We start from the raw sequence: 69,340 nt of genomic DNA, 5'->3' as shown, positions 1-69,340 counted from the left end.
CGGAGGCCCCTCGCCCTCCCCGAAAGCCACTCGGAGGCCCCTCGCCCTCCCCGAAAGCCACTCGGAGGCCCCTCGCCCACCCCGAAAGACACTCGGAGGACCCTCGCCCTCCCCGAAAGACACGTGGAGGACCGTCGCACTGCCCGAAAGCCACTCGGAGGCCCCTCGCCCACCCCGAAAGCCACTTGGAGGCACCTCGCCCACCCCGAAAGCCACTCGGAGGCCCCTCGCCCTCCCCGAAAGACACTCGGAGGCCCCTCGCCCTCCCCAAAAAACACTCGGAGGCCCCACGCCCTCCCCGAAAGACACTCGGAGGCCCCTCGCCCTGCCCGAAGACACTCGGAGGCCCCTCGCCCTCCCCGAAACACACTCGGAGGCCCCTCGCCATCCCCGAAAGACACTCGGAGGCCCCTCGCCCTCCCCAAAACACACTCGGAGGCCCCTCGCCCTCCCCGAAAGCCACTCGGAGGCCCCTCGCCCTCCCCGAAAGCCACTCGGAGGCCCCTCGCCCACCCCGAAAGCCACTCGGAGGCCCCTCGCCCTCCCCGAAAGACACTCGGAGGCCCCTCGCCCTCCCCGAAAGACACTCGGAGGCCCCTCGCCCTCCCCGAAAGCCACTCGGAGGCCCCTCGCCCTCCCCGAAAGACACTCCGAGGCCCCTCGCCCTCCCCGAAAGCCACTCGGAGGCCCCTCGCCCTCCCCGAAAGACACTCGGAGGACCCTCGCCCTCCCCGAAACACACTCGGAGGCCATTCGCCCTCCCCGAAAGACACTCGGAGGCCGCTCGCCCACACCGAAAGCCACTCGCAGGCCCCTCGCCCTCCCCGAAAGACACTCGGAGGCACCTCGCCCACCCCGAAAACCACTCGGAGGCCACTCGCCCTCCCCGAAAGACACTCGGAGGCCCCTCGCCCTCCCCGAAAGCCACTCGGAGGGCCCTCGCCCACCCCGAAAGCCACTCGGAGGCCCCTCGCCCACACCGAAAGCCACTCGGAGGCCCCTCGCCCTCCCCGAAAGACACTCGGAGGCCCCTCGCCCTCCCCGAAACACACTCGGAGGCCCCTCGCCCTCCCCGAAAGACACTCGGAGGGCCCTCGCCCACCCCGAAAGCCACTCGGAGGCCCCTCGCCCACCCCGAAAGCCACTCGGAGGCCCCTCGCCCACACCGAAAGCCACTCGGAGGCCCCTCGCCCTCCCCGAAAGACACTCGGAGGCCCCTCGCCCTCCCCGAAACACACTCGGAGGCCCCTCGCCCTCCCCGAAACACACTCGGAGGCCCCTCGCCCTCCCCGAAAGACACTCGGAGGCCCCTCGCCCACCCCGAAAGCCACTCGGAGGCCCCTCGCCCACACCGAAAGCCACTCGGAGGCCCCTCGCCCTCCCCGAAAGACACTCGGAGGCCCCTCGCCCTCCCCGAAACACACTCGGAGGCCCCTCGCCCTCCCCGAAAGACACTCGGAGGGCCCTCGCCCTCCCCGAAAGCCACTCGGAGGCCCCTCACCCTCCCCGAAAGACACTCGGAGGCCCCTCGCCCACCCCGAAAGCCACTCGGAGGCCCCTCGCCCACACCGAAAGACACTCGGAGGCCCCTCGCCCTGCCCGGAACACACTCGGAGGCCCCTCGCCCACCCCGAAAGGCACTCGGAGGCCCCTCGCCCTCCCCGAAAGCCACTCGGAGGACCCTCACCCACCCCGAAAGCCACTCGGAGGCCCCTCGCCCACCCCGAAAGCCACTCGGAGGCCCCTCGCCCACCCCGAAACACACTCGGAGGCCCCTCGCCCACACCGAAAGACACTCGGAGGCCCCTCGCCCTCCCCGAAAGACACTCGGAGGCCCCACGCCCTCCCCGAAAGACACTCGGAGGCCCCTCGCCCTCCCCGAAAGCCACTCGGAGGCCCCTCGCCCTCCCCGAAAGACACTCGCAGGCCCCTCGCCCTCCCCGAAAGACACTCGGAGGCCCCTCGCCCTCCCCGAAAGCCACTCGGAGGCCCCTCGCCCTCCCCGAAAGCCACTCGGAGGCCCCTCGCCCTCCCCGAAAGCCACTCGGAGGCCCCTCGCCCACCCCGAAAGCCACTCGGAGGCCCCTCGCCCTCCCCGAAAGACACTCGGAGGCCCCTCACTCTCCCCGAAAGCCACTCGGAGGCCCCTCGCCCACACCGCAAGCCATTCGGAGGCCCCTCGCCCTCCCCGAAAGACACTCGGGGGCCCCTCGCCCACACCGAAAGCCACTCGGAGGCCCCTCGCCCTCCCCGAAAGACACTCGGAGGCCCCTCGCCCTCCCCGAAAGACACTCGGAGGCCCCTCGCCCTCCCCGAAAGCCACTCGGAGGCCCCTCGCCCACCCCGAAAGCCACTCGGAGGCCCCTCGCCCTCCCCGAAAGACACTCGGAGGCCCCTCGCCCTCCCCGAAAGCCACTCGGAGGCCCCTCGCCCTCCCCGAAAGCCACTCCGAGGCCCCTCGCCCACACCGAAACACACTCGGAGGCCCCTCGCCCTCCCCGAAAGCCACTCGGAGGCCCCTCGCCCACCCCAAAAGCCACTCGGAGGCCCCTTGCCCTCCCCGAAAGCCACTCGGAGGCCCCTCGCCCACCCCGAAAGACACTCGGAGGCCCCTCGCCCACCGCGAAAGACACTCGGAGGCCCCTCGCCCACCCCGAAAGCCACTCGGAGGCCCCTCGCCCTCCCCGAAAGACACTCCGAGGCCCCTCGCCCACTCCGAAAGACACTCGGAGGCCCCTCGCCCACCCCGAAACACACTCGGAGGCCACTCGCCCTCCCCGAAAGACACTCGGAGGCCCCTCGCTCTCCCCGAAAGCCACTCGGAGGCCCCTCGCCCTCCCCGAAAGCAACTCGGAGGCCCCTCGCCCTCCCCGAAAGCCACTCGGAGGCCCCTCGCCCTCCCCGAAAGCCACTCGGAGGCCCCTCGCCCTCCCCGAAAGACACTCGGAGTCCCCTCGCCCACCCCGAAAGCCACTCGGAGGCCCCTTGCCCTCCCCGAAAGACACTCGGAGGCCCCTCGCCCTCCCCGAAAGACACTCGGAGGCCCCTCGCCCACCCCGAAAGCCACTCGGAGGCCCCTCGCCCACCCCGAAAGCCACTCCGAGGCCCCTCGCCCACACCGAAAGCCACTCGGAGGCCCCTCGCCCACCCCGAAAGACACTCGGAGGCGCCTCGCCCGCCCCGAAAGACACTCGGAGGCCCCTCGCCCACCCCGAAAGACACTCGGAGGCCCCTCGCCCACACCGCAAGCCACTCAGAGGCCCCTCGCCCTCCCCGAAAGCCACTCGGGGGCCCCTCGCCCACAACGAAAGCCACTCGGAGGACCCTCGCCCTCCCCGAAAGACACTCGGAGGACCCTCACCCACCCCGAAAGCCACTTGGAGGCACCTCGCCCACCCCGAAAGCCACTTGGAGGCCCCTCGCCCTCCCCGAAAGCCACTCGGAGGCCCCTCGCCCTCCCCGAAAGCCACTTGGAGGCCCCTCGCCCTCCCCGAAAGACACTCGGAGGCCCCTCGCCCTCCCCGAAAGACACTCGGAGGCCCCTCGCCCACCCCGAAAGACACTCGGAGGCCCCTCGCCCACACCGCAAGCCACTCGGAGGCCCCTCGCCCTCCCTGAAAGCCACTCGGAGGCCCCTCGCCCTCCCCGAAAGCCACTCGGAGGCCCCTCGCCCACCCCGAAACACAGTCAGAGGCCCCTCGCCCTCCCCGAAAGACACGTGGAGGACCGTCGCACTGCCCGAAAGTCACTCGGAGGCCCCTCGCCCACCCCGAAAGCCACTTGGAGGCACCTCGCCCTCCCCGAAAGCCACTCGGAGGCCCCTCGCCCTCCCCGAAACACACTCGGAGGCCCCTCGCCCTCCCCAAAAAACACTCGGAGGCCCCACGCCCTCCCCGAAAGACACTCGGAGGCCCCTCGCCCTGCCCGAAGACACTCGGAGGCCCCTCGCCCTCCCCGAAACACACTCGGAGGCCCCTCGCCCTCCCCGAAAGACACTCGGAGGCCCCTCGCCCTCCCCAAAACACACTCGGAGGCCCCTCGCCCTCCCCGAAAGCCACTCGGAGGCCCCTCGCCCTCCCCGAAAGCCACTCGGAGGCCCCTCGCCCACCCCGAAAGCCACTCGGAGGCCCCTCGCCCTCCCCGAAAGACACTCGGAGGCCCCTCGCCCTCCCCGAAAGCCACTCGGAGGCCCCTCGCCCTCCCCGAAAGACACTCGGAGGCCCCTCGCCCTCCCCGAAAGACACTCGGAGGCCCCTCGCCCTCCCCGAAACACACTCGGAGGCCCCTCGCCCTCCCCGAAAGACACTCGGAGGGCCCTCGCCCACCCCGAAAGCCACTCGGAGGCCCCTCGCCCACCCCGAAACACACTCGGAGGCCCCTCGCCCACACCGAAAGACACTCGGAGGCCCCTCGCCCTCCCCGAAAGACACTCGGAGGCCCCTCGCCCTCCCCGAAACACACTCGGAGGCCCCTCGCCCTCCCCGAAAGACACTCGGAGGCCCCTCGCCCTCCCCGAAAGCCACTCGGAGGCCCCTCGCCCTCCCCGAAAGCCACTCGGAGGCCCCTCGCCCACACCGAAAGCCACTCGGAGGCCCCTCGCCCTCCCCGAAAGACACTCGGAGGCCCCTCGCCCTCCCCGAAACACACTCGGAGGCCCCTCGCCCTCCCCGAAAGACACTCGGAGGGCCCTCGCCCACCCCGAAAGCCACTCGGAGGCCCCTCACCCTCCCCGAAAGACACTCGGAGGCCCCTCGCCTTCCCCGAAAGACACTCGGAGGCCCCTCGCCCACACCGAAAGACACTCGGAGGCCCCTCGCCCACCCCGGAACACACTCGGAGGCCCCTCGCCCACCCCGAAAGGCACTCGGAGGCCCCTCGCCCTCCCCGAAAGCCACTCGGAGGACCCTCACCCACCCCGAAAGCCACTCGGAGGCCCCTCGCCCACCCCGAAAGCCACTCGGAGGCCCCTCGCCCACCCCGAAACACACTCGGAGGCCCCTCGCCCTCCCCGAAAGACACTCGGAGGCCCCACGCCCTCCCCGAAAGACACTCGGAGGCCCCTCGCCCTCCCCGAAAGACACTCGGAGGCCCCTCGCCCTCCCCGAAAGACACTCGCAGGCCCCTCGCCCTCCCCGAAAGACACTCGGAGGCCCCTCGCCCTCCCCGAAAGCCACTCGGAGGCCCCTCGCCCTCCCCGAAAGACACTCGGAGGCCCCTCGCCCTCCCCGAAAGCCACTCGGAGGCCCCTCGCCCACCCCGAAAGCCACTCGGAGGCCCCTCGCCCACCCCGAAAGACACTCCGAGGCCCCTCACTCTCCCCGAAAGCCACTCGGAGGCCCCTCGCCCACACCGCAAGCCATTCGGAGGCCCCTCGCCCTCCCCGAAAGACACTCGGAGGCCCCTCGCCCACACCGAAAGCCACTCGGAGGCCCCTCGCCCTCCCCGAAAGACACTCGCAGGCCCCTCGCCCTCCCCGAAAGACACTCGGAGGCCCCTCGCCCTCCCCGAAAGCCACTCGGAGGCCCCTCGCCCACCCCGAAAGCCACTCGGAGGCCCCTCGCCCTCCCCGAAAGACACTCGGAGGCCCCTCGCCCTCCCCGAAAGCCACTCGGAGGCCCCTCGCCCACCCCGAAAGTCACTCGGAGGCCCCTCGCCCACCCCGAAAGCCACTCGGAGGCCCCTCGCCCTCCCTGAAAGCCACTCGGAGGCCCCTCGCCCACCCCGAAAGACACTCGGAGGCCCCTCGCCCACCCCGAAACACACTCGGAGGCCCCTCGCCCTCCCCGAAAGACACTCGGAGGACCCTCGCCCACCCCGAAAGCCACTCGGAGGCCCCTCGCCCTCCCCGAAAGCCACTCGGAGGCCCCTCGCCCTCCCCCAAAGACACTCGGAGGCACCTCGCCCACCCCGAAACACACTCGGAGGCCCCACGCCCTCCCCGAAAGACACTCGGAGGCCCCTCGCCCACCCCGAAAGACACTCGGAACCCCCTGGCCCTCCCCGAAAGACACTCGGAGGCCCCTCACCCACCCCGAAAGCCACTCGGAGGACCCTCCCCAAAACACACTCGGAGGCCCCTCGCCCTCCCCGAAAGACACTCGGAGGCCACTCGCCCTCACCGAAAGACACTCGGATGCCCCTCGCCCTCCCCGAAAGACACTCGGAGGCCCCTCGCCCTCCCCGAAAGACACTCCGAGGCCCCTCGCCCTCCCCGAAAGACACTCGGAGGTCCCTCGCCCTCCCCGAAAGACACTCGGAGGCCCCTCGCCCACACCGAAAGACACTCGGAGGCCCCTCGCCCTCCCCGAAAGACACTCGCAGGCCCCTCACCCTGCCCCGGAAGACACTCGGAGGCCCCTCGCCCTCCCCGAAAGACACTCGGAGGACCCTCGCCCACACTGAAAGCCACTCGGAGGCCCCTCGCCCACCCCGAAAGACACTCGGAGGCCCCTCGCCCTCCCCGAAAGACACTCGGAGGCCCCTCGCCCTCCCCGAAAGACACTCCGAGGCCCCTCGCCCTCCCCGAAAGACACTCGGAGGGCCCTCGCCCTCCCCGAAAGACACTCGGAGGACCCTCGCCCACCCCGAAAGCCACTTGGAGGCACCTCGCCCACCCCGAATGCCACTCGGAGGCCCCTCGCCCTCCCCGAAAGCCACTCGGAGGCCCCTCGCCCACCCCGAAAGCAACTTGGAGGCCCCTCGCCCTCCCCGAAAGCCACTCGGAGGCCCCTCGCCCTCCCCGAAAGACACTCGGAGGCCCCTCGCCCACCCCGAAAGACACTCGGAGGCCCCTCGCCCACCCCGAAAGACACTCGGAGGCCCCTCTCCCTCCCCGAAAGACACTCGGAGGACCCTCGCCCTCCCCGAAAGACACTCGGAGGCCCCTCGCCCTCCCCAAAACACACTCGGAGGCACCTCGCCCTCCCCGAAAGCCACTCGGAGGCCCCTCGCCCTCCCCGAAAGCCACTCGGAGGCCCCTCGCCCACCCCGAAAGACACTCGGAGGCCCCTCGCCCTCCCCGAAAGACCCTCGGAGGCCCCTCGCCCTCCCCGAAAGACACTCGGAGGCCCCTCGCCCACCCCGAAAGACACTCGGAGGCCCCTCGCCCTCCCCGAAAGCCACTCGGAGGACCCTCGCCCTCCCCGAAAGCCACTCGGAGGCCCCTCGCCCTCCCCGAAAGACACTCGGAGGCCCCTCGCCCACCCCGAAAGACACTCGGAGGACCCTCGCCCACCCCGAAAGCCACTCGGAGGCCATTCGCCCTCCCCGAAAGACACTCGGAGGCCCCTCGCCCACACCGAAAGCCACTCGGAGGCCCCTCGCCCTCCCCGAAAGACACTCCGAGGCCCCTCGCCCTCCCCGAAAGACACTCGGAGGCCCCTCGCCCACCCCGAAAGCCACTCGGAGGCCCCTCGCCCTCCCCGAAAGCCACTCCGAGGCCCCTCGCCCACCCCGAAAGCCACTCGGAGGCCCCTCGCCCTCCCCGAAACACACTCGGAGGCCCCTCGCCCTCCCCGAAAGACACTCGGAGGCCCCTCGCCCTCCCCGAAAGCCACTCGGAGGCCCCTCGCCCTCCCCGAAAGCAACTCGGAGGCCCCTCGCCCTCCCCGAAAGACACTCGGAGGCCCCTCGCCCTCCCCGAAAGACACTCGGAGGCCACTCGCCCTCCCCGAAAGACACTCGGAGGCCCCTCGCTCTCCCCGAAAGCCACTCGGAGGCCCCTCGCCCTCCCCGAAAGACACTCGGAGGCCCCTCGCCCTCCCCGAAAGACACTCGGAGGCCCCTCGCCCTCCCCGAAAGACACTCGGAGGCCCCTCGCCCTCCCCGAAAGGCACTCAGAGGCCCCTCGCCCTCCCCGAAAGCCACTCGGAGGCCCCTCGCCCACCCCGAAAGCCACTCGGAGGCGCCTCGCCCGCCCCGAAAGACACTCGGAGGCCCCTCGCCCGCCCCGAAAGACACTCCGAGGCCCCTCGCCCTCCCCGAAAGACACTCGGAGGCCCCTCGCCCACACCGAAAGCCACTCGGAGGCCCCTCGCCCTCCCCGAAAGCCACTCGGAGGCCCCTCGCCCACCCCGAAAGCCACTCGGAGGTCCCTCGCCCTCCCCGAAAGACACTCGGAGGCCCCTCGCCCTCCCCGAAAGCCACTCGGAGGCCCCTCGCCCTCCCTGAAAGCCACTCCGAGGCCCCTCGCCCACCCCGAAAGCCACTCGGAGGCCCCTCGCCCTCCCCGAAAGCCACTCCGAGGCCCCTCGCCCACCCCGAAAGACACTCGGAGGCCCCTCGCCCTCCCCGAAACACACTCGGAGGCCCCTCGCCCTCCCCGAAAGACACTCGGAGGCCCCTCGCCCTGCCCGAAAGCCACTCGGAGGCCCCTCGCCCTCCCCGAAAGCAACTCGGAGGCCCCTCGCCCACCCCGAAAGCCACTCGGAGGCCCCTCGCCCTCCCCGAAAGACACTCGGAGGCCACTCGCCCTCCCCGAAAGACACTCGGAGGCCCCTCGCTCTCCCCGAAAGCCACTCGGAGGCCCCTCGCCCTCCCCGAAAGACACTCGGAGGCCCCTCGCCCACCCCGAAAGACACTCGGAGGCCCCTCGCCCACCCCGAAAGCCACTCGGAGGCCCCTCGCCCACCCCGAAAGCCACTCCGAGGCCCCTCGCCCACCCCGAAAGACACTCGCAGGCCCCTCGCCCACCCCGAAAGCCACTCGGAGGACCCTCGCCCTCCCCGAAAGACACTCGGAGGCCCCTCGCCCACCCCGAAAGACACTCGGAGGCCCCTCGCCCACACCGCAAGCCACTCGGAGGCCCCTCGCCCACCCCGAAAGCCACTCGGGGGCCCCTCGCCCACACCGAAAGCCACTCGGAGGCCCCTCGCCCTCCCCGAAAGACACTCGGAGGACCCTCGCCCACCCCGAAAGCCACTTGGAGGCACCTCGCCCACCCCGAATGCCACTCGGAGGCCCCTCGCCCTCCCCGAAAGCCACTCGGAGGCCCCTCGCCCTCCCCGAAAGACACTCGGAGGCCCCTCGCCCTCCCCGAAAGCCACTCGGAGGCCCCTCGCCCTCCCCGAAAGACACTCGGAGGCCCCTCGCCCTCCCCGAAAGACACTCGGAGGCCCCTCGCCCACCCCGAAAGACACTCGGAGGCCCCTCTCCCTCCCCGAAACACACTCGGAGGCCCCTCGCCCTCCCCGAAAGCCACTCGGAGGCCCCTCGCCCTCCCCAAAACACACTCGGAGGCACCTCGCCCTCCCCGAAAGACACTCGCAGGCCCCTCGCCCTCCCCGAAAGCCACTCGGAGGCCCCTCGCCCTCCCCGAAAGACACTCGGAGGCCCCTCGCCCTCCCCGAAAGACACTCGGAGGCCCCTCGCCCTCCCCGAAAGACACTCGGAGGCCCCTCGCCCACCCCGAAAGACACTCGGAGGCCCCTCGCCCTCCCCGAAAGCCAGTTGGAGGCCCCTCGCCCTCCCCGAAAGCCACTCGGAGGCCCCTCGCCCTGCCCGAAAGCCACTCGGAGGCCCCTCGCCCTCCCCGAAAGACACTCGGAGGACCCTCGCCCACCCCGAAAGCCACTCGGAGGCCATTCGCCCTCCCCGAAAGACACTCGGAGGCCCCTCGCCCACACCGAAAGCCACTCGGAGGCCCCTCGCCCTCCCCGAAAGACACTCCGAGGCCCCTCGCCCTCCCCGAAAGACACTCGGAGGCCCCTCGCCCTCCCCGAAAGACACTCGGAGGCCCCTCGCCCACCCCGAAAGCCACTCGGAGGCCCCTCGCCCTCCCCGAAAGACACTCGGAGGCCCCTCGCCCTCCCCGAAAGACACTCGGAGGCCCCTCGCCCTCCCCGAAAGACACTCGGAGGCCCCTCGCCCACCCCGAAAGCCACTCGGAGGCCCCTCGCCCACACCGAAAGCCACTCGGAGGCCCCTCGCCCTCCCCGAAAGACACTCGGAGGCCCCTCGCCCTCCCCGAAAGCCACTCGGAGGCCCCTCGCCCTCCCCGAAAGCCACTCGGAGGCCCCTCGCCCTCCCCGAAAGACACTCGGAGGCCCCTCGCCCACCCCGAAAGACACTCGGAGGCCCCTCGCCCACCCCGAAAGCCACTCGGAGGCCCCTCGCCCACACCGAAAGACACTCGGAGGCCCCTCGCCCACCCCGGAACACACTCGGAGGCCCCTCGCCCACCCCAAAAGCCACTCGGAGCCCCCTCGCCCTCCCCGAAAGCCACTCGGAGGACCCTCACCCACCCCGAAAGCCACTCGGAGGCCCCTCGCCCACCCCGAAAGCCACTCGGAGGCCCCTTGCCCACCCCGAAACACACTCGGAGGCCCCTCGCCCTCCCCGAAAGACACTCGGAGGCCCCTCGCCCTCCCCGAAAGACACTCGGAGGCCCCTCGCCCTCCCCGAAAGACACTCGGAGGCCCCTCGCCCTCCCCGAAAGACACTCGCAGGCCCCTCGCCCTCCCCGAAAGACACTCGGAGGCCCCTCGCCCTCCCCGAAAGCCACTCGGAGGCCCCTCGCCCTCCCCGAAAGCCACTCGGAGGCCCCTCGCCCTCCCCGAAAGACACTCGGAGGCCCCTCGCCCACCCCGAAAGCCACTCGGAGGCCCCTCGCCCACCCCGAAAGACACTCCGAGGCCCCTCACTCTCCCCGAAAGCCACTCGGAGGCCCCTCGCCCACACCGCAAGCCATTCGGAGGCCCCTCGCCCTCCCCGAAAGACACTCGGGGGCCCCTCGCCCACACCGAAAGCCACTCGGAGGCCCCTCGCCCTCCCCGAAAGACACTCGGAGGCCCCTCGCCCTCCCCGAAAGACACTCCGAGGCCCCTCGCCCTCCCCGAAAGCCACTCGGAGGCCCCTCGCCCTCCCCGAAAGCCACTCGGAGGCCCCTCGCCCTCCCCGAAAGACACTCGGAGGCCCCTCGCCCTCCACGAAAGACACTCGGAGGCCCCTCGCCCTCCCCGAAAGACACTCGGAGGCCCCTCGCCCTCCCTGAAAGCCACTCGGAGGCCCCTCGCCCACCCCGAAAGACACTCGGAGGCCCCTCGCCCACCCCGAAACACACTCGGAGGCCCCTCGCCCTCCCCGAAAGACACTCGGAGGACCCTCGCCCACCCCGAAAGCCACTCGGAGGCCCCTCGCCCTCCCCGAAAGCCACTCGGAGGCCCCTCGCCCTCCCCCAAAGACACTCGGAGGCACCTCGCCCACCCCGAAAGACACTCGGAGGCCCCACGCCCTCCCCGAAAGACACTCGGAGGCCCCTCGCCCACCCCGAAAGACACTCGGAACCCCCTGGCCCTCCCCGAAAGACACTCGGAGGCCCCTCACCCACCCCGAAAGCCACTCGGAGGACCCTCCCCAAAACACACTCGGAGGCACCTCGCCCTCCCCGAAAGACACTCGGAGGCCACTCGCCCTCACCGAAAGACACTCGGATGCCCCTCGCCCTCCCCGAAAGACACTCGGAGGCCCCTCGCCCTCCCCGAAAGACACTCCGAGGCCCCTCGCCCTCCCCGAAAGACACTCGGAGGTCCCTCGCCCACCCCGAAAGCCACTCCGAGGCCCCTCGCCCACACCGAAAGACACTCGGAGGCCCCTCGCCCTCCCCGAAAGACACTCGCAGGCCCCTCACCCTGCCCCGGAAGACACTCGGAGGCCCCTCGCCCTCCCCGAAAGACACTCGGAGGACCCTCGCCCACACTGAAAGCCACTCGGAGGCCCCTCGCCCACCCCGAAAGACACTCGGAGGCCCCTCGCCCTCCCCGAAAGACACTCGGAGGCCCCTCGCCCACCCCGAAAGACACTCCGAGGCCCCTCGCCCTCCCCGAAAGACACTCGGAGGCCCCTCGCCCACACCGAAAGCCACTCGGAGGCCCCTCGCCCTCCCCGAAAGACACTCGGAGGCCCCTCGCCCACCCCGAAAGCCACTCGGAGGTCCCTCGCCCTCCCCGAAAGACACTCGGAGGCCCCTCGCCCTCCCCGAAAGCCACTCGGAGGCCCCTCGCCCACACTGAAAGCCACTCGGAGGCCCCTCGCCCACCCCGAAAGCCACTCCGAGGCCCCTCGCCCACACCGAAAGACACTCGGAGGCCCCTCGCCCTCCCCGAAACACACTCGGAGGCCACTCGCCCTCCCCGAAAGACACTCGGAGGCCCCTCGCCCTCCCCGAAAGCCACTCGGAGGCCCCTCGCCCTCCCCGAAAGCAACTCGGAGGCCCCTCGCCCTCCCCGAAAGACACTCGGAGGCCCCTCGCCCTCCCCGAAAGACACTCGGAGGCCACTCGCCCTCCCCGAAAGACACTCGGAGGCCCCTCGCTCTCCCCGAAAGCCACTCGGAGGCCCCTCGCCCTCCCCGAAAGCCACTCGGAGGCCCCTCGCCCTCCCCGAAAGACACTCGGAGGCCCCTCGCCCTCCCCGAAAGACACTCGGAGGCCCCTCGCCCTCCCCGAAAGGCACTCCAAGGCCCCTCGCCCTCCCCGAAAGCCACTCGGAGGCCCCTCGCCCACCCCGAAAGCCACTCTGAGGCGCCTCGCCCGCCCCGAAAGACACTCGGAGGCCCCTCGCCCGCCCCGAAAGACACTCCGAGGCCCCTCGCCCTCCCCGAAAGACACTCGGAGGCCCCTCGCCCACACCGAAAGCCACTCGGAGGCCCCTCGCCCACACCGAAAGCCACTCGGAGGCCCCTCGCCCACCCGGAAAGCCACTCGGAGGTCCCTCGCCCTCCCCGAAAGACACTCCGAGGCCCCTCGCCCTCCCCGAAAGACACTCGGAGGACCCTCGCCCTCCCCGAAAGCCACTCGGAGGCCCCTCGCCCACACTGAAAGCCACTCCGAGGCCCCTCGCCCACCCCGAAAGCCACTCGGAGGCCCCTCGCCCTCCCCGAAAGCCACTCCGAGGCCCCTCGCCCACCCCGAAAGACACTCGGAGGCCCCTCGCCCTCCCCGAAACACACTCGGAGGCCCCTCGCCCTCCCCGAAAGACACTCGGAGGCCCCTCGCTCTCCCCGAAAGCCACTCGGAGGCCCCTCGCCCTCCCCGAAAGCAACTCGGAGGCCCCTAGCCCTCCCCGAAAGCCACTCGGAGGCCCCTTGCCCTCCCCGAAAGACACTCGGAGGCCACTCGCCCTCCCCGAAAGACACTCGGAGGCCCCTCGCTCTCCCCGAAAGCCACTCGGAGGCCCCTCGCCCTCCCCGAAAGACACTCGGAGGCCCCTCGCCCACCCCGAAAGACACTCGGAGGCCCCTCGCCCATCCCGAAAGCCACTCGGAGGCCCCTCGCCCACCCCGAAAGCCACTCCGAGGCCCCTCGCCCACCCCGAAAGACACTCGCAGGCCCCTCGCCCACCCCGAAAGACACTCGGAGGACCCTCGCCCTCCCCGAAAGACACTCGGAGGCCCCTCGCCCTCCCCGAAAGCCACTCGGAGGCCCCTCGCCCACACTGCAAGCCACTCGGAGGCCCCTCGCCCACCCCGAAAGCCACTCGGGGGCCCCTCGCCCACACCGAAAGCCACTCGGAGGCCCCTCGCCCTCCCCGAAAGACACTCGGAGGACCCTCGCCCACCCCGAAAGCCACTTGGAGGCACCTCGCCCTCCCCGAATGCCACTCGGAGGCCCCTCGCCCTCCCCGAAAGCCACTCGGAGGCCCCTCGCCCACCCCGAAAGCAACTTGGAGGTCCCTCGCCCTCCCCGAAAGACACTCGGAGGCCCCTCGCCCTCCCCGAAAGCCACTCGGAGGCCCCTCGCCCTCCCCGAAAGACACTCGGAGGCCCCTCGCCCACCCCGAAAGACACTCGGAGGCCCCTCGCCCTCGCCGAAACACACTCGGAGGCCCCTCGCCCTCCCCGAAAGCCACTCGGAGGCCCCTGGCCCTCCCCGAAAGACACTCGGAGGCACCTCGCCCTCCCCGAAAGACACTCGGAGGCCCCTCGCCCTCCCCGAAAGCCACTCGGAGGCCCCTCGCCCTCCCCGAAAGCCACTCGGAGGCCCCTCGCCCTCCCCGAAAGACACTCGGAGGCCCCTCGCCCTCCCCGAAAGACACTCGGAGGCCCCTCGCCCACCCCGAAAGACACTCGGAGGCCCCTCGCCCTCCCCGAAAGCCACTCGGAGGACCCTCGCCCTCCCCGAAAGCCACTCGGAGGCCCCTCGCCCTCCCCGAAAGACACTCGGAGGCCCCTCGCCCACCCCGAAAGACACTCGGAGGACCCTCGCCCACCCCGAAAGCCACTCGGAGGCCATTCGCCCTCCCCGAAAGACACTCGGAGGCCCCTCGCCCACACCGAAAGCCACTCGGAGGCCCCTTGCCCTGCCCAAAAGCCACTCGGAGGCCCCTCGCCCTCCCCGAAAGACACTCGGAGGCCCCTCGCCCTCCCCGAAAGACACTCGGAGGCCCCTCGCCCTCCCCGAAAGACACTCGGAGGCACCTCGCCCACCCCGAAAGCCACTCGGAGGCCCCTCGCCCTCCCCGAAAGCCACTCGGAGGCCCCTCGCCCACCCCGAAAGACACTCCGAGGCCCCTCGCCCTCCCCGAAAGCCACTCGGAGGCCCCTCGCCCTCCCCGAAAGCCACTCGGAGGCCCCTCGCCCTCCCCGAAAGCCACTCGGAGGCCCCTCACCCTCCCTGAAAGCCACTCGGAGGCCCCTCGCCCTCACCGAAAGACACTCGGAGGCCCCTCGCCCACCCCGAAAGCCACTCGGAGGCCCCTCGCCCTCCCCGAAAGACACTCGGAGGCCCCTCGCCCACCCCGAAAGGCACTCGGAGGCCCCTCGCCCTCCCCGAAAGACACTCCGAGGCCCCTGGCCCTCCCCGAAAGACACTCGGAGGCCCCTCGCCCTCCCTGAAAGACACTCGCAGGCCCCTCGCCCTCCCCGAAAGACACTCGGAGGCCCCTCGCCCTCCCCGAAAGCCACTCGGAGGCCCCTCGCCCACACCGAAAGCCACTCGGAGGCCCCTCGCCCTCCCCGAAAGACACTCGGAGGCCCCTCGCCCACCCCGAAAGCCACTCGGAGGCCCCTCGCCCAACCCGAAAGCCACTCGGAGGCCCCTCACTCTCCCCGAAAGCCACTCGGAGGCCCCTCGCCCACACCGCAAGCCACTCGGAGGCCCCTCGCCCTGCCCGAAAGCCACTCGGGGGCCCCTCGCCCACACCGAAAGCCACTCGGAGGCCCCTCGCCCTCCCCGAAAGACACTCGCAGGCCCCTCGCCCTCCCCGAAAGCCACTCCGAGGCCCCTCGCCCTCCCCGAAAGACACTCGGAGGCACCTCGCCCACCCCGAAAGACACTCGGAGGCCCCTCGCCCTCCCCGAAAGCCACTCGGAGGCCCCTCGCCCTCCCCGAAAGCCACTCGGAGGCCCCTCGCCCTCCCCGAAAGACACTCGGAGGCCCCTCGCCCACACCGAAACACACTCGGAGGCCCCTCGCCCACCCCGAAAGACACTCGGAGGCCCCTCGCCCTCCCCGAAAGACACTCGGAGGCCCCTCGCCCACCCCGAAAGCCACTCGGAGGCCCCTCGCCCACCCCGAAAGCCACTCGGAGGCCCCTCGCCCTCCCCGAAAGCCACTCGGAGGCCCCTCGCCCTCCCCGAAAGACACTCGGAGGCCCCTCGCCCACACCGAAAGACACTCGGAGGCCCCTCGCCCTCCCCGAAAGGCACTCGGAGGCCCCTCGCCCTCCCCGAAAGACACTCCGAGGCCCCTCGCCCTCCCCGAAAGACACTCGGAGGCCCCTCGCCCTCCCTGAAAGACACTCGGAGGCCCCTCGCCCTCCCCGAAAGACACTCGGAGGCCCCTCGCCCTCCCCGAAAGCCACTCGGAGGCCCCTCGCCCACACCGAAAGCCACTCGGAGGCCCCTCGCCCTCCCCGAAAGACACTCGGAGGCCCCTCGCCCACCCCGAAAGCCACTCGGAGGCCCCTCGCCCAACCCGAAAGACACTCGGAGGCCCCTCACTCTCCCCGAAAGCCACTCGGAGGCCCCTCGCCCACACCGCAAGCCACTCGGAGGCCCCTCGCCCTGCCCGAAAAACACTCGGGGGCCCCTCGCCCACACCGAAAGCCACTCGGAGGCCCCTCGCCCTCCCCGAAAGACACTCGCAGGCCCCTCGCCCTCCTCAAAAGCCACTCCGAGGCCCCTCGCCCTGCCCGAAAGACACTCGGAGGCACCTCGCCCACCCCGAAAGACACTCGGAGGCCCCTCGCCCTCCCCGAAAGCCACTCGGAGGCCCCTCGCCCTCCCCGAAAGCCACTCGGAGGCCCCTCACCCTCCCTGAAAGCCACTCGGAGGCCCCTCGCCCTCACCGAAAGACACTCGGAGGCCCCTCGCCCACCCCGAAAGCCACTCGGAGGCCCCTCGCCCTCCCCGAAAGACACTCGGAGGCCCCTCGCCCTCCCCGAAAGCCACTCGGAGGCCCCTCGCCCTCCCCCAAAGACACTCCGAGGCCCCTGGCCCTCCCCGAAAGACACTCGGAGGCCCCTCGCCCTCCCTGAAAGACACTCGGAGGCCCCTCGCCCTCCCCGAAAGACACTCGGAGGCCCCTCGCCCTCCCCGAAAGCCACTCGGAGGCCCCTCGCCCACACCGAAAGCCACTCGGAGGCCCCTCGCCCTCCCCGAAAGACACTCGGAGGCCCCTCGCCCACCCCGAAAGCCACTCGGAGGCCCCTCGCCCAACCCGAAAGCCACTCGGAGGCCCCTCACTCTCCCCGAAAGCCACTCGGAGGCCCCTCGCCCACACCGCAAGCCACTCGGAGGCCCCTCGCCCTGCCCGAAAGCCACTCGGGGGCCCCTCGCCCACACCGAAAGCCACTCGGAGGCCCCTCGCCCTCCCCGAAAGACACTCGCAGGCCCCTCGCCCTCCCCGAAAGCCACTCCGAGGCCCCTCGCCCTCCCCGAAAGACACTCGGAGGCACCTCGCCCACCCCGAAAGACACTCGGAGGCCCCTCGCCCTCCCCGAAAGCCACTCGGAGGCCCCTCGCCCTCCCCGAAAGCCACTCGGAGGCCCCTCGCACTCCCCGAAAGCCACTCGGAGGCCCCTCGCCCACCCCGAAACACACTCGGAGGCCCCTCGCCCACCCCGAAAGCCACTCGGAGGCCCCTCGCCCTCCCCGAAAGACACTCGGAGGCCCCTCGCCCACCCCGAAAGGCACTCGGAGGCCCCTCGCCCACCCCGAAAGCCACTCGGAGGCCCCTCGCCCTCCCCGAAAGACACTCGGAGGCCCCTCGCCCACCCCGAAAGACACTCGGAGGCCCCTCGCCCACACCGAAAGACACTCGGAGGCCCCTCGCCCTCCCCGAAAGGCACTCGGAGGCCCCTCGCCCTCCCCGAAAGACACTCCGAGGCCCCTCGCCCTCCCCGAAAGACACTCGGAGGCCCCTCGCCCTCCCTGAAAGACACTCGGAGGCCCCTCGCCCTCCCCGAAAGACACTCGGAGGCCCCTCGCCCTCCCCGAAAGCCACTCGGAGGCCCCTCGCCCACACCGAAAGCCACTCGGAGGCCCCTCGCCCTCCCCGAAAGACACTCGGAGGCCCCTCGCCCACCCCGAAAGCCACTCCGAGGCCCCTCGCCCAACCCGAAAGACACTCGGAGGCCCCTCACTCTCCCCGAAAGCCACTCGGAGGCCCCTCGCCCACACCGCAAGCCACTCGGAGGCCCCTCGCCCTGCCCGAAAAACACTCGGAGGCCCCTCGCCCACACCGAAAGCCACTCGGAGGCCCCTCGCCCTCCCCGAAAGACACTCGCAGGCCCCTCGCCCTCCTCAAAAGCCACTCGGAGGCCCCTCGCCCTCCCCGAAAGACACTCGGAGGCACCTCGCCCACCCCGAAAGACACTCGGAGGCCCCTCGCCCTCCCCGAAAGACACTCGGAGGCCCCTCGCCCTCCCCGAAAGCCACTCGGAGGCCCCTCGCACTCCCCGAAAGCCACTCGGAGGCCCCTCGCCCACCCCGAAAGTCACTCGGAGGCACCTCGCCCTCCCCGAAAGCCACTCGGAGGCCCCTCGCCCTCTCCGAAAGCCACTCGGAGGCCCCTCGCCCACCCCGAAAGACACTCGGAGGCCCCTCGCCCACCCCGAAACACACTCGGAGGCCCCTCGCCCTCCCCGAAAGCCACTCGGAGGACCGTCGCACTGCCCGAAAGCCACTCGGAGGCCCCTCGCCCACCCCGAAAGCCACTCGGAGGCCCCTCGCCCTCCCCCAAAGACACTCGGAGGCCCCTCGCCCTCCCCGAAACACCCTCGGAGGCCCCACGCCCTCCCCGAAAGACACTCGGAGGCCCCTCGCCCTCCCCGAAAGACACTCGGAGGCCCCTCACCCACCCCGAAAGCCACTCGGAGGCGCCTCCCCAAAACACACTCGGAGGCACCTCGCCCTCCCCGAAAGACACTCGCAGGCCCCTCGCCCTCCCCGAAAGACACTCGGAGGCCCCTCGCCCACCCCGAAAGCCACTCGGAGGCCCCTCGCCCTCCCCGAAAGACACTCGGAGGCCCCTCGCCCACCCCGAAAGGCACTCGGAGGCCCCTCGCCCACCCCGAAAGCCACTCGGAGGCCCCTCGCCCTGCCCGAAAGACACTCGGAGGACCCTCGCCCTCCCCGAAAGACACTCGGAGGCCCCTCGCCCTCCCCGAAAGCCACTCGGAGGACCCTCGCCCACCCCGAAAGCCACTCGGAGGCCCCTCGCCCACCCCGAAAGCCACTCGGAGGCCCCTCGCCCTCCCCGAAAGACACTCGGAGGCCCCTCGCCCTCCCCGAAAGACACTCGCAGGCCCCTCGCCCTCCTCAAAAGCCACTCCGAGGCCCCTCGCCCTGCCCGAAAGACACTCGGAGGCACCTCGCCCACCCCGAAAGACACTCGGAGGCCCCTCGCCCTCCCCGAAAGACACTCGGAGGCCCCTCGCCCTCCCCGAAAGCCACTCGGAGGCCCCTCGCCCTCCCTGAAAGCCACTCGGAGGCCCCTCACCCTCCCTGAAAGCCACTCGGAGGCCCCTCGCCCTCACCGAAAGACACTCGGAGGCCCCTCGCCCACCCCGAAAGCCACTCGGAGGCCCCTCGCCCTCCCCGAAAGACACTCGGAGGCCCCTCGCCCTCCCCGAAAGCCACTCGGAGGCCCCTCGCCCTCCCCCAAAGACACTCCGAGGCCCCTGGCCCTCCCCGAAAGACACTCGGAGGCCCCTCGCCCTCCCTGAAAGACACTCGGAGGCCCCTCGCCCTCCCCGAAAGACACTCGGAGGCCCCTCGCCCTCCCCGAAAGCCACTCGGAGGCCCCTCGCCCACACCGAAAGCCACTCGGAGGCCCCTCGCCCTCCCCGAAAGACACTCGGAGGCCCCTCGCCCACCCCGAAAGCCACTCGGAGGCCCCTCGCCCAACCCGAAAGCCACTCGGAGGCCCCTCACTCTCCCCGAAAGCCACTCGGAGGCCCCTCGCCCACACCGCAAGCCACTCGGAGGCCCCTCGCCCTGCCCGAAAGCCACTCGGGGGCCCCTCGCCCACACCGAAAGCCACTCGGAGGCCCCTCGCCCTCCCCGAAAGACACTCGCAGGCCCCTCGCCCTCCCCGAAAGCCACTCCGAGGCCCCTCGCCCTCCCCGAAAGACACTCGGAGGCACCTCGCCCACCCCGAAAGACACTCGGAGGCCCCTCGCCCTCCCCGAAAGCCACTCGGAGGCCCCTCGCCCTCCCCGAAAGCCACTCGGAGGCCCCTCGCACTCCCCGAAAGCCACTCGGAGGCCCCTCGCCCACCCCGAAACACACTCGGAGGCCCCTCGCCCACCCCGAAAGACACTCGGAGGCCCCTCGCCCTCCCCGAAAGACACTCGGAGGCCCCTCGCCCACCCCGAAAGCCACTCGGAGGCCCCTCGCCCACCCCGAAAGCCACTCGGAGGCCCCTCGCCCTCCCCGAAAGACACTCGGAGGCCCCTCGCCCACCCCGAAAGACACTCGGAGGCCCCTCGCCCACACCGAAAGACACTCGGAGGCCCCTCGCCCTCCCCGAAAGGCACTCGGAGGCCCCTCGCCCTCCCCGAAAGACACTCCGAGGCCCCTCGCCCTCCCCGAAAGACACTCGGAGGCCCCTCGCCCTCCCTGAAAGACACTCGGAGGCCCCTCGCCCTCCCCGAAAGACACTCGGAGGCCCCTCGCCCTCCCCGAAAGCCACTCGGAGGCCCCTCGCCCACACCGAAAGCCACTCGGAGGCCCCTCGCCCTCCCCGAAAGACACTCGGAGGCCCCTCGCCCACCCCGAAAGCCACTCGGAGGCCCCTCGCCCAACCCGAAAGACACTCGGAGGCCCCTCACTCTCCCCGAAAGCCACTCGGAGGCCCCTCGCCCACACCGCAAGCCACTCGGAGGCCCCTCGCCCTGCCCGAAAAACACTCGGAGGCCCCTCGCCCACACCGAAAGCCACTCGGAGGCCCCTCGCCCTCCCCGAAAGACACTCGCAGGCCCCTCGCCCTCCTCAAAAGCCACTCGGAGGCCCCTCGCCCTCCCCGAAAGACACTCGGAGGCACCTCGCCCACCCCGAAAGACACTCGGAGGCCCCTCGCCCTCCCCGAAAGACACTCGGAGGCCCCTCGCCCTCCCCGAAAGCCACTCGGAGGCCCCTCGCACTCCCCGAAAGCCACTCGGAGGCCCCTCGCCCACCCCGAAAGTCACTCGGAGGCACCTCGCCCTCCCCGAAAGCCACTCGGAGGCCCCTCGCCCTCTCCGAAAGCCACTCGGAGGCCCCTCGCCCTCCCCGAAAGACACTCGGAGGCCCCTCGCCCACCCCGAAACACACTCGGAGGCCCCTCGCCCTCCCCGAAAGCCACTCGGAGGACCGTCGCACTGCCCGAAAGCCACTCGGAGGCCCCTCGCCCACCCCGAAAGCCACTCGGAGGCCCCTCGCCCTCCCCCAAAGACACTCGGAGGCCCCTCGCCCTCCCCGAAACACCCTCGGAGGCCCCACGCCCTCCCCGAAAGACACTCGGAGGCCCCTCGCCCTCCCCGAAAGACACTCGGAGGCCCCTCACCCACCCCGAAAGCCACTCGGAGGCCCCTCCCCAAAACACACTCGGAGGCACCTCGCCCTCCCCGAAAGACACTCGCAGGCCCCTCGCCCTCCCCGAAAGACACTCGGAGGCCCCTCGCCCACCCCGAAAGCCACTCGGAGGCCCCTCGCCCTCCCCGAAAGACACTCGGAGGCCCCTCGCCCACCCCGAAAGGCACTCGGAGGCCCCTCGCCCACCCCGAAAGCCACTCGGAGGCCCCTCGCCCTGCCCGAAAGACACTCGGAGGACCCTCGCCCTCCCCGAAAGACACTCGGAGGCCCCTCGCCCTCCCCGAAAGCCACTCGGAGGACCCTCGCCCACCCCGAAAGCCACTCGGAGGCCCCTCGCCCACCCCGAAAGCCACTCGGAGGCCCCTCGCCCTCCCCGAAAGACACTCGGAGGCCCCTCGCCCACCCCGAAAGACACTCGGAGGCCCCTCGCCCTCCCCGAAAGACACTCGGAGGCCCCTCGCCCTCCCCGAAAGACACTCGGAGGCCCCTCGCCCACACCGAAAGCCACTCGGAGGCCCCTCGCCCTCCCCGAAAGCCACTCGGAGGCCCCTCGCCCACCCCGAATGCCACTCGGAGGCCCCTCGCCCTCCCCGAAAGCCACTCGGAGGCCCCTCGCCCACCCCGAAAGCCACTCGGAGGCCCCTCGCCCTCCCCGAAACACACTCGGAGGCCCCTCGCCCACCCCGAAAGCCACTCGGAGGCCCCTCGCCCTCCCCGAAAGACACTCGGAGGCCCCTCGCCCTCCCCGAAAGACACTCGGAGGCCCCTCGCCCTCCCCGAAAGACACTCGGAGGCACCTCGCCCTCCCCGAAAGCCACTCGGAGGACCCTCGCCCACCCCGAAAGACACTCGGAGGCCCCTCGCCCTCCCCAAAAGACACTCGGAGGCACCTCGCCCACCCCGAAAGCCACTCGGAGGCCCCTCGCCCAACCCGAAAGCCACTCGGAGGCCCCTCGCCCTCCCCGAAAGCCAGTCGGAGGCCCCTCGCCCACACCGCAAGCCACTCGGAGGCCCCTCGCCCTCCCCGAAAGCCACTCGGGGGCCCCTCGACCACACCGAAAGCCACTCGGAGGCCCCTCGCCCTCCCCGAAAGACACTCGCAGGCCCCTCGCCCTCCCCGAAAGCCACTCCGAGGCCCCTCGCCCTCCCCGAAAGACACTCGGAGGCCCCTCGCCCACCCCGAAAGCCACTCGGAGGCCCCTCGCCCTCCCCGAAAGACACTCGGAGGCCCCTCGCCCTCCCCGAAAGCCACTCGGAGGCCCCTCGCACTCCCCGAAAGACACTCGGAGGCCCCTCGCCCACCCCGAAAGCCACTCGGAGGCCCCTCGCCAACCCCGAAAGCCACTCGGAGCCCCCTCGCCCTCCCTGAAAGACACTCGGAGGCCCCTCGCCCACCCCGAAAGACACTCGGAGGCCCCTCGCCCACCCCGAAACACACTCGGAGGCCCCTCGCCCTCCCCGAAAGACACTCGGAGGACCGTCGCACTGCCCGAAAGCCACTCGGAGGCCCCTCGCCCACCCCGAAAGCCACTCGGAGGCCCCTCGCCCTCCCCGAAAGACACTCGGAGGCCCCTCGCCCACCCCGAAACACACTCGGAGGCCCCTCGCCCTCCCCGAAAGACACTCGGAGGCTCCTCGCCCTCCCCGAAAGACACTCGGAGGCCCCTCGCCCTCCCCGAAAGACACTCCGAGGCCCCTCCCCAAAACACACTCGGAGGCACCTCGCCCTCCCCGAAAGACACTCGCAGGCCCCTCGCCCTCCCCGAAAGCCACTCGGAGGCCCCTCGCCCACCCCGAAAGCCACTCGGAGGCCCCTCGCCCTCCCCGAAAGACACTCGGAGGCCCCTCGCCCTGCCCGGAGACACTCGGAGGCCCCTCGCCCTCCCCGAAACACACTCGGAGGCCCCTCGCCCACCCCGAAAGACACTCGGAGGCCCCTCGCCCTCCCCGAAACACACTCGGAGGCCCCTCGCCCTCCCCGAAAGCCACTCGGAGGCCCCTCGCCCTCCCCGAAAGCCACTCGGAGGCCCCTCGCCCTCCCCGAAAGCCACTCGGAGGCCCCTCGCCCTCCCCGAAAGACACTCGGAGGCCCCTCGCCCTCCCCGAAAGACACTCGGAGGCCCCTCGCCCACACCGAAAGCCACTCGGAGGCCCCTCGCCCTCCCCGAAAGCCACTCGGAGGACCCTCGCCCTCCCCGAAAGACACTCGGAGGCCCCTCGCCCTCCCCGAAAGCCACTCGGAGGCCCCTCGCCCTCCCCGAAAGACACTCGGAGGACCCTCGCCCAACCCGAAAGACACTCGGAGGCCATTCGCCCTCCCCGAAACACACTCGGAGGCCCCTCGCCCTCCCCGAAAGCCACTCGCAGGCCCCTCGCCCTCCCCGAAAGACACTCGGAGGCACCTCGCCCACCCCGAAAGACACTCGGAGGCCCCTCGCCCTCCCCGAAAGACACTCGGAGGCCCCTCGCCCTCCCCGAAAGCCACTCGGAGGCCCCTCGCCAACCCCGAAAGACACTCGGAGGCCCCTCGCCCACCCCGAAAGCCACTCGCAGGCCCCTCGCCCTCCCCGAAAGACACTCGGAGGCCCCTCGCCCTCCCCGAAAGACACTCGGAGGCCCCTCGCCCACACCGCAAGCCACTCGGAGGCCCCTCGCCCTGCCCGAAAGCCAGTCGGAGGCCCCTCGCCCTCCCCGAAAGACACTCGGAGGCCCCTCGCCCTGCCCGAAAGCCACTCGGAGGCCCCTCGCCCTTCCCGAAAGCCACTCGGAGGCCCCTCGCCCTCCCCGAAAGCCACTCGGAGGCCCCTCGCCCTCCCTGAAAGACACTCGCAGGCCCCTCGCCCTCCCCGAAAGACACTCGGAGGCACCTCGCCCTCCCCGAAAGCCACTCGGAGGACCCTCGCCCACCCCGAAAGACACTCGGAGGCCCCTCGCCCTCCCCAAAAGACACTCGGAGGCACCTCGCCCACCCCGAAAGCCACTCGGAGGCCCCTCGCCCTCCCCGAAAGACACTCGGAGGCCCCTCGCCCTCCCCGAAAGCCACTCGGAGGCCCCTCGCCCACACCGCAAGCCACTCGGAGGCCCCTCGTCCACCCCAAAAGCCACTCGGGGGCCCCTCGCCCACACCGAAAGCCACTCGGAGGCCCCTCGCCCTCCCCGAAAGACACTCGCAGGCCCCTCGCCCTCCCCGAAAGCCACTCCGAGGCCCCTCGCCCTCCCCGAAAGCCACTCGGAGGCCCCTCGCCCACCCCGAAAGCCACTCGGAGGCCCCTCGCCCTCCCCGAAAGACACTCGGAGGCCCCTCGCCCTCCCCGAAAGCCACTCGGAGGCCCCTCGCACTCCCCGAAAGACACTCGGAGGCCCCTCGCCCACCCCGAAAGCCACTCGGAGGCCCCTCGCCAACCCCGAAAGCCACTCGGAGCCCCCTCGCCCTCCCTGAAAGCCACTCGGAGGCCCCTCGCCCACCCCGAAAGACACTCGGAGGCCCCTCGCCCACCCCGAAACACACTCGGAGGCCCCTCGCCCACACCGAAAGACACTCGGAGGACCGTCGCACTGCCCGAAAGCCACTCGGAGGCCCCTCGCCCACCCCGAAAGCCACTCGGAGGCCCCTCGCCCTCCCGGAAAGACACTCGGAGGCCCCTCGCCCACCCCGAAAGACACTCGGAGGCCCCTCGCCCTCCCCGAAAGACACTCGGAGGCCCCTCGCCCACCCCGAAAGACACTCCGAGGCCCCTCCCCAAAACACACTCGGAGGCACCTCGCCCTCCCCGAAAGACACTCGCAGGCCCCTCGCCCTCCCCGAAAGCCACTCGGAGGCCCCTCGCCCACCCCGAAAGCCACTCGGAGGCCCCTCGCCCTCCCCGAAAGACACTTGGAGGCCCCTCGCCCACCCCGAAAGGCACTCGGAGGCCCCTCGCCCTGCCCGAAAGACACTCGGAGGCCCCTCGCCCTCCCCGAAAGACACTCGGAGGACCCTCGCCCTCCCCGAAAGACACTCGGAGGCCCCTCGCCCAACCCGAAAGACACTCGGAGGCCCCTCGCCCTCCCCGAAAGACACTCCGAGGCCCCTCCCCAAAACACACTCGGAGGCACCTCGCCCTCCCCGAAAGACACTCGCAGGCCCCTCGCCCTCCCCGAAAGCCACTCGGAGGCCCCTCGCCCACCCCGAAAGCCACTCGGAGGCCCCTCGCCCTCCCCGAAAGACACTTGGAGGCCCCTCGCCCACCCCGAAAGGCACTCGGAGGCCCCTCGCCCTGCCCGAAAGACACTCGGAGGCCCCTCGCCCTCCCCGAAAGACACTCGGAGGACCCTCGCCCTCCCCGAAAGACACTCGGAGGCCCCTCGCCCAACCCGAAAGACACTCGGAGGCCCCTCGCCCTCCCCGAAAGACACTCCGAGGCCCCTCGCCCTCCCCGAAAGCCACTCGGAGGCACCTCGCCCACCCCGAAAGCCACTCGGAGGCCCCTCGCCCTCCCCGAAAGACACTCGGAGGCCCCTCGCCCTCCCCGAAAGCCACTCGCAGGCCCCTCGCCCTCCCTGAAAGACACTCGCAGGCCCCTCGCCCTCCCCGAAAGACACTCGGAGGACCCTCGCCCACCCCGAAAGCCACTCGGAGGCCCCTCGCCCTCCCCAAAAGACACTCGGAGGCACCTCGCCCTCCCCGAAAGACACTCGGAGGACCCTCGCCCACCCCGAAAGCCACTCGGAGGCCCCTCGCCCTCCCCAAAAGACACTCGGAGGCACCTCGCCCTCCCCGAAAGACACTCGGAGGCCCCTCGCCCACCCGAAAGACACTCGGAGGCCCCTCGCCCTCCCCGAAAGCCACTCGGAGGCCCCTCGCCCACCCCGAAAGCCACTCGGAGGCCCCTCGCCCTCCCCGAAAGCCACTCGGGGGCCCCTCGCCCACACCGAAAGCCACTCGGAGGCCCCTCGCCTTCCCCGAAAGCCACTCGGAGGCCCCTCGCCCTCCCCGAAAGCCACTCCGAGGCCCCTCGCCCTCCCCGAAAGACACTCGGAGGCCCCTCGCCCACCCCGAAACACAGTCAGAGGCCCCTCGCCCTCCCCGAAAGACACTCGGAGGACCGTCGCACTGCCCGAAAGCCACTCGGAGGCCCCTCGCCCTCCCCGAAAGACACTCGGAGGACCCTCGCCCACCCCGAAAGCCACTCGGAGGCCCCTCGCCCTCCCCAAAAGACACTCGGAGGCACCTCGCCCTCCCCGAAAGACACTCGGAGGCCCCTCGCCCACCCGAAAGACACTCGGAGGCCCCTCGCCCTCCCCGAAAGCCACTCGGAGGCCCCTCGCCCACCCCGAAACACACTCGGAGGCCCCTCGCCCTCCCCGAAAGCCACTCGGGGGCCCCTCGCCCACACCGAAAGCCACTCGGAGGCCCCTCGCCTTCCCCGAAAGCCACTCGGAGGCCCCTCGCCCTCCCCGAAAGCCACTCCGAGGCCCCTCGCCCTCCCCGAAAGACACTCGGAGGCCCCTCGCCCACCCCGAAACACAGTCAGAGGCCCCTCGCCCTCCCCGAAAGACACTCGGAGGACCGTCGCACTGCCCGAAAGCCACTCGGAGGCCCCTCGCCCACCCCGAAAGACACTCGGAGGCCCCTCGCCCTCCCCGAAAGACACTCGGAGGCCCCTCGCCCTCCCCCAAAGCCACTCGGAGGCACCTCGCCCACCCCGAAAGACACTCGGAGGCCCCTCGCCCTCCCCGAAAGCCACTCGGAGGCCCCTCGCCCTCCCCGAAAGCCACTCGGAGGCCCCTCGCCCTCCCTGAAAGACACTCGCAGGCCCCTCGCCCTCCCCGAAAGACACTCGGAGGCACCTCGCCCTCCCCGAAAGCCACTCGGAGGACCCTCGCCCACCCCGAAAGCCACTCGGAGGCCCCTCGCCCTCCCCAAAAGACACTCGGAGGCACCTCGCCCACACCGAAAGCCACTCGGAGGCCCCTCGCCCAACCCGAAAGACACTCCGAGGCCCCTCGCCCTCCCCGAAAGCCACTCGGAGGCCCCTCGCCCACCCCGAAAGACACTCGCAGGCCCCTCGCCCTGCCCGAAAGCCACTCGGGGGCCCCTCGCCCACACCGAAAGCCACTCGGAGGCCCCTCGCCTTCCCCAAAAGACACTCGGAGTCCCCTCGCCCTCCCCGAAAGCCACTCCGAGGCCCCTCGCCCTCCCCGAAAGCCACTCGGAGGCCCCTCGCCCACCCCGAAACACAGTCAGAGGCCCCTCGCCCTCCCCGAAAGACACGTGGAGGACCGTCGCACTGCCCGAAAGCCACTCGGAGGCCCCTCGCCCACCCCGAAAGCCACTTGGAGGCAGCTCGCCCTCCCCGAAAGCCACTCCGAGGCCCCTCGCCCACACCGAAAGCCACTCGGAGGCCCCTCGCCCACCCCGAAAGACACTCGGAGGCGCCTCGCCCGCCCCGAAAGACACTCGGAGGCCCCTCGCCCACCCCGAAAGACACTCGGAGGCCCCTCGCCCACACCGCAAGCCACTCAGAGGCCCCTCGCCCTCCCCGAAAGCCACTCGGGGGCCCCTCGCCCTCACCGAAAGCCACTCGGAGGACCCTCGCCCTCCCCGAAAGACACTCGGAGGACCCTCACCCACCCCGAAAGCCACTTGGAGGCACCTCGCCCACCCCGAAAGACACTCGGAGGCCCCTCGCCCTCCCCGAAAGCCACTCGGAGGCCCCTCGCCCTCCCCGAAAGCCACTTGGAGGCCCCTCGCCCTCCCCGAAAGACACTCGGAGGCCCCTCGCCCACCCCGAAAGACACTCGGAGGCCCCTCGCCCACCCCGAAAGACACTCGGAGGCCCCTCGCCCACACCGCAAGCCACTCGGAGGCCCCTCGCCCTCCCCGAAAGCCACTCGGAGGCCCCTCGCCCTCCCCGAAAGCCACTCGGAGGCCCCTCGCCCACCCCGAAAGACACTCGGAGGACCCTCGCCCTCCCCGAAAGACACGTGGAGGACCGTCGCACTGCCCGAAAGCCACTCGGAGGCCCCTCGCCCACCCCGAAAGCCACTTGGAGGCACCTCGCCCACCCCGAAAGCCACTCGGAGGCCCCTCGCCCTCCCCGAAAGACACTCGGAGGCCCCTCGCCCTCCCCAAAAAACACTCGGAGGCCCCACGCCCTCCCCGAAAGACACTCGGAGGCCCCTCGCCCTGCCCGAAGACACTCGGAGGCCCCTCGCCCTCCCCGAAACACACTCGGAGGCCCCTCGCCATCCCCGAAAGACACTCGGAGGCCCCTCGCCCTCCCCAAAACACACTCGGAGGCCCCTCGCCCTCCCCGAAAGCCACTCGGAGGCCCCTCGCCCTCCCCGAAAGCCACTCGGAGGCCCCTCGCCCACCCCGAAAGCCACTCGGAGGCCCCTCGCCCTCCCCGAAAGACACTCGGAGGCCCCTCGCCCTCCCCGAAAGACACTCGGAGGCCCCTCGCCCTCCCCGAAAGCCACTCGGAGGCCCCTCGCCCTCCCCGAAAGACACTCCGAGGCCCCTCGCCCTCCCCGAAAGCCACTCGGAGGCCCCTCGCCCTCCCTGAAAGACACTCGCAGGCCCCTCGCCCTCCCCGAAAGACACTCGGAGGCACCTCGCCCTCCCCGAAAGCCACTCGGAGGACCCTCGCCCACCCCGAAAGACACTCGGAGGCCCCTCGCCCTCCCCAAAAGACACTCGGAGGCACCTCGCCCACCCCGAAAGCCACTCGGAGGCCCCTCGCCCTCCCCGAAAGACACTCGGAGGCCCCTCGCCCTCCCCGAAAGCCACTCGGAGGCCCCTCGCCCACACCGCAAGCCACTCGGAGGCCCCTCGTCCACCCCAAAAGCCACTCGGGGGCCCCTCGCCCACACCGAAAGCCACTCGGAGGCCCCTCGCCCTCCCCGAAAGACACTCGCAGGCCCCTCGCCCTCCCCGAAAGCCACTCCGAGGCCCCTCGCCCTCCCCGAAAGCCACTCGGAGGCCCCTCGCCCACCCCGAAAGCCACTCGGAGGCCCCTCGCCCTCCCCGAAAGACACTCGGAGGCCCCTCGCCCTCCCCGAAAGCCACTCGGAGGCCCCTCGCACTCCCCGAAAGACACTCGGAGGCCCCTCGCCCACCCCGAAAGCCACTCGGAGGCCCCTCGCCAACCCCGAAAGCCACTCGGAGCCCCCTCGCCCTCCCTGAAAGCCACTCGGAGGCCCCTCGCCCACCCCGAAAGACACTCGGAGGCCCCTCGCCCACCCCGAAACACACTCGGAGGCCCCTCGCCCACACCGAAAGACACTCGGAGGACCGTCGCACTGCCCGAAAGCCACTCGGAGGCCCCTCGCCCACCCCGAAAGCCACTCGGAGGCCCCTCGCCCTCCCGGAAAGACACTCGGAGGCCCCTCGCCCACCCCGAAAGACACTCGGAGGCCCCTCGCCCTCCCCGAAAGACACTCGGAGGCCCCTCGCCCACCCCGAAAGACACTCCGAGGCCCCTCCCCAAAACACACTCGGAGGCACCTCGCCCTCCCCGAAAGACACTCGCAGGCCCCTCGCCCTCCCCGAAAGCCACTCGGAGGCCCCTCGCCCACCCCGAAAGCCACTCGGAGGCCCCTCGCCCTCCCCGAAAGACACTTGGAGGCCCCTCGCCCACCCCGAAAGGCACTCGGAGGCCCCTCGCCCTGCCCGAAAGACACTCGGAGGCCCCTCGCCCTCCCCGAAAGACACTCGGAGGACCCTCGCCCTCCCCGAAAGACACTCGGAGGCCCCTCGCCCAACCCGAAAGACACTCGGAGGCCCCTCGCCCTCCCCGAAAGACACTCCGAGGCCCCTCCCCAAAACACACTCGGAGGCACCTCGCCCTCCCCGAAAGACACTCGCAGGCCCCTCGCCCTCCCCGAAAGCCACTCGGAGGCCCCTCGCCCACCCCGAAAGCCACTCGGAGGCCCCTCGCCCTCCCCGAAAGACACTTGGAGGCCCCTCGCCCACCCCGAAAGGCACTCGGAGGCCCCTCGCCCTGCCCGAAAGACACTCGGAGGCCCCTCGCCCTCCCCGAAAGACACTCGGAGGACCCTCGCCCTCCCCGAAAGACACTCGGAGGCCCCTCGCCCAACCCGAAAGACACTCGGAGGCCCCTCGCCCTCCCCGAAAGACACTCCGAGGCCCCTCGCCCTCCCCGAAAGCCACTCGGAGGCACCTCGCCCACCCCGAAAGCCACTCGGAGGCCCCTCGCCCTCCCCGAAAGACACTCGGAGGCCCCTCGCCCTCCCCGAAAGCCACTCGCAGGCCCCTCGCCCTCCCTGAAAGACACTCGCAGGCCCCTCGCCCTCCCCGAAAGACACTCGGAGGACCCTCGCCCACCCCGAAAGCCACTCGGAGGCCCCTCGCCCTCCCCAAAAGACACTCGGAGGCACCTCGCCCTCCCCGAAAGACACTCGGAGGACCCTCGCCCACCCCGAAAGCCACTCGGAGGCCCCTCGCCCTCCCCAAAAGACACTCGGAGGCACCTCGCCCTCCCCGAAAGACACTCGGAGGCCCCTCGCCCACCCGAAAGACACTCGGAGGCCCCTCGCCCTCCCCGAAAGCCACTCGGAGGCCCCTCGCCCACCCCGAAAGCCACTCGGAGGCCCCTCGCCCTCCCCGAAAGCCACTCGGGGGCCCCTCGCCCACACCGAAAGCCACTCGGAGGCCCCTCGCCTTCCCCGAAAGCCACTCGGAGGCCCCTCGCCCTCCCCGAAAGCCACTCCGAGGCCCCTCGCCCTCCCCGAAAGACACTCGGAGGCCCCTCGCCCACCCCGAAACACACTCGGAGGACCGTCGCACTGCCCGAAAGCCACTCGGAGGCCCCTCGCCCTCCCCGAAAGACACTCGGAGGACCCTCGCCCACCCCGAAAGCCACTCGGAGGCCCCTCGCCCTCCCCAAAAGACACTCGGAGGCACCTCGCCCTCCCCGAAAGACACTCGGAGGCCCCTCGCCCACCCGAAAGACACTCGGAGGCCCCTCGCCCTCCCCGAAAGCCACTCGGAGGCCCCTCGCCCACCCCGAAACACACTCGGAGGCCCCTCGCCCTCCCCGAAAGCCACTCGGGGGCCCCTCGCCCACACCGAAAGCCACTCGGAGGCCCCTCGCCTTCCCCGAAAGCCACTCGGAGGCCCCTCGCCCTCCCCGAAAGCCACTCCGAGGCCCCTCGCCCTCCCCGAAAGACACTCGGAGGCCCCTCGCCCACCCCGAAACACAGTCAGAGGCCCCTCGCCCTCCCCGAAAGACACTCGGAGGACCGTCGCACTGCCCGAAAGCCACTCGGAGGCCCCTCGCCCACCCCGAAAGACACTCGGAGGCCCCTCGCCCTCCCCGAAAGACACTCGGAGGCCCCTCGCCCTCCCCCAAAGCCACTCGGAGGCACCTCGCCCACCCCGAAAGACACTCGGAGGCCCCTCGCCCTCCCCGAAAGCCACTCGGAGGCCCCTCGCCCTCCCCGAAAGCCACTCGGAGGCCCCTCGCCCTCCCTGAAAGACACTCGCAGGCCCCTCGCCCTCCCCGAAAGACACTCGGAGGCACCTCGCCCTCCCCGAAAGCCACTCGGAGGACCCTCGCCCACCCCGAAAGCCACTCGGAGGCCCCTCGCCCTCCCCAAAAGACACTCGGAGGCACCTCGCCCACACCGAAAGCCACTCGGAGGCCCCTCGCCCAACCCGAAAGACACTCCGAGGCCCCTCGCCCTCCCCGAAAGCCACTCGGAGGCCCCTCGCCCACCCCGAAAGACACTCGCAGGCCCCTCGCCCTGCCCGAAAGCCACTCGGGGGCCCCTCGCCCACACCGAAAGCCACTCGGAGGCCCCTCGCCTTCCCCAAAAGACACTCGGAGTCCCCTCGCCCTCCCCGAAAGCCACTCCGAGGCCCCTCGCCCTCCCCGAAAGCCACTCGGAGGCCCCTCGCCCACCCCGAAACACAGTCAGAGGCCCCTCGCCCTCCCCGAAAGACACGTGGAGGACCGTCGCACTGCCCGAAAGCCACTCGGAGGCCCCTCGCCCACCCCGAAAGCCACTTGGAGGCAGCTCGCCCTCCCCGAAAGCCACTCCGAGGCCCCTCGCCCACACCGAAAGCCACTCGGAGGCCCCTCGCCCACCCCGAAAGACACTCGGAGGCGCCTCGCCCGCCCCGAAAGACACTCGGAGGCCCCTCGCCCACCCCGAAAGACACTCGGAGGCCCCTCGCCCACACCGCAAGCCACTCAGAGGCCCCTCGCCCTCCCCGAAAGCCACTCGGGGGCCCCTCGCCCTCACCGAAAGCCACTCGGAGGACCCTCGCCCTCCCCGAAAGACACTCGGAGGACCCTCACCCACCCCGAAAGCCACTTGGAGGCACCTCGCCCACCCCGAAAGACACTCGGAGGCCCCTCGCCCTCCCCGAAAGCCACTCGGAGGCCCCTCGCCCTCCCCGAAAGCCACTTGGAGGCCCCTCGCCCTCCCCGAAAGACACTCGGAGGCCCCTCGCCCACCCCGAAAGACACTCGGAGGCCCCTCGCCCACCCCGAAAGACACTCGGAGGCCCCTCGCCCACCCCGAAAGACACTCGGAGGCCCCTCGCCCACACCGCAAGCCACTCGGAGGCCCCTCGCCCTCCCCGAAAGCCACTCGGAGGCCCCTCGCCCTCCCCGAAAGCCACTCGGAGGCCCCTCGCCCACCCCGAAAGACACTCGGAGGACCCTCGCCCTCCCCGAAAGACACGTGGAGGACCGTCGCACTGCCCGAAAGCCACTCGGAGGCCCCTCGCCCACCCCGAAAGCCACTTGGAGGCACCTCGCCCACCCCGAAAGCCACTCGGAGGCCCCTCGCCCTCCCCGAAAGACACTCGGAGGCCCCTCGCCCTCCCCAAAAAACACTCGGAGGCCCCACGCCCTCCCCGAAAGACACTCGGAGGCCCCTCGCCCTGCCCGAAGACACTCGGAGGCCCCTCGCCCTCCCCGAAACACACTCGGAGGCCCCTCGCCATCCCCGAAAGACACTCGGAGGCCCCTCGCCCTCCCCAAAACACACTCGGAGGCCCCTCGCCCTCCCCGAAAGCCACTCGGAGGCCCCTCGCCCTCCCCGAAAGCCACTCGGAGGCCCCTCGCCCACCCCGAAAGCCACTCGGAGGCCCCTCGCCCTCCCCGAAAGACACTCGGAGGCCCCTCGCCCTCCCCGAAAGACACTCGGAGGCCCCTCGCCCTCCCCGAAAGCCACTCGGAGGCCCCTCGCCCTCCCCGAAAGACACTCCGAGGCCCCTCGCCCTCCCCGAAAGCCACTCGGAGGCCCCTCGCCCTCCCCGAAAGACACTCGGAGGACCCTCGCCCTCCCCGAAACACACTCGGAGGCCATTCGCCCTCCCCGAAAGACACTCGGAGGCCGCTCGCCCACACCGAAAGCCACTCGCAGGCCCCTCGCCCTCCCCGAAAGACACTCGGAGGCACCTCGCCCACCCCGAAAACCACTCGGAGGCCACTCGCCCTCCCCGAAAGACACTCGGAGGCCCCTCGCCCTCCCCGAAAGCCACTCGGAGGGCCCTCGCCCACCCCGAAAGCCACTCGGAGGCCCCTCGCCCACACCGAAAGCCACTCGGAGGCCCCTCGCCCTCCCCGAAAGACACTCGGAGGCCCCTCGCCCTCCCCGAAACACACTCGGAGGCCCCTCGCCCTCCCCGAAAGACACTCGGAGGGCCCTCGCCCACCCCGAAAGCCACTCGGAGGCCCCTCGCCCACCCCGAAAGCCACTCGGAGGCCCCTCGCCCACACCGAAAGCCACTCGGAGGCCCCTCGCCCTCCCCGAAAGACACTCGGAGGCCCCTCGCCCTCCCCGAAACACACTCGGAGGCCCCTCGCCCTCCCCGAAACACACTCGGAGGCCCCTCGCCCTCCCCGAAAGACACTCGGAGGCCCCTCGCCCACCCCGAAAGCCACTCGGAGGCCCCTCGCCCACACCGAAAGCCACTCGGAGGCCCCTCGCCCTCCCCGAAAGACACTCGGAGGCCCCTCGCCCTCCCCGAAACACACTCGGAGGCCCCTCGCCCTCCCCGAAAGACACTCGGAGGGCCCTCGCCCTCCCCGAAAGCCACTCGGAGGCCCCTCACCCTCCCCGAAAGACACTCGGAGGCCCCTCGCCCACCCCGAAAGCCACTCGGAGGCCCCTCGCCCACACCGAAAGACACTCGGAGGCCCCTCGCCCTGCCCGGAACACACTCGGAGGCCCCTCGCCCACCCCGAAAGGCACTCGGAGGCCCCTCGCCCTCCCCGAAAGCCACTCGGAGGACCCTCACCCACCCCGAAAGCCACTCGGAGGCCCCTCGCCCACCCCGAAAGCCACTCGGAGGCCCCTCGCCCACCCCGAAACACACTCGGAGGCCCCTCGCCCACACCGAAAGACACTCGGAGGCCCCTCGCCCTCCCCGAAAGACACTCGGAGGCCCCACGCCCTCCCCGAAAGACACTCGGAGGCCCCTCGCCCTCCCCGAAAGCCACTCGGAGGCCCCTCGCCCTCCCCGAAAGACACTCGCAGGCCCCTCGCCCTCCCCGAAAGACACTCGGAGGCCCCTCGCCCTCCCCGAAAGCCACTCGGAGGCCCCTCGCCCTCCCCGAAAGCCACTCGGAGGCCCCTCGCCCTCCCCGAAAGCCACTCGGAGGCCCCTCGCCCACCCCGAAAGCCACTCGGAGGCCCCTCGCCCTCCCCGAAAGACACTCGGAGGCCCCTCACTCTCCCCGAAAGCCACTCGGAGGCCCCTCGCCCACACCGCAAGCCATTCGGAGGCCCCTCGCCCTCCCCGAAAGACACTCGGGGGCCCCTCGCCCACACCGAAAGCCACTCGGAGGCCCCTCGCCCTCCCCGAAAGACACTCGGAGGCCCCTCGCCCTCCCCGAAAGACACTCGGAGGCCCCTCGCCCTCCCCGAAAGCCACTCGGAGGCCCCTCGCCCACCCCGAAAGCCACTCGGAGGCCCCTCGCCCTCCCCGAAAGACACTCGGAGGCCCCTCGCCCTCCCCGAAAGCCACTCGGAGGCCCCTCGCCCTCCCCGAAAGCCACTCCGAGGCCCCTCGCCCACACCGAAACACACTCGGAGGCCCCTCGCCCTCCCCGAAAGCCACTCGGAGGCCCCTCGCCCACCCCAAAAGCCACTCGGAGGCCCCTTGCCCTCCCCGAAAGCCACTCGGAGGCCCCTCGCCCACCCCGAAAGACACTCGGAGGCCCCTCGCCCACCGCGAAAGACACTCGGAGGCCCCTCGCCCACCCCGAAAGCCACTCGGAGGCCCCTCGCCCTCCCCGAAAGACACTCCGAGGCCCCTCGCCCACTCCGAAAGACACTCGGAGGCCCCTCGCCCACCCCGAAACACACTCGGAGGCCACTCGCCCTCCCCGAAAGACACTCGGAGGCCCCTCGCTCTCCCCGAAAGCCACTCGGAGGCCCCTCGCCCTCCCCGAAAGCAACTCGGAGGCCCCTCGCCCTCCCCGAAAGCCACTCGGAGGCCCCTCGCCCTCCCCGAAAGCCACTCGGAGGCCCCTCGCCCTCCCCGAAAGACACTCGGAGTCCCCTCGCCCACCCCGAAAGCCACTCGGAGGCCCCTTGCCCTCCCCGAAAGACACTCGGAGGCCCCTCGCCCTCCCCGAAAGACACTCGGAGGCCCCTCGCCCACCCCGAAAGCCACTCGGAGGCCCCTCGCCCACCCCGAAAGCCACTCCGAGGCCCCTCGCCCACACCGAAAGCCACTCGGAGGCCCCTCGCCCACCCCGAAAGACACTCGGAGGCGCCTCGCCCGCCCCGAAAGACACTCGGAGGCCCCTCGCCCACCCCGAAAGACACTCGGAGGCCCCTCGCCCACACCGCAAGCCACTCAGAGGCCCCTCGCCCTCCCCGAAAGCCACTCGGGGGCCCCTCGCCCACAACGAAAGCCACTCGGAGGACCCTCGCCCTCCCCGAAAGACACTCGGAGGACCCTCACCCACCCCGAAAGCCACTTGGAGGCACCTCGCCCACCCCGAAAGCCACTTGGAGGCCCCTCGCCCTCCCCGAAAGCCACTCGGAGGCCCCTCGCCCTCCCCGAAAGCCACTTGGAGGCCCCTCGCCCTCCCCGAAAGACACTCGGAGGCCCCTCGCCCTCCCCGAAAGACACTCGGAGGCCCCTCGCCCACCCCGAAAGACACTCGGAGGCCCCTCGCCCACACCGCAAGCCACTCGGAGGCCCCTCGCCCTCCCTGAAAGCCACTCGGAGGCCCCTCGCCCTCCCCGAAAGCCACTCGGAGGCCCCTCGCCCACCCCGAAACACAGTCAGAGGCCCCTCGCCCTCCCCGAAAGACACGTGGAGGACCGTCGCACTGCCCGAAAGTCACTCGGAGGCCCCTCGCCCACCCCGAAAGCCACTTGGAGGCACCTCGCCCTCCCCGAAAGCCACTCGGAGGCCCCTCGCCCTCCCCGAAACACACTCGGAGGCCCCTCGCCCTCCCCAAAAAACACTCGGAGGCCCCACGCCCTCCCCGAAAGACACTCGGAGGCCCCTCGCCCTGCCCGAAGACACTCGGAGGCCCCTCGCCCTCCCCGAAACACACTCGGAGGCCCCTCGCCCTCCCCGAAAGACACTCGGAGGCCCCTCGCCCTCCCCAAAACACACTCGGAGGCCCCTCGCCCTCCCCGAAAGCCACTCGGAGGCCCCTCGCCCTCCCCGAAAGCCACTCGGAGGCCCCTCGCCCACCCCGAAAGCCACTCGGAGGCCCCTCGCCCTCCCCGAAAGACACTCGGAGGCCCCTCGCCCTCCCCGAAAGCCACTCGGAGGCCCCTCGCCCTCCCCGAAAGACACTCGGAGGCCCCTCGCCCTCCCCGAAAGACACTCGGAGGCCCCTCGCCCTCCCCGAAACACACTCGGAGGCCCCTCGCCCTCCCCGAAAGACACTCGGAGGGCCCTCGCCCACCCCGAAAGCCACTCGGAGGCCCCTCGCCCACCCCGAAACACACTCGGAGGCCCCTCGCCCACACCGAAAGACACTCGGAGGCCCCTCGCCCTCCCCGAAAGACACTCGGAGGCCCCTCGCCCTCCCCGAAACACACTCGGAGGCCCCTCGCCCTCCCCGAAAGACACTCGGAGGCCCCTCGCCCTCCCCGAAAGCCACTCGGAGGCCCCTCGCCCTCCCCGAAAGCCACTCGGAGGCCCCTCGCCCACACCGAAAGCCACTCGGAGGCCCCTCGCCCTCCCCGAAAGACACTCGGAGGCCCCTCGCCCTCCCCGAAACACACTCGGAGGCCCCTCGCCCTCCCCGAAAGACACTCGGAGGGCCCTCGCCCACCCCGAAAGCCACTCGGAGGCCCCTCACCCTCCCCGAAAGACACTCGGAGGCCCCTCGCCTTCCCCGAAAGACACTCGGAGGCCCCTCGCCCACACCGAAAGACACTCGGAGGCCCCTCGCCCACCCCGGAACACACTCGGAGGCCCCTCGCCCACCCCGAAAGGCACTCGGAGGCCCCTCGCCCTCCCCGAAAGCCACTCGGAGGACCCTCACCCACCCCGAAAGCCACTCGGAGGCCCCTCGCCCACCCCGAAAGCCACTCGGAGGCCCCTCGCCCACCCCGAAACACACTCGGAGGCCCCTCGCCCTCCCCGAAAGACACTCGGAGGCCCCACGCCCTCCCCGAAAGACACTCGGAGGCCCCTCGCCCTCCCCGAAAGACACTCGGAGGCCCCTCGCCCTCCCCGAAAGACACTCGCAGGCCCCTCGCCCTCCCCGAAAGACACTCGGAGGCCCCTCGCCCTCCCCGAAAGCCACTCGGAGGCCCCTCGCCCTCCCCGAAAGACACTCGGAGGCCCCTCGCCCTCCCCGAAAGCCACTCGGAGGCCCCTCGCCCACCCCGAAAGCCACTCGGAGGCCCCTCGCCCACCCCGAAAGACACTCCGAGGCCCCTCACTCTCCCCGAAAGCCACTCGGAGGCCCCTCGCCCACACCGCAAGCCATTCGGAGGCCCCTCGCCCTCCCCGAAAGACACTCGGAGGCCCCTCGCCCACACCGAAAGCCACTCGGAGGCCCCTCGCCCTCCCCGAAAGACACTCGCAGGCCCCTCGCCCTCCCCGAAAGACACTCGGAGGCCCCTCGCCCTCCCCGAAAGCCACTCGGAGGCCCCTCGCCCACCCCGAAAGCCACTCGGAGGCCCCTCGCCCTCCCCGAAAGACACTCGGAGGCCCCTCGCCCTCCCCGAAAGCCACTCGGAGGCCCCTCGCCCACCCCGAAAGTCACTCGGAGGCCCCTCGCCCACCCCGAAAGCCACTCGGAGGCCCCTCGCCCTCCCTGAAAGCCACTCGGAGGCCCCTCGCCCACCCCGAAAGACACTCGGAGGCCCCTCGCCCACCCCGAAACACACTCGGAGGCCCCTCGCCCTCCCCGAAAGACACTCGGAGGACCCTCGCCCACCCCGAAAGCCACTCGGAGGCCCCTCGCCCTCCCCGAAAGCCACTCGGAGGCCCCTCGCCCTCCCCCAAAGACACTCGGAGGCACCTCGCCCACCCCGAAACACACTCGGAGGCCCCACGCCCTCCCCGAAAGACACTCGGAGGCCCCTCGCCCACCCCGAAAGACACTCGGAACCCCCTGGCCCTCCCCGAAAGACACTCGGAGGCCCCTCACCCACCCCGAAAGCCACTCGGAGGACCCTCCCCAAAACACACTCGGAGGCCCCTCGCCCTCCCCGAAAGACACTCGGAGGCCACTCGCCCTCACCGAAAGACACTCGGATGCCCCTCGCCCTCCCCGAAAGACACTCGGAGGCCCCTCGCCCTCCCCGAAAGACACTCCGAGGCCCCTCGCCCTCCCCGAAAGACACTCGGAGGTCCCTCGCCCTCCCCGAAAGACACTCGGAGGCCCCTCGCCCACACCGAAAGACACTCGGAGGCCCCTCGCCCTCCCCGAAAGACACTCGCAGGCCCCTCACCCTGCCCCGGAAGACACTCGGAGGCCCCTCGCCCTCCCCGAAAGACACTCGGAGGACCCTCGCCCACACTGAAAGCCACTCGGAGGCCCCTCGCCCACCCCGAAAGACACTCGGAGGCCCCTCGCCCTCCCCGAAAGACACTCGGAGGCCCCTCGCCCTCCCCGAAAGACACTCCGAGGCCCCTCGCCCTCCCCGAAAGACACTCGGAGGGCCCTCGCCCTCCCCGAAAGACACTCGGAGGACCCTCGCCCACCCCGAAAGCCACTTGGAGGCACCTCGCCCACCCCGAATGCCACTCGGAGGCCCCTCGCCCTCCCCGAAAGCCACTCGGAGGCCCCTCGCCCACCCCGAAAGCAACTTGGAGGCCCCTCGCCCTCCCCGAAAGCCACTCGGAGGCCCCTCGCCCTCCCCGAAAGACACTCGGAGGCCCCTCGCCCACCCCGAAAGACACTCGGAGGCCCCTCGCCCACCCCGAAAGACACTCGGAGGCCCCTCTCCCTCCCCGAAAGACACTCGGAGGACCCTCGCCCTCCCCGAAAGACACTCGGAGGCCCCTCGCCCTCCCCAAAACACACTCGGAGGCACCTCGCCCTCCCCGAAAGCCACTCGGAGGCCCCTCGCCCTCCCCGAAAGCCACTCGGAGGCCCCTCGCCCACCCCGAAAGACACTCGGAGGCCCCTCGCCCTCCCCGAAAGACCCTCGGAGGCCCCTCGCCCTCCCCGAAAGACACTCGGAGGCCCCTCGCCCACCCCGAAAGACACTCGGAGGCCCCTCGCCCTCCCCGAAAGCCACTCGGAGGACCCTCGCCCTCCCCGAAAGCCACTCGGAGGCCCCTCGCCCTCCCCGAAAGACACTCGGAGGCCCCTCGCCCACCCCGAAAGACACTCGGAGGACCCTCGCCCACCCCGAAAGCCACTCGGAGGCCATTCGCCCTCCCCGAAAGACACTCGGAGGCCCCTCGCCCACACCGAAAGCCACTCGGAGGCCCCTCGCCCTCCCCGAAAGACACTCCGAGGCCCCTCGCCCTCCCCGAAAGACACTCGGAGGCCCCTCGCCCACCCCGAAAGCCACTCGGAGGCCCCTCGCCCTCCCCGAAAGCCACTCCGAGGCCCCTCGCCCACCCCGAAAGCCACTCGGAGGCCCCTCGCCCTCCCCGAAACACACTCGGAGGCCCCTCGCCCTCCCCGAAAGACACTCGGAGGCCCCTCGCCCTCCCCGAAAGCCACTCGGAGGCCCCTCGCCCTCCCCGAAAGCAACTCGGAGGCCCCTCGCCCTCCCCGAAAGACACTCGGAGGCCCCTCGCCCTCCCCGAAAGACACTCGGAGGCCACTCGCCCTCCCCGAAAGACACTCGGAGGCCCCTCGCTCTCCCCGAAAGCCACTCGGAGGCCCCTCGCCCTCCCCGAAAGACACTCGGAGGCCCCTCGCCCTCCCCGAAAGACACTCGGAGGCCCCTCGCCCTCCCCGAAAGACACTCGGAGGCCCCTCGCCCTCCCCGAAAGGCACTCAGAGGCCCCTCGCCCTCCCCGAAAGCCACTCGGAGGCCCCTCGCCCACCCCGAAAGCCACTCGGAGGCGCCTCGCCCGCCCCGAAAGACACTCGGAGGCCCCTCGCCCGCCCCGAAAGACACTCCGAGGCCCCTCGCCCTCCCCGAAAGACACTCGGAGGCCCCTCGCCCACACCGAAAGCCACTCGGAGGCCCCTCGCCCTCCCCGAAAGCCACTCGGAGGCCCCTCGCCCACCCCGAAAGCCACTCGGAGGTCCCTCGCCCTCCCCGAAAGACACTCGGAGGCCCCTCGCCCTCCCCGAAAGCCACTCGGAGGCCCCTCGCCCTCCCTGAAAGCCACTCCGAGGCCCCTCGCCCACCCCGAAAGCCACTCGGAGGCCCCTCGCCCTCCCCGAAAGCCACTCCGAGGCCCCTCGCCCACCCCGAAAGACACTCGGAGGCCCCTCGCCCTCCCCGAAACACACTCGGAGGCCCCTCGCCCTCCCCGAAAGACACTCGGAGGCCCCTCGCCCTGCCCGAAAGCCACTCGGAGGCCCCTCGCCCTCCCCGAAAGCAACTCGGAGGCCCCTCGCCCACCCCGAAAGCCACTCGGAGGCCCCTCGCCCTCCCCGAAAGACACTCGGAGGCCACTCGCCCTCCCCGAAAGACACTCGGAGGCCCCTCGCTCTCCCCGAAAGCCACTCGGAGGCCCCTCGCCCTCCCCGAAAGACACTCGGAGGCCCCTCGCCCACCCCGAAAGACACTCGGAGGCCCCTCGCCCACCCCGAAAGCCACTCGGAGGCCCCTCGCCCACCCCGAAAGCCACTCCGAGGCCCCTCGCCCACCCCGAAAGACACTCGCAGGCCCCTCGCCCACCCCGAAAGCCACTCGGAGGACCCTCGCCCTCCCCGAAAGACACTCGGAGGCCCCTCGCCCACCCCGAAAGACACTCGGAGGCCCCTCGCCCACACCGCAAGCCACTCGGAGGCCCCTCGCCCACCCCGAAAGCCACTCGGGGGCCCCTCGCCCACACCGAAAGCCACTCGGAGGCCCCTCGCCCTCCCCGAAAGACACTCGGAGGACCCTCGCCCACCCCGAAAGCCACTTGGAGGCACCTCGCCCACCCCGAATGCCACTCGGAGGCCCCTCGCCCTCCCCGAAAGCCACTCGGAGGCCCCTCGCCCTCCCCGAAAGACACTCGGAGGCCCCTCGCCCTCCCCGAAAGCCACTCGGAGGCCCCTCGCCCTCCCCGAAAGACACTCGGAGGCCCCTCGCCCTCCCCGAAAGACACTCGGAGGCCCCTCGCCCACCCCGAAAGACACTCGGAGGCCCCTCTCCCTCCCCGAAACACACTCGGAGGCCCCTCGCCCTCCCCGAAAGCCACTCGGAGGCCCCTCGCCCTCCCCAAAACACACTCGGAGGCACCTCGCCCTCCCCGAAAGACACTCGCAGGCCCCTCGCCCTCCCCGAAAGCCACTCGGAGGCCCCTCGCCCTCCCCGAAAGACACTCGGAGGCCCCTCGCCCTCCCCGAAAGACACTCGGAGGCCCCTCGCCCTCCCCGAAAGACACTCGGAGGCCCCTCGCCCACCCCGAAAGACACTCGGAGGCCCCTCGCCCTCCCCGAAAGCCAGTTGGAGGCCCCTCGCCCTCCCCGAAAGCCACTCGGAGGCCCCTCGCCCTGCCCGAAAGCCACTCGGAGGCCCCTCGCCCTCCCCGAAAGACACTCGGAGGACCCTCGCCCACCCCGAAAGCCACTCGGAGGCCATTCGCCCTCCCCGAAAGACACTCGGAGGCCCCTCGCCCACACCGAAAGCCACTCGGAGGCCCCTCGCCCTCCCCGAAAGACACTCCGAGGCCCCTCGCCCTCCCCGAAAGACACTCGGAGGCCCCTCGCCCTCCCCGAAAGACACTCGGAGGCCCCTCGCCCACCCCGAAAGCCACTCGGAGGCCCCTCGCCCTCCCCGAAAGACACTCGGAGGCCCCTCGCCCTCCCCGAAAGACACTCGGAGGCCCCTCGCCCTCCCCGAAAGACACTCGGAGGCCCCTCGCCCACCCCGAAAGCCACTCGGAGGCCCCTCGCCCACACCGAAAGCCACTCGGAGGCCCCTCGCCCTCCCCGAAAGACACTCGGAGGCCCCTCGCCCTCCCCGAAAGCCACTCGGAGGCCCCTCGCCCTCCCCGAAAGCCACTCGGAGGCCCCTCGCCCTCCCCGAAAGACACTCGGAGGCCCCTCGCCCACCCCGAAAGACACTCGGAGGCCCCTCGCCCACCCCGAAAGCCACTCGGAGGCCCCTCGCCCACACCGAAAGACACTCGGAGGCCCCTCGCCCACCCCGGAACACACTCGGAGGCCCCTCGCCCACCCCAAAAGCCACTCGGAGCCCCCTCGCCCTCCCCGAAAGCCACTCGGAGGACCCTCACCCACCCCGAAAGCCACTCGGAGGCCCCTCGCCCACCCCGAAAGCCACTCGGAGGCCCCTTGCCCACCCCGAAACACACTCGGAGGCCCCTCGCCCTCCCCGAAAGACACTCGGAGGCCCCTCGCCCTCCCCGAAAGACACTCGGAGGCCCCTCGCCCTCCCCGAAAGACACTCGGAGGCCCCTCGCCCTCCCCGAAAGACACTCGGAGGCCCCTCGCCCTCCCCGAAAGACACTCGCAGGCCCCTCGCCCTCCCCGAAAGACACTCGGAGGCCCCTCGCCCTCCCCGAAAGCCACTCGGAGGCCCCTCGCCCTCCCCGAAAGCCACTCGGAGGCCCCTCGCCCTCCCCGAAAGACACTCGGAGGCCCCTCGCCCACCCCGAAAGCCACTCGGAGGCCCCTCGCCCACCCCGAAAGACACTCCGAGGCCCCTCACTCTCCCCGAAAGCCACTCGGAGGCCCCTCGCCCACACCGCAAGCCATTCGGAGGCCCCTCGCCCTCCCCGAAAGACACTCGGGGGCCCCTCGCCCACACCGAAAGCCACTCGGAGGCCCCTCGCCCTCCCCGAAAGACACTCGGAGGCCCCTCGCCCTCCCCGAAAGACACTCCGAGGCCCCTCGCCCTCCCCGAAAGCCACTCGGAGGCCCCTCGCCCTCCCCGAAAGCCACTCGGAGGCCCCTCGCCCTCCCCGAAAGACACTCGGAGGCCCCTCGCCCTCCACGAAAGACACTCGGAGGCCCCTCGCCCTCCCCGAAAGACACTCGGAGGCCCCTCGCCCTCCCTGAAAGCCACTCGGAGGCCCCTCGCCCACCCCGAAAGACACTCGGAGGCCCCTCGCCCACCCCGAAACACACTCGGAGGCCCCTCGCCCTCCCCGAAAGACACTCGGAGGACCCTCGCCCACCCCGAAAGCCACTCGGAGGCCCCTCGCCCTCCCCGAAAGCCACTCGGAGGCCCCTCGCCCTCCCCCAAAGACACTCGGAGGCACCTCGCCCACCCCGAAAGACACTCGGAGGCCCCACGCCCTCCCCGAAAGACACTCGGAGGCCCCTCGCCCACCCCGAAAGACACTCGGAACCCCCTGGCCCTCCCCGAAAGACACTCGGAGGCCCCTCACCCACCCCGAAAGCCACTCGGAGGACCCTCCCCAAAACACACTCGGAGGCACCTCGCCCTCCCCGAAAGACACTCGGAGGCCACTCGCCCTCACCGAAAGACACTCGGATGCCCCTCGCCCTCCCCGAAAGACACTCGGAGGCCCCTCGCCCTCCCCGAAAGACACTCCGAGGCCCCTCGCCCTCCCCGAAAGACACTCGGAGGTCCCTCGCCCACCCCGAAAGCCACTCCGAGGCCCCTCGCCCACACCGAAAGACACTCGGAGGCCCCTCGCCCTCCCCGAAAGACACTCGCAGGCCCCTCACCCTGCCCCGGAAGACACTCGGAGGCCCCTCGCCCTCCCCGAAAGACACTCGGAGGACCCTCGCCCACACTGAAAGCCACTCGGAGGCCCCTCGCCCACCCCGAAAGACACTCGGAGGCCCCTCGCCCTCCCCGAAAGACACTCGGAGGCCCCTCGCCCACCCCGAAAGACACTCCGAGGCCCCTCGCCCTCCCCGAAAGACACTCGGAGGCCCCTCGCCCACACCGAAAGCCACTCGGAGGCCCCTCGCCCTCCCCGAAAGACACTCGGAGGCCCCTCGCCCACCCCGAAAGCCACTCGGAGGTCCCTCGCCCTCCCCGAAAGACACTCGGAGGCCCCTCGCCCTCCCCGAAAGCCACTCGGAGGCCCCTCGCCCACACTGAAAGCCACTCGGAGGCCCCTCGCCCACCCCGAAAGCCACTCCGAGGCCCCTCGCCCACACCGAAAGACACTCGGAGGCCCCTCGCCCTCCCCGAAACACACTCGGAGGCCACTCGCCCTCCCCGAAAGACACTCGGAGGCCCCTCGCCCTCCCCGAAAGCCACTCGGAGGCCCCTCGCCCTCCCCGAAAGCAACTCGGAGGCCCCTCGCCCTCCCCGAAAGACACTCGGAGGCCCCTCGCCCTCCCCGAAAGACACTCGGAGGCCACTCGCCCTCCCCGAAAGACACTCGGAGGCCCCTCGCTCTCCCCGAAAGCCACTCGGAGGCCCCTCGCCCTCCCCGAAAGCCACTCGGAGGCCCCTCGCCCTCCCCGAAAGACACTCGGAGGCCCCTCGCCCTCCCCGAAAGACACTCGGAGGCCCCTCGCCCTCCCCGAAAGGCACTCCAAGGCCCCTCGCCCTCCCCGAAAGCCACTCGGAGGCCCCTCGCCCACCCCGAAAGCCACTCTGAGGCGCCTCGCCCGCCCCGAAAGACACTCGGAGGCCCCTCGCCCGCCCCGAAAGACACTCCGAGGCCCCTCGCCCTCCCCGAAAGACACTCGGAGGCCCCTCGCCCACACCGAAAGCCACTCGGAGGCCCCTCGCCCACACCGAAAGCCACTCGGAGGCCCCTCGCCCACCCGGAAAGCCACTCGGAGGTCCCTCGCCCTCCCCGAAAGACACTCCGAGGCCCCTCGCCCTCCCCGAAAGACACTCGGAGGACCCTCGCCCTCCCCGAAAGCCACTCGGAGGCCCCTCGCCCACACTGAAAGCCACTCCGAGGCCCCTCGCCCACCCCGAAAGCCACTCGGAGGCCCCTCGCCCTCCCCGAAAGCCACTCCGAGGCCCCTCGCCCACCCCGAAAGACACTCGGAGGCCCCTCGCCCTCCCCGAAACACACTCGGAGGCCCCTCGCCCTCCCCGAAAGACACTCGGAGGCCCCTCGCTCTCCCCGAAAGCCACTCGGAGGCCCCTCGCCCTCCCCGAAAGCAACTCGGAGGCCCCTAGCCCTCCCCGAAAGCCACTCGGAGGCCCCTTGCCCTCCCCGAAAGACACTCGGAGGCCACTCGCCCTCCCCGAAAGACACTCGGAGGCCCCTCGCTCTCCCCGAAAGCCACTCGGAGGCCCCTCGCCCTCCCCGAAAGACACTCGGAGGCCCCTCGCCCACCCCGAAAGACACTCGGAGGCCCCTCGCCCATCCCGAAAGCCACTCGGAGGCCCCTCGCCCACCCCGAAAGCCACTCCGAGGCCCCTCGCCCACCCCGAAAGACACTCGCAGGCCCCTCGCCCACCCCGAAAGACACTCGGAGGACCCTCGCCCTCCCCGAAAGACACTCGGAGGCCCCTCGCCCTCCCCGAAAGCCACTCGGAGGCCCCTCGCCCACACTGCAAGCCACTCGGAGGCCCCTCGCCCACCCCGAAAGCCACTCGGGGGCCCCTCGCCCACACCGAAAGCCACTCGGAGGCCCCTCGCCCTCCCCGAAAGACACTCGGAGGACCCTCGCCCACCCCGAAAGCCACTTGGAGGCACCTCGCCCTCCCCGAATGCCACTCGGAGGCCCCTCGCCCTCCCCGAAAGCCACTCGGAGGCCCCTCGCCCACCCCGAAAGCAACTTGGAGGTCCCTCGCCCTCCCCGAAAGACACTCGGAGGCCCCTCGCCCTCCCCGAAAGCCACTCGGAGGCCCCTCGCCCTCCCCGAAAGACACTCGGAGGCCCCTCGCCCACCCCGAAAGACACTCGGAGGCCCCTCGCCCTCGCCGAAACACACTCGGAGGCCCCTCGCCCTCCCCGAAAGCCACTCGGAGGCCCCTGGCCCTCCCCGAAAGACACTCGGAGGCACCTCGCCCTCCCCGAAAGACACTCGGAGGCCCCTCGCCCTCCCCGAAAGCCACTCGGAGGCCCCTCGCCCTCCCCGAAAGCCACTCGGAGGCCCCTCGCCCTCCCCGAAAGACACTCGGAGGCCCCTCGCCCTCCCCGAAAGACACTCGGAGGCCCCTCGCCCACCCCGAAAGACACTCGGAGGCCCCTCGCCCTCCCCGAAAGCCACTCGGAGGACCCTCGCCCTCCCCGAAAGCCACTCGGAGGCCCCTCGCCCTCCCCGAAAGACACTCGGAGGCCCCTCGCCCACCCCGAAAGACACTCGGAGGACCCTCGCCCACCCCGAAAGCCACTCGGAGGCCATTCGCCCTCCCCGAAAGACACTCGGAGGCCCCTCGCCCACACCGAAAGCCACTCGGAGGCCCCTTGCCCTGCCCAAAAGCCACTCGGAGGCCCCTCGCCCTCCCCGAAAGACACTCGGAGGCCCCTCGCCCTCCCCGAAAGACACTCGGAGGCCCCTCGCCCTCCCCGAAAGACACTCGGAGGCACCTCGCCCACCCCGAAAGCCACTCGGAGGCCCCTCGCCCTCCCCGAAAGCCACTCGGAGGCCCCTCGCCCACCCCGAAAGACACTCCGAGGCCCCTCGCCCTCCCCGAAAGCCACTCGGAGGCCCCTCGCCCTCCCCGAAAGCCACTCGGAGGCCCCTCGCCCTCCCCGAAAGCCACTCGGAGGCCCCTCACCCTCCCTGAAAGCCACTCGGAGGCCCCTCGCCCTCACCGAAAGACACTCGGAGGCCCCTCGCCCACCCCGAAAGCCACTCGGAGGCCCCTCGCCCTCCCCGAAAGACACTCGGAGGCCCCTCGCCCACCCCGAAAGGCACTCGGAGGCCCCTCGCCCTCCCCGAAAGACACTCCGAGGCCCCTGGCCCTCCCCGAAAGACACTCGGAGGCCCCTCGCCCTCCCTGAAAGACACTCGCAGGCCCCTCGCCCTCCCCGAAAGACACTCGGAGGCCCCTCGCCCTCCCCGAAAGCCACTCGGAGGCCCCTCGCCCACACCGAAAGCCACTCGGAGGCCCCTCGCCCTCCCCGAAAGACACTCGGAGGCCCCTCGCCCACCCCGAAAGCCACTCGGAGGCCCCTCGCCCAACCCGAAAGCCACTCGGAGGCCCCTCACTCTCCCCGAAAGCCACTCGGAGGCCCCTCGCCCACACCGCAAGCCACTCGGAGGCCCCTCGCCCTGCCCGAAAGCCACTCGGGGGCCCCTCGCCCACACCGAAAGCCACTCGGAGGCCCCTCGCCCTCCCCGAAAGACACTCGCAGGCCCCTCGCCCTCCCCGAAAGCCACTCCGAGGCCCCTCGCCCTCCCCGAAAGACACTCGGAGGCACCTCGCCCACCCCGAAAGACACTCGGAGGCCCCTCGCCCTCCCCGAAAGCCACTCGGAGGCCCCTCGCCCTCCCCGAAAGCCACTCGGAGGCCCCTCGCCCTCCCCGAAAGACACTCGGAGGCCCCTCGCCCACACCGAAACACACTCGGAGGCCCCTCGCCCACCCCGAAAGACACTCGGAGGCCCCTCGCCCTCCCCGAAAGACACTCGGAGGCCCCTCGCCCACCCCGAAAGCCACTCGGAGGCCCCTCGCCCACCCCGAAAGCCACTCGGAGGCCCCTCGCCCTCCCCGAAAGACACTCGGAGGCCCCTCGCCCACCCCGAAAGACACTCGGAGGCCCCTCGCCCACACCGAAAGACACTCGGAGGCCCCTCGCCCTCCCCGAAAGGCACTCGGAGGCCCCTCGCCCTCCCCGAAAGACACTCCGAGGCCCCTCGCCCTCCCCGAAAGACACTCGGAGGCCCCTCGCCCTCCCTGAAAGACACTCGGAGGCCCCTCGCCCTCCCCGAAAGACACTCGGAGGCCCCTCGCCCTCCCCGAAAGCCACTCGGAGGCCCCTCGCCCACACCGAAAGCCACTCGGAGGCCCCTCGCCCTCCCCGAAAGACACTCGGAGGCCCCTCGCCCACCCCGAAAGCCACTCGGAGGCCCCTCGCCCAACCCGAAAGACACTCGGAGGCCCCTCACTCTCCCCGAAAGCCACTCGGAGGCCCCTCGCCCACACCGCAAGCCACTCGGAGGCCCCTCGCCCTGCCCGAAAAACACTCGGGGGCCCCTCGCCCACACCGAAAGCCACTCGGAGGCCCCTCGCCCTCCCCGAAAGACACTCGCAGGCCCCTCGCCCTCCTCAAAAGCCACTCCGAGGCCCCTCGCCCTGCCCGAAAGACACTCGGAGGCACCTCGCCCACCCCGAAAGACACTCGGAGGCCCCTCGCCCTCCCCGAAAGCCACTCGGAGGCCCCTCGCCCTCCCCGAAAGCCACTCGGAGGCCCCTCACCCTCCCTGAAAGCCACTCGGAGGCCCCTCGCCCTCACCGAAAGACACTCGGAGGCCCCTCGCCCACCCCGAAAGCCACTCGGAGGCCCCTCGCCCTCCCCGAAAGACACTCGGAGGCCCCTCGCCCTCCCCGAAAGCCACTCGGAGGCCCCTCGCCCTCCCCCAAAGACACTCCGAGGCCCCTGGCCCTCCCCGAAAGACACTCGGAGGCCCCTCGCCCTCCCTGAAAGACACTCGGAGGCCCCTCGCCCTCCCCGAAAGACACTCGGAGGCCCCTCGCCCTCCCCGAAAGCCACTCGGAGGCCCCTCGCCCACACCGAAAGCCACTCGGAGGCCCCTCGCCCTCCCCGAAAGACACTCGGAGGCCCCTCGCCCACCCCGAAAGCCACTCGGAGGCCCCTCGCCCAACCCGAAAGCCACTCGGAGGCCCCTCACTCTCCCCGAAAGCCACTCGGAGGCCCCTCGCCCACACCGCAAGCCACTCGGAGGCCCCTCGCCCTGCCCGAAAGCCACTCGGGGGCCCCTCGCCCACACCGAAAGCCACTCGGAGGCCCCTCGCCCTCCCCGAAAGACACTCGCAGGCCCCTCGCCCTCCCCGAAAGCCACTCCGAGGCCCCTCGCCCTCCCCGAAAGACACTCGGAGGCACCTCGCCCACCCCGAAAGACACTCGGAGGCCCCTCGCCCTCCCCGAAAGCCACTCGGAGGCCCCTCGCCCTCCCCGAAAGCCACTCGGAGGCCCCTCGCACTCCCCGAAAGCCACTCGGAGGCCCCTCGCCCACCCCGAAACACACTCGGAGGCCCCTCGCCCACCCCGAAAGCCACTCGGAGGCCCCTCGCCCTCCCCGAAAGACACTCGGAGGCCCCTCGCCCACCCCGAAAGGCACTCGGAGGCCCCTCGCCCACCCCGAAAGCCACTCGGAGGCCCCTCGCCCTCCCCGAAAGACACTCGGAGGCCCCTCGCCCACCCCGAAAGACACTCGGAGGCCCCTCGCCCACACCGAAAGACACTCGGAGGCCCCTCGCCCTCCCCGAAAGGCACTCGGAGGCCCCTCGCCCTCCCCGAAAGACACTCCGAGGCCCCTCGCCCTCCCCGAAAGACACTCGGAGGCCCCTCGCCCTCCCTGAAAGACACTCGGAGGCCCCTCGCCCTCCCCGAAAGACACTCGGAGGCCCCTCGCCCTCCCCGAAAGCCACTCGGAGGCCCCTCGCCCACACCGAAAGCCACTCGGAGGCCCCTCGCCCTCCCCGAAAGACACTCGGAGGCCCCTCGCCCACCCCGAAAGCCACTCGGAGGCCCCTCGCCCAACCCGAAAGACACTCGGAGGCCCCTCACTCTCCCCGAAAGCCACTCGGAGGCCCCTCGCCCACACCGCAAGCCACTCGGAGGCCCCTCGCCCTGCCCGAAAAACACTCGGAGGCCCCTCGCCCACACCGAAAGCCACTCGGAGGCCCCTCGCCCTCCCCGAAAGACACTCGCAGGCCCCTCGCCCTCCTCAAAAGCCACTCGGAGGCCCCTCGCCCTCCCCGAAAGACACTCGGAGGCACCTCGCCCACCCCGAAAGACACTCGGAGGCCCCTCGCCCTCCCCGAAAGACACTCGGAGGCCCCTCGCCCTCCCCGAAAGCCACTCGGAGGCCCCTCGCACTCCCCGAAAGCCACTCGGAGGCCCCTCGCCCACCCCGAAAGTCACTCGGAGGCACCTCGCCCTCCCCGAAAGCCACTCGGAGGCCCCTCGCCCTCTCCGAAAGCCACTCGGAGGCCCCTCGCCCACCCCGAAAGACACTCGGAGGCCCCTCGCCCACCCCGAAACACACTCGGAGGCCCCTCGCCCTCCCCGAAAGCCACTCGGAGGACCGTCGCACTGCCCGAAAGCCACTCGGAGGCCCCTCGCCCACCCCGAAAGCCACTCGGAGGCCCCTCGCCCTCCCCCAAAGACACTCGGAGGCCCCTCGCCCTCCCCGAAACACCCTCGGAGGCCCCACGCCCTCCCCGAAAGACACTCGGAGGCCCCTCGCCCTCCCCGAAAGACACTCGGAGGCCCCTCACCCACCCCGAAAGCCACTCGGAGGCGCCTCCCCAAAACACACTCGGAGGCACCTCGCCCTCCCCGAAAGACACTCGCAGGCCCCTCGCCCTCCCCGAAAGACACTCGGAGGCCCCTCGCCCACCCCGAAAGCCACTCGGAGGCCCCTCGCCCTCCCCGAAAGACACTCGGAGGCCCCTCGCCCACCCCGAAAGGCACTCGGAGGCCCCTCGCCCACCCCGAAAGCCACTCGGAGGCCCCTCGCCCTGCCCGAAAGACACTCGGAGGACCCTCGCCCTCCCCGAAAGACACTCGGAGGCCCCTCGCCCTCCCCGAAAGCCACTCGGAGGACCCTCGCCCACCCCGAAAGCCACTCGGAGGCCCCTCGCCCACCCCGAAAGCCACTCGGAGGCCCCTCGCCCTCCCCGAAAGACACTCGGAGGCCCCTCGCCCTCCCCGAAAGACACTCGCAGGCCCCTCGCCCTCCTCAAAAGCCACTCCGAGGCCCCTCGCCCTGCCCGAAAGACACTCGGAGGCACCTCGCCCACCCCGAAAGACACTCGGAGGCCCCTCGCCCTCCCCGAAAGACACTCGGAGGCCCCTCGCCCTCCCCGAAAGCCACTCGGAGGCCCCTCGCCCTCCCCGAAAGCCACTCGGAGGCCCCTCACCCTCCCTGAAAGCCACTCGGAGGCCCCTCGCCCTCACCGAAAGACACTCGGAGGCCCCTCGCCCACCCCGAAAGCCACTCGGAGGCCCCTCGCCCTCCCCGAAAGACACTCGGAGGCCCCTCGCCCTCCCCGAAAGCCACTCGGAGGCCCCTCGCCCTCCCCCAAAGACACTCCGAGGCCCCTGGCCCTCCCCGAAAGACACTCGGAGGCCCCTCGCCCTCCCTGAAAGACACTCGGAGGCCCCTCGCCCTCCCCGAAAGACACTCGGAGGCCCCTCGCCCTCCCCGAAAGCCACTCGGAGGCCCCTCGCCCACACCGAAAGCCACTCGGAGGCCCCTCGCCCTCCCCGAAAGACACTCGGAGGCCCCTCGCCCACCCCGAAAGCCACTCGGAGGCCCCTCGCCCAACCCGAAAGCCACTCGGAGGCCCCTCACTCTCCCCGAAAGCCACTCGGAGGCCCCTCGCCCACACCGCAAGCCACTCGGAGGCCCCTCGCCCTGCCCGAAAGCCACTCGGGGGCCCCTCGCCCACACCGAAAGCCACTCGGAGGCCCCTCGCCCTCCCCGAAAGACACTCGCAGGCCCCTCGCCCTCCCCGAAAGCCACTCCGAGGCCCCTCGCCCTCCCCGAAAGACACTCGGAGGCACCTCGCCCACCCCGAAAGACACTCGGAGGCCCCTCGCCCTCCCCGAAAGCCACTCGGAGGCCCCTCGCCCTCCCCGAAAGCCACTCGGAGGCCCCTCGCACTCCCCGAAAGCCACTCGGAGGCCCCTCGCCCACCCCGAAACACACTCGGAGGCCCCTCGCCCACCCCGAAAGACACTCGGAGGCCCCTCGCCCTCCCCGAAAGACACTCGGAGGCCCCTCGCCCACCCCGAAAGCCACTCGGAGGCCCCTCGCCCACCCCGAAAGCCACTCGGAGGCCCCTCGCCCTCCCCGAAAGACACTCGGAGGCCCCTCGCCCACCCCGAAAGACACTCGGAGGCCCCTCGCCCACACCGAAAGACACTCGGAGGCCCCTCGCCCTCCCCGAAAGGCACTCGGAGGCCCCTCGCCCTCCCCGAAAGACACTCCGAGGCCCCTCGCCCTCCCCGAAAGACACTCGGAGGCCCCTCGCCCTCCCTGAAAGACACTCGGAGGCCCCTCGCCCTCCCCGAAAGACACTCGGAGGCCCCTCGCCCTCCCCGAAAGCCACTCGGAGGCCCCTCGCCCACACCGAAAGCCACTCGGAGGCCCCTCGCCCTCCCCGAAAGACACTCGGAGGCCCCTCGCCCACCCCGAAAGCCACTCGGAGGCCCCTCGCCCAACCCGAAAGACACTCGGAGGCCCCTCACTCTCCCCGAAAGCCACTCGGAGGCCCCTCGCCCACACCGCAAGCCACTCGGAGGCCCCTCGCCCTGCCCGAAAAACACTCGGAGGCCCCTCGCCCACACCGAAAGCCACTCGGAGGCCCCTCGCCCTCCCCGAAAGACACTCGCAGGCCCCTCGCCCTCCTCAAAAGCCACTCGGAGGCCCCTCGCCCTCCCCGAAAGACACTCGGAGGCACCTCGCCCACCCCGAAAGACACTCGGAGGCCCCTCGCCCTCCCCGAAAGACACTCGGAGGCCCCTCGCCCTCCCCGAAAGCCACTCGGAGGCCCCTCGCACTCCCCGAAAGCCACTCGGAGGCCCCTCGCCCACCCCGAAAGTCACTCGGAGGCACCTCGCCCTCCCCGAAAGCCACTCGGAGGCCCCTCGCCCTCTCCGAAAGCCACTCGGAGGCCCCTCGCCCTCCCCGAAAGACACTCGGAGGCCCCTCGCCCACCCCGAAACACACTCGGAGGCCCCTCGCCCTCCCCGAAAGCCACTCGGAGGACCGTCGCACTGCCCGAAAGCCACTCGGAGGCCCCTCGCCCACCCCGAAAGCCACTCGGAGGCCCCTCGCCCTCCCCCAAAGACACTCGGAGGCCCCTCGCCCTCCCCGAAACACCCTCGGAGGCCCCACGCCCTCCCCGAAAGACACTCGGAGGCCCCTCGCCCTCCCCGAAAGACACTCGGAGGCCCCTCACCCACCCCGAAAGCCACTCGGAGGCCCCTCCCCAAAACACACTCGGAGGCACCTCGCCCTCCCCGAAAGACACTCGCAGGCCCCTCGCCCTCCCCGAAAGACACTCGGAGGCCCCTCGCCCACCCCGAAAGCCACTCGGAGGCCCCTCGCCCTCCCCGAAAGACACTCGGAGGCCCCTCGCCCACCCCGAAAGGCACTCGGAGGCCCCTCGCCCACCCCGAAAGCCACTCGGAGGCCCCTCGCCCTGCCCGAAAGACACTCGGAGGACCCTCGCCCTCCCCGAAAGACACTCGGAGGCCCCTCGCCCTCCCCGAAAGCCACTCGGAGGACCCTCGCCCACCCCGAAAGCCACTCGGAGGCCCCTCGCCCACCCCGAAAGCCACTCGGAGGCCCCTCGCCCTCCCCGAAAGACACTCGGAGGCCCCTCGCCCACCCCGAAAGACACTCGGAGGCCCCTCGCCCTCCCCGAAAGACACTCGGAGGCCCCTCGCCCTCCCCGAAAGACACTCGGAGGCCCCTCGCCCACACCGAAAGCCACTCGGAGGCCCCTCGCCCTCCCCGAAAGCCACTCGGAGGCCCCTCGCCCTCCCCGAATGCCACTCGGAGGCCCCTCGCCCTCCCCGAAAGCCACTCGGAGGCCCCTCGCCCACCCCGAAAGCCACTCGGAGGCCCCTCGCCCTCCCCGAAACACACTCGGAGGCCCCTCGCCCACCCCGAAAGCCACTCGGAGGCCCCTCGCCCACCCCGAAAGCCACTCGGAGGCCCCTCGCCCTCCCCGAAAGACACTTGGAGGCCCCTCGCCCACCCCGAAAGGCACTCGGAGGCCCCTCGCCCTGCCCGAAAGACACTCGGAGGCCCCTCGCCCTCCCCGAAAGACACTCGGAGGCCCCTCGCCCTCCCCGAAAGACACTCGGAGGCCCCTCGCCCACCCCGAAAGACACTCCGAGGCCCCTCCCCAAAACACACTCGGAGGCACCTCGCCCTCCCCGAAAGACACTCGCAGGCCCCTCGCCCTCCCCGAAAGCCACTCGGAGGCCCCTCGCCCACCCCGAAAGCCACTCGGAGGCCCCTCGCCCTCCCCAAAAGACACTCGGAGGCACCTCGCCCACCCCGAAAGCCACTCGGAGGCCCCTCGCCCTCCCCGAAAGACACTCGGAGGCCCCTCGCCCTCCCCGAAAGCCACTCGGAGGCCCCTCGCCCACACCGCAAGCCACTCGGAGGCCCCTCGTCCACCCCAAAAGCCACTCGGGGGCCCCTCGCCCACACCGAAAGCCACTCGGAGGCCCCTCGCCCTCCCCGAAAGACACTCGCAGGCCCCTCGCCCTCCCCGAAAGCCACTCCGAGGCCCCTCGCCCTCCCCGAAAGCCACTCGGAGGCCCCTCGCCCACCCCGAAAGGCACTCGGAGGCCCCTCGCCCTCCCCGAAAGACACTCGGAGGCCCCTCGCCCTCCCCGAAAGCCACTCGGAGGCCCCTCGCACTCCCCGAAAGACACTCGGAGGCCCCTCGCCCACCCCGAAAGCCACTCGGAGGCCCCTCGCCAACCCCGAAAGCCACTCGGAGCCCCCTCGCCCTCCCTGAAAGCCACTCGGAGGCCCCTCGCCCACCCCGAAAGACACTCGGAGGCCCCTCGCCCACCCCGAAACACACTCGGAGGCCCCTCGCCCACACCGAAAGACACTCGGAGGACCGTCGCACTGCCCGAAAGCCACTCGGAGGCCCCTCGCCCACCCCGAAAGCCACTCGGAGGCCCCTCGCCCTCCCGGAAAGACACTCGGAGGCCCCTCGCCCACCCCGAAAGACACTCGGAGGCCCCTCGCCCTCCCCGAAAGACACTCGGAGGCCCCTCGCCCACCCCGAAAGACACTCCGAGGCCCCTCCCCAAAACACACTCGGAGGCACCTCGCCCTCCCCGAAAGACACTCGCAGGCCCCTCGCCCTCCCCGAAAGCCACTCGGAGGCCCCTCGCCCACCCCGAAAGCCACTCGGAGGCCCCTCGCCCTCCCCGAAAGACACTTGGAGGCCCCTCGCCCACCCCGAAAGGCACTCGGAGGCCCCTCGCCCTGCCCGAAAGACACTCGGAGGCCCCTCGCCCTCCCCGAAAGACACTCGGAGGACCCTCGCCCTCCCCGAAAGACACTCGGAGGCCCCTCGCCCAACCCGAAAGACACTCGGAGGCCCCTCGCCCTCCCCGAAAGACACTCCGAGGCCCCTCCCCAAAACACACTCGGAGGCACCTCGCCCTCCCCGAAAGACACTCGCAGGCCCCTCGCCCTCCCCGAAAGCCACTCGGAGGCCCCTCGCCCACCCCGAAAGCCACTCGGAGGCCCCTCGCCCTCCCCGAAAGACACTTGGAGGCCCCTCGCCCACCCCGAAAGGCACTCGGAGGCCCCTCGCCCTGCCCGAAAGACACTCGGAGGCCCCTCGCCCTCCCCGAAAGACACTCGGAGGACCCTCGCCCTCCCCGAAAGACACTCGGAGGCCCCTCGCCCAACCCGAAAGACACTCGGAGGCCCCTCGCCCTCCCCGAAAGACACTCCGAGGCCCCTCGCCCTCCCCGAAAGCCACTCGGAGGCACCTCGCCCACCCCGAAAGCCACTCGGAGGCCCCTCGCCCTCCCCGAAAGACACTCGGAGGCCCCTCGCCCTCCCCGAAAGCCACTCGCAGGCCCCTCGCCCTCCCTGAAAGACACTCGCAGGCCCCTCGCCCTCCCCGAAAGACACTCGGAGGACCCTCGCCCACCCCGAAAGCCACTCGGAGGCCCCTCGCCCTCCCCAAAAGACACTCGGAGGCACCTCGCCCTCCCCGAAAGACACTCGGAGGACCCTCGCCCACCCCGAAAGCCACTCGGAGGCCCCTCGCCCTCCCCAAAAGACACTCGGAGGCACCTCGCCCTCCCCGAAAGACACTCGGAGGCCCCTCGCCCACCCGAAAGACACTCGGAGGCCCCTCGCCCTCCCCGAAAGCCACTCGGAGGCCCCTCGCCCACCCCGAAAGCCACTCGGAGGCCCCTCGCCCTCCCCGAAAGCCACTCGGGGGCCCCTCGCCCACACCGAAAGCCACTCGGAGGCCCCTCGCCTTCCCCGAAAGCCACTCGGAGGCCCCTCGCCCTCCCCGAAAGCCACTCCGAGGCCCCTCGCCCTCCCCGAAAGACACTCGGAGGCCCCTCGCCCACCCCGAAACACAGTCAGAGGCCCCTCGCCCTCCCCGAAAGACACTCGGAGGACCGTCGCACTGCCCGAAAGCCACTCGGAGGCCCCTCGCCCTCCCCGAAAGACACTCGGAGGACCCTCGCCCACCCCGAAAGCCACTCGGAGGCCCCTCGCCCTCCCCAAAAGACACTCGGAGGCACCTCGCCCTCCCCGAAAGACACTCGGAGGCCCCTCGCCCACCCGAAAGACACTCGGAGGCCCCTCGCCCTCCCCGAAAGCCACTCGGAGGCCCCTCGCCCACCCCGAAACACACTCGGAGGCCCCTCGCCCTCCCCGAAAGCCACTCGGGGGCCCCTCGCCCACACCGAAAGCCACTCGGAGGCCCCTCGCCTTCCCCGAAAGCCACTCGGAGGCCCCTCGCCCTCCCCGAAAGCCACTCCGAGGCCCCTCGCCCTCCCCGAAAGACACTCGGAGGCCCCTCGCCCACCCCGAAACACAGTCAGAGGCCCCTCGCCCTCCCCGAAAGACACTCGGAGGACCGTCGCACTGCCCGAAAGCCACTCGGAGGCCCCTCGCCCACCCCGAAAGACACTCGGAGGCCCCTCGCCCTCCCCGAAAGACACTCGGAGGCCCCTCGCCCTCCCCCAAAGCCACTCGGAGGCACCTCGCCCACCCCGAAAGACACTCGGAGGCCCCTCGCCCTCCCCGAAAGCCACTCGGAGGCCCCTCGCCCTCCCCGAAAGCCACTCGGAGGCCCCTCGCCCTCCCTGAAAGACACTCGCAGGCCCCTCGCCCTCCCCGAAAGACACTCGGAGGCACCTCGCCCTCCCCGAAAGCCACTCGGAGGACCCTCGCCCACCCCGAAAGCCACTCGGAGGCCCCTCGCCCTCCCCAAAAGACACTCGGAGGCACCTCGCCCACACCGAAAGCCACTCGGAGGCCCCTCGCCCAACCCGAAAGACACTCCGAGGCCCCTCGCCCTCCCCGAAAGCCACTCGGAGGCCCCTCGCCCACCCCGAAAGACACTCGCAGGCCCCTCGCCCTGCCCGAAAGCCACTCGGGGGCCCCTCGCCCACACCGAAAGCCACTCGGAGGCCCCTCGCCTTCCCCAAAAGACACTCGGAGTCCCCTCGCCCTCCCCGAAAGCCACTCCGAGGCCCCTCGCCCTCCCCGAAAGCCACTCGGAGGCCCCTCGCCCACCCCGAAACACAGTCAGAGGCCCCTCGCCCTCCCCGAAAGACACGTGGAGGACCGTCGCACTGCCCGAAAGCCACTCGGAGGCCCCTCGCCCACCCCGAAAGCCACTTGGAGGCAGCTCGCCCTCCCCGAAAGCCACTCGGAGGCCCCTCGCCCTCCCCGAAAGACACTCGGAGGCCCCTCGCCCTCCCCGAAAAACACTCGGAGGCCCCACGCCCTCCCCGAAAGACACTCGGAGGCCCCTCGCCCTGCCCGGAGACACTCGGAGGCCCCTCGCCCTCCCCAAAACACACTCGGAGGCCCCTCGCCCACCCCGAAAGACACTCGGAGGCCCCTCGCCCTCCCCAAAACACACTCGGAGGCCCCTCGCCCTCCCCGAAAGCCACTCGGAGGCCCCTCGCCCTCCCCGAAAGCCACTCGGAGGCCCCTCGCCCTCCCCGAAAGACACTCGGAGGCCCCTCGCCCTCCCCGAAAGACACTCGGAGGCCCCTCGCCCACACCGAAAGCCACTCGGAGGCCCCTCGCCCTCCCCGAAAGACACTCGGAGGACCCTCGCCCTCCCCGAAAGACACTCGGAGGCCCCTCGCCCTCCCCGAAAGCCACTCGGAGGGCCCTCGCCCTCCCCGAAAGACACTCGGAGGACCCTCGCCCACCCCGAAAGACACTCGGAGGCCATTCGCCCTCCCCGAAACACACTCGGAGGCCCCTCGCCCACACCGAAAGCCACTCGCAGGCCCCTCGCCCTCCCCGAAAGACACTCGGAGGCACCTCGCCCACCCCGAAAGACACTAGGAGGCCCCTCGCCCTCCCCGAAAGACACTCGGAGGCCCCTCGCCCTCCCCGAAAGACACTCGGAGGCCCCTCGCCCTCCCCGAAAGACACTCGGAGGCCCCTCGCCCACCCCGAAAGCCACTCGCAGGCCCCTCGCCCTCCCCGAAAGACACTCGGAGGCCCCTCGCCCTCCCCGAAAGACACTCGGAGGCCCCTCGCCCACACCGCAAGCCACTCGGAGGCCCCTCGCCCTGCCCGAAAGCCAGTCGGAGGCCCCTCGCCCTCCCCGAAAGACACTCGGAGGCCCCTCGCCCACACCGAAAGCCACTCGGAGGCCCCTCGCCCTTCCCGAAAGCCACTCGGAGGCCCCTCGCCCTCCCTGAAAGACACTCGCAGGCCCCTCGCCCTCCCCGAAAGACACTCGGAGGCACCTCGCCCTCCCCGAAAGCCACTCGGAGGACCCTCGCCCACCCCGAAAGCCACTCGGAGGCCCCTCGCCCTCCCCAAAAGACACTCGGAGGCACCTCGCCCACCCCGAAAGCCACTCGGAGGCCCCTCGCCCTCCCCGAAAGACACTCGGAGGCCCCTCGCCCTCCCCGAAAGCCACTCGGAGGCCCCTCGCCCACACCGCAAGCCACTCGGAGGCCCCTCGCCCTGCCCGAAAGCCACTCGGGGGCCCCTCGCCCACACCGAAAGCCACTCGGAGGCCCCTCGCCCTCCCCGAAAGACACTCGCAGGCCCCTCGCCCTCCCCGAAAGCCACTCCGAGGCCCCTCGCCCACCCCGAAAGACACTCGGAGGCCCCTCGCCCACCCCGAAAGGCACTCGGAGGCCCCTCGCCCTCCCCGAAAGCCACTCGGAGGCCCCTCGCCCTCCCCGAAAGCCACTCGGAGGCCCCTCGCACTCCCCGAAAGACACTCGGAGGCCCCTCGCCCACCCCGAAAGCCACTCGGAGGCCCCTCGCCAACCCCGAAAGCCACTCAGAGCCCCCTCGCCCTCCCTGAAAGCCACTCGGAGGCCCCTCGCCCTCCCCGAAAGACACTCGGAGGCCCCTCGCCCACCCCGAAACACACTCGGAGGCCCCTCGCCCTCCCCGAAAGACACTCGGAGGACCGTCGCACTGCCCGAAAGCCACTCGGAGGCCCCTCGCCCACCCCGAAAGCCACTCGGAGGCCCCTCGCCCTCCCCGAAAGACACTCGGAGGCCCCTCGCCCACCCCGAAACACACTCGGAGGCCCCACGCCCTCCCCGAAAGACACTCGGAGGCCCCTCGCCCTCCCCGAAAGACACTCGGAGGCCCCTCGCCCTCCCCGAAAGACACTCCGAGGCCCCTCCCCAAAACACACTCGGAGGCACCTCGCCCTCCCCGAAAGCCACTCGCAGGCCCCTCGCCCTCCCCGAAAGCCACTCGGAGGCCCCTCGCCCACCCCGAAAGCCACTCGGAGGCCCCTCGCCCTCCCCGAAAGACACTTGGAGGCCCCTCACCCACCCCGAAAGGCACTCGGAGGCCCCTCGCCCTGCCCGAAAGACACTCGGAGGCCCCTAGCCCTCCCCGAAAGACACTCGGAGGACCCTCGCCCTCCCCGAAAGACACTCGGAGGCCCCTCGCCCAACCCGAAAGACACTCGGAGGCCCCTCGCCCTCCCCGAAAGACACTCGGAGGCCCCTCGCCCTCCCCGAAAGCCACTCGGAGGCACCTCGCCCACCCCGAAAGACACTCGGAGGCCCCTCGCCCTCCCCGAAAGCCACTCGGAGGCCCCTCGCCCTCCCCGAAAGCCACTCGGAGGCCCCTCGCCCTCCCTGAAAGACACTCGCAGGCCCCTCGCCCTCCCCGAAAGACACTCGGAGGCACCTCGCCCTCCCCGAAAGCCACTCGGAGGACCCTCGCCCACCCCGAAAGCCACTCGGAGGCCCCTCGCCCTCCCCAAAAGACACTCGGAGGCCCCTCGCCCACCCCGAAAGCCACTCGGAGGCCACTCGCCCACCCGAAAGACACTCCGAGGCCCCTCGCCCACCCCGAAAGCCACTCCGAGGCCCCTCGCCCACCCCGAAAGACACTCGCAGGCCCCTCGCCCTGCCCGAAAGCCAATCGGGGGCCCCTCGCCCACACCGAAAGCCACTCGGAGGCCCCTCGCCTTCCCCGAAAGACACTCGGAGGCCCCTCGCCCTCCCCGAAAGCCACTCCGAGGCCCCTCGCCCTCCCCGAAAGCCACTCGGAGGCCCCTCGCCCACCCCGAAACACAGTCAGAGGCCCCTCGCCCTCCCCGAAAGACACTCGGGGGCCCCTCGCCCTCCCCGAAAGCCACTCGGAGGCCCCTCGCCCACCCCGAAAGGCACTCGGAGGCCCCTCGCCCTCCCCGAAAGACACTCGGAGGCCCCTCGCCCACCCCGAAAGCCACTCGGAGGCCCCTCGCCCTGCCCGAAAGCCACTCGGAGGACCCTCGCCCTGCCCGAAAGCCACTCGGAGGCCCCTCGCCCACCCCGAAACACAGTCAGAGGCCCCTCGCCCTCCCCGAAAGACACTCGGGGGCCCCTCGCACTCCCCGAAAGCCACTCGGAGGCCCCTCGCCCACCCCGAAAGGCACTCGGAGGCCCCTCGCCCTCCCCGAAAGCCACTCGGAGGCCCCTCGCCCACCCCGAAACACAGTCAGAGGCCCCTCGCCCTCCCTGAAAGCCACTCGGAGGCCCCTCGCCCTCCCCGAAAGCCACTCGGAGGCCCCTCGCCCTCCCCGAAAGACACTCGGAGGCCCCTCGCCCTCCCCGAAAGACACTCGGAGGCCCCTCGCCCTCCCCGAAAGACACTCGGAGGCCCCTCGCCCTCCCCGAAAGCCACTCGGAGGCCCCTCGCCCACCCCGAAAGCCACTCGGAGGCCCCTCGCCCTCCCCGAAAGCCACTCGGGGGCCCCTCGCCCACCCCGAAAGCCACTCGGAGGCCCCTCGCCCTCCCCGAAAGACACTCGCAGGCCCCTCGCCCTCCCCGAAAGACACTCGGAGGCCCCTCGCCCTCCCTGAAAGCCACTCGGAGGCCCCTCGCCCTCCCCGAAAGACACTCGGAGGACCCTCGCCCTCCCCGAAAGCCACTCGGAGGCCCCTCGCCCTCCCCGAAAGACACTCGGAGGCCCCTCGCCCTCCCCGAAAGACACTCGGAGGCCCCTCGCCCACCCCGAAAGCCACTCGGAGGCCCCTCGCCCTCCCTGAAAGACACTCGCAGGCCCCTCGCCCTCCCCGAAAGACACTCGGAGGCCCCTCGCCCTCCCCGAAAGCCACTCGGAGGACCCTCGCCCTCCCCGAAAGCCACTCGGAGGCCCCTCGCCCTCCCCAAAAGACACTCGGAGGCCCCTCGCCCACCCCGAAAGCCACTCGGAGGCCCCTCGCCCACCCCGAAAGACACTCCGAGGCCCCTCGCCCTCCCCGAAAGCCACTCTGAGGCCCCTCGCCCACCCCGAAAGACACTCGGAGGCCCCTCGCCCACCCCGAAAGCCACTCGGGGGCCCCTCGCCCTCCCCGAAAGCCACTCGGAGGCCTCTCACCCTCCCCGAAAGACACTCGCAGGCCCCTCGCCCTCCCCGAAAGCCACTCGGAGGCCCCTCGCCCTCCCCGAAAGACACTCGGAGGCCCCTCGCCCACCCCGAAAGCCACTCGGAGGCCCCTCGCCCTCCCCGAAAGCCACTCGGAGGCCCCTCGCCCTCCCCGAAAGACACTCGGAGGCCCCTCGCACTCCCCGAAAGCCACTCGGAGGCCCCTCGCCCACCCCGAAAGTCACTCGGAGGCCCCTCGCCCACCCCGAAAGCCACTCGGAGGCCCCTCGCCCTCCCCGAAAGACACTCGGAGGACCGTCGCACTGCCCGAAAACCACTCGGAGGCCCCTCGCCCACCCCGAAAGACACTCGGAGGCCCCTCGCCCTCCCCGAAAGACACTCGGAGGCCCCTCGCCCACCCCGAAACACACTCGGAGGCCCCACGCCCTCCCCGAAAGACACTCGGAGGCCCCTCGCCCTCCCCGAAAGACACTCGGAGGCCCCTCGCCCACCCCGAAAGCCACTCGGAGGCCCCTCCCCAAAACACACTCGGAGGCACCTCGCCCTCCCCGAAAGACACTCGCAGGCCCCTCGCCCTCCCCGAAAGCCACTCCGAGGCCCCTCGCCCTCCCCGAAAGCCACTCGGAGGCCCCTCGCCCTCCCCGAAAGCCACTCCGAGGCCCCTCGCCCTCCCCGAAAGGCACTCGGAGGCCCCTCGCCCACCCCGAAAGCCACTCGGAGGCCCCTCGCCCACCCCGAAAGACACTCGGAGGCCCCTCGCCCTGCCCGAAAGACACTCGGAGGACCCTCGCCCTCCCCGAAAGACACTCGGAGGCCCCTCGCCCACCCCGAAAGACACTCGGAGGCCCCTCGCCCTCCCCGAAACACACTCGGAGGCCCCTCGCCCACCCCGAAAGCCACTCGGAGGCCCCTCGCCCTCCCCGAAAGACACTCGGAGGCACCTCGCCCTCCCCGAAAGACACTCGGAGGCCCCTCGCCCAACCCGAAAGACACTCCGAGGCCCCTCGCCCTCCCCGAAAGCCACTCGGAGGCCCCTCGCCCTCCCCGAATGCCACTCGGAGGCCCCTCGCCCTCCCCGAAAGACACTCGGAGGCCCCTCGCCCACCCCGAAAGACACTCGGAGGCCCCTCGCCCTCCCCGAAAGACACTCGGAGGCCCCTCGCCCTCCCCGAAAGCCACTCGGAGGCCCCTCGCCCACCCCGAAAGCCACTCGGAGGCCCCTCGCCCTCCCCGAAAGACACTCGGAGGCCCCTCGCCCTCCCCGAAAGCCACTCGGAGGACCCTCGCCCTCCCCGAAAGCCACTCCGAGGCCCCTCGCCCACACCGAAAGCCACTCGGAGGCCCCTCGCCCTCCCCGAAAGCCACTCGGAGGCCCCTCGCCCGCCCCGAAAGACACTCGGAGGCCCCTCGCCCTCCCCGAAAGACACTCGGAGGCCCCTCGCCCTCCCCGAAAGACACTTGGAGGCCCCTCGCCCACCCCGAAAGACACTCGGGGGCCCCTCGCCCACCCCGAAAGACACTCGGAGGCCCCTCGCCCACCCCGAAAGCCACTCGGAGGCCCCTCGCCCTCCCCGAAAGACACTCCGAGGCCCCTCGCCCTCCCCGAAAGACACTCGGAGGCCCCTCGCCCTCCCCGAAAGCCACTCGGAGGCCCCTCGCCCTCCCCGAAAGCCACTCGGAGGTCCCTCGCCCTCCCCGAAAGACACTCGGAGGCCCCTCGCCCACCCCGAAAGACACTCGGAGGCCCCTCGCCCTGCCCGAAAGACCCTCGGAGGCCCCTCGCCCACCCCGAAAGACACTCGGAGGCCCCTCGCCCACCCCGAAAGCCACTCGGAGGCCCCTCGCCCTCCCCGAAAGACACTCGGAGGCCCCTCGCCCACCCCGAAAGACACTCGGAGGCCCCTCGCCCTCCCCGAAACACACTCGGAGGCCACTCGCCCTCCCCGAAAGACACTCGGAGGCCACTCGCCCTCCCCGAAAGCCACTCGGAGGCCCCTCGCCCTCCCCCAAAGACACTCGGAGGCCCCTCGCCCACACCGAAAGCCACTCGGAGGCCCCTCGCCCTCCCCGAAAGCCACTCGGAGGCCCCTCGCCCGCCCCGAAAGACACTCGGAGGCCCCTCGCCCTCCCCGAAAGACACTCGCAGGCCCCTCGCCCTCCCCGAAAGCCACTCGGAGGCCCCTCGCCCTCCCCGAAAGACACTCGGAGGCCCCTCGCCCACCCCGAAAGCCACTCGGAGGCCCCTCGCCCTCCCCGAAAGCCACTCGGAGGCCCCTCGCCCTCCCCCAAAGACACTCGGAGGCCCCTCGCCCACACCGAAAGCCACTCGGAGGCCCCTCGCCCACCCCGAAAGCCACTCGGGGGCCCCTCGCCCTCCCCGAAAGCCACTCGGAGGCCTCTCACCCTCCCCGAAAGACACTCGCAGGCCCCTCGCCCTCCCCGAAAGCCACTCGGAGGCCCCTCGCCCTCCCCGAAAGACACTCGGAGGCCCCTCGCCCACCCCGAAAGCCACTCGGAGGCCCCTCGCCCTCCCCGAAAGCCACTCGGAGGCCCCTCGCCCTCCCCGAAAGACACTCGGAGGCCCCTCGCACTCCCCGAAAGCCACTCGGAGGCCCCTCGCCCACCCCGAAAGTCACTCGGAGGCCCCTCGCCAACCCCGAAAGCCACTCGGAGGCCCCTCGCCCTCCCTGAAAGCCACTCGGAGGCCCCTCGCCCACACCGAAAGACACTCGGAGGCCCCTCGCCCACCCCGAAACACACTCGGAGGCCCCTCGCCCTCCCCGAAAGACACTCGGAGGACCGTCGCACTGCCCGAAAACCACTCGGAGGCCCCTCGCCCACCCCGAAAGACACTCGGAGGCCCCTCGCCCTCCCCGAAAGACACTCGGAGGCCCCTCGCCCACCCCGAAACACACTCGGAGGCCCCACGCCCTCCCCGAAAGACACTCGGAGGCCCCTCGCCCACACCGAAAGACACTCGGAGGCCCCTCACCCACCCCGAAAGCCACTCGGAGGCCCCTCCCCAAAACACACTCGGAGGCACCTCGCCCTCCCCGAAAGACACTCGCAGGCCCCTCGCCCTCCCCGAAAGCCACTCCGAGGCCCCTCGCCCTCCCCGAAAGCCACTCGGAGGCCCCTCGCCCTCCCCGAAAGACACTCCGAGGCCCCTCGCCCTCCCCGAAAGGCACTCGGAGGCCCCTCGCCCACCCCGAAAGCCACTCGGAGGCCCCTCGCCCACCCCGAAAGACACTCGGAGGCCCCTCGCCCTGCCCGAAAGACACTCGGAGGACCCTCGCCCTCCCCGAAAGACACTCGGAGGCCCCTCGCCCACCCCGAAAGACACTCGGAGGCCCCTCGCCCTCCCCGAAACACACTCGGAGGCCCCTCGCCCACCCCGAAAGCCACTCGGAGGCCCCTCGCCCTCCCCGAAAGACACTCGGAGGCACCTCGCCCTCCCCGAAAGACACTCGGAGGCCCCTCGCCCAACCCGAAAGACACTCCGAGGCCCCTCGCCCTCCCCGAAAGCCACTCGGAGGCCCCTCGCCCTCCCCGAATGCCACTCGGAGGCCCCTCGCCCTCCCCGAAAGACACTCGGAGGCCCCTCGCCCACCCCGAAAGACACTCGGAGGCCCCTCGCCCTCCCCGAAAGACACTCGGAGGCCCCTCGCCCTCCCCGAAAGCCACTCGGAGGCCCCTCGCCCACCCCGAAAGCCACTCGGAGGCCCCTCGCCCTCCCCGAAAGACACTCGGAGGCCCCTCGCCCTCCCCGAAAGCCACTCGGAGGACCCTCGCCCTCCCCGAAAGCCACTCCGAGGCCCCTCGCCCACACCGAAAGCCACTCGGAGGCCCCTCGCCCTCCCCGAAAGCCACTCGGAGGCCCCTCGCCCGCCCCGAAAGACACTCGGAGGCCCCTCGCCCTCCCCGAAAGACACTCGGAGGCCCCTCGCCCTCCCCGAAAGACACTTGGAGGCCCCTCGCCCACCCCGAAAGACACTCGGGGGCCCCTCGCCCACCCCGAAAGACACTCGGAGGCCCCTCGCCCACCCCGAAAGCCACTCGGAGGCCCCTCGCCCTCCCCGAAAGACACTCCGAGGCCCCTCGCCCTCCCCGAAAGACACTCGGAGGCCCCTCGCCCTCCCCGAAAGCCACTCGGAGGCCCCTCGCCCTCCCCGAAAGCCACTCGGAGGTCCCTCGCCCTCCCCGAAAGACACTCGGAGGCCCCTCGCCCACCCCGAAAGACACTCGGAGGCCCCTCGCCCTGCCCGAAAGACCCTCGGAGGCCCCTCGCCCACCCCGAAAGACACTCGGAGGCCCCTCGCCCACCCCGAAAGCCACTCGGAGGCCCCTCGCCCTCCCCGAAAGACACTCGGAGGCCCCTCGCCCACCCCGAAAGACACTCGGAGGCCCCTCGCCCTCCCCGAAACACACTCGGAGGCCACTCGCCCTCCCCGAAAGACACTCGGAGGCCACTCGCCCTCCCCGAAAGCCACTCGGAGGCCCCTCGCCCTCCCCCAAAGACACTCGGAGGCCCCTCGCCCACACCGAAAGCCACTCGGAGGCCCCTCGCCCTCCCCGAAAGACACTCCGAGGCCCCTCGCCCACCCCGAAAGCCACTCGGAGGCCCCTCGCCCTCCCCGAAAGACACTCGGAGGCCCCTCGCCCTCCCCGAAAGACACTTGGAGGCCCCTCGCCCTCCCCGAAAGACACTCGGGGGCCCCTCGCCCACCCCGAAAGACACTCGGAGGCCCCTCGCCCACCCCGAAAGCCACTCGGAGGCCCCTCGCCCTCCCCGAAAGACACTCCGAGGCCCCTCGCCCTCCCCGAAAGACACTCGGAGGCCCCTCGCCCTCCCCGAAAGCCACTCGGAGGCCCCTCGCCCTCCCCGAAAGCCACTCGGAGGTCCCTCGCCCTCCCCGAAAGACACTCGGAGGCCCCTCGCCCACCCCGAAAGACACTCGGAGGCCCCTCGCCCTGCCCGAAAGACCCTCGGAGGCCCCTCGCCCACCCCGAAAGACACTCGGAGGCCCCTCGCCCACCCCGAAAGCCACTCGGAGGCCCCTCGCCCTCCCCGAAAGACACTCGGAGGCCCCTCGCCCACCCCGAAAGACACTCGGAGGCCCCTCGCCCTCCCCGAAACACACTCGGAGGCCACTCGCCCTCCCCGAAAGACACTCGGAGGCCACTCGCCCTCCCCGAAAGCCACTCGGAGGCCCCTCGCCCTCCCCCAAAGACACTCGGAGGCCCCTCGCCCACCCCGAAAGACACTCGGAGGCCCCTCGCCCTCCCCGAAAGACACTCGGAGGCCCCTCGCTCTCCCCGAAAGCCACTCGGAGGCCCCTCGCCCTCCCCGAAAGACACTCGGAGGCCCCTCGCCCTGCCCGAAAGACACTCGGAGGCCCCTCGCCCTCCCCGAAAGACACTCGGAGGCCCCTCGCCCACCCCGAAAGCCACTCCGAGGCCCCTCGCCCACACCGAAAGCCACTCGGAGGCCCCTCGCCCACCCCGAAAGCCACTCGGAGGCGCCTCGCCCGCCCCGAAAGACACTCGGAGGCCCCTCGCCCACCCCGAAAGACACTCGGAGGCCCCTCGCCCACACCGCAAGCCACTCGGAGGCCCCTCGCCCACCCCGAAAGCCACTAGGGGGCCCCTCGTCCACACCGAAAGCCACTCGGAGGCCCCTCGCCCTCCCCGAAAGCCACTCGGAGGCCCCTCGCCCACCCCGAAAGCCACTTGGAGGCACCTCGCCCACCCCGAAAGCCACTCGGAGGCCCCTCGCCCACACCGAAAGACACTCGGAGGCCCCTCGCCCTCCCCGAAAGACACTCGGAGGCCCCTCGCCCTCCCCGAAAGCCACTCGGAGGCCCCTCGCTCACCCCGAAAGACACTCGGAGGCCCCTCGCCCTCCCCGAAAGCCACTCGGAGGCCCCTCGCCCTCCCTGAAAGCCACTCGGAGGCCCCTCACCCACCCCGAAAGACACTCGGAGGACCCTCGCCCACCCCGAAACACACTCGGAGGCCCCTCGCCCTCCCCGAAAGACACGTGGAGGACCGTCGCACTGCCCGAAAGCCACTCGGAGGCCCCTCGCCCACCCCGAAAGCCACTCGGAGGCAGCTCGCCCTCCCCGAAAGCCACTCGGAGGCCCCTCGCCCTCCCCGAAAGACACTCGGAGGCCCCTCGCCCTCCCCGAAACACACTCGGAGGCCCCACGCCCTCCCCGAAAGACACTCGGAGGCCCCTCGCCCACCCCGAAGACACTCGGAGGCCCCTCGCCCTCCCCGAAACACACTCGGAGGCCCCTCGCCCACCCCGAAAGCCACTCGGAGGCCCCTCGCCCTCCCCAAAACACACTCGGAGGCACCTCGCCCTCCCCGAAAGACACTCGCAGGCCCCTCGCCCTCCCCGAAAGACACTCGGAGGCCCCTCGCCCACCCCGAAAGACACTCGGAGGCCCCTCGCCCTCCCCGAAAGACACTCGGAGGCCCCTCGCCCACACCGAAAGACACTCGGAGGCCCCTCGCCCTGCCCGAAAGACACTCGGAGGCCCCTCGCCCACCTCGAAAGCCACTCGGAGGCCCCTCGCCCTCCCCGAAAGCCACTCGGAGGCCACTCGCCCTCCCCGAAAGCCACTCGGAGGCCCCTCGCCCTCCCCGAAAGACACTTGGAGGCCCCTCGCCCTCCCCGAATGCCACTCGGAGGCCCCTCGCCCTCCCCGAAAGACACTCGGAGGCACCTCGCCCTCCCCGAAAGACACTCGGAGGCCCCTCGCCCACACCGAAACACACTCGGAGGCCCCTCGCTCTCCCCGGAACACACTCGGAGGCCCCTCGCCCACCCCAAAAGCCACTCGGAGCCCCCTCGCCCTCCCCGAAAGACACTCGGAGGACCCTCGCTCACCCCGAAAGCCACTCGGAGGCCCCTCGCCCACCCCGAAAGCCACTCGGAGGCCCCTCGCCCACCCCGAAAGACACTCGGAGGCCCCTCGCCCACCCCGAAAGCCACTCGGAGGCCCCTCGCCCTCCCCGAAAGCCACTCGGGGGCCCCTCGCCCTCCCCGAAAGCCACTCGGAGGCCCCTCGCCCTCCCCGAAA

This window comes from Struthio camelus, chromosome 21 (assembly GCF_040807025.1).
Source record: "Struthio camelus isolate bStrCam1 chromosome 21, bStrCam1.hap1, whole genome shotgun sequence".
Lineage (NCBI taxonomy): Eukaryota > Metazoa > Chordata > Aves > Struthioniformes > Struthionidae > Struthio > Struthio camelus.
Note: the sequence above shows the minus strand (reverse complement) of the source record.